General features: G+C 38.3%; 2 protein-coding genes across 4 annotated transcripts; one reads left to right on the top strand and one right to left on the bottom strand.

Annotated features, from left to right (window-relative positions):
* Positions 1-655: 655 nt before the first annotated feature.
* On the bottom strand, positions 656-39,756 carry pcx (pecanex). Its single transcript, XM_085949051.1, has 24 exons — positions 39,231-39,756; positions 31,380-31,558; positions 25,133-25,257; positions 19,338-24,055; positions 18,925-19,089; positions 17,908-18,052; positions 16,810-16,970; positions 15,850-16,006; positions 15,238-15,363; positions 14,863-14,979; positions 13,376-13,528; positions 13,100-13,293; positions 12,441-12,610; positions 11,588-11,770; positions 11,322-11,469; positions 11,056-11,207; positions 10,211-10,394; positions 9,642-9,811; positions 9,222-9,361; positions 8,802-8,981; positions 4,874-5,061; positions 3,896-4,162; positions 2,491-3,132; positions 656-2,263 (listed from the first exon to the last, which is right to left on the bottom strand). The coding sequence occupies exons 1-24, from the start codon at positions 39,381-39,383 to the stop codon at positions 2,123-2,125; spliced, it is 8,958 nt and encodes a 2,985-aa protein (XP_085805177.1). The 5' UTR covers positions 39,384-39,756; the 3' UTR covers positions 656-2,122.
* On the top strand, positions 39,532-48,212 carry LOC147070949 (mitochondrial 2-oxodicarboxylate carrier). Of its 3 annotated transcripts, none has more exons than XM_085949060.1 (5): positions 39,532-39,595; positions 41,022-41,363; positions 44,671-44,943; positions 45,318-45,499; positions 47,953-48,212. In XM_085949060.1, exons 2-5 carry the CDS (start codon positions 41,025-41,027, stop codon positions 48,068-48,070), a joined length of 912 nt encoding a protein of 303 aa, XP_085805186.1. In that variant the 5' UTR covers positions 39,532-39,595; positions 41,022-41,024; the 3' UTR covers positions 48,071-48,212. The 3 variants fall into 3 exon arrangements, with proteins under 3 accessions (XP_085805186.1, XP_085805185.1, XP_085805187.1); XM_085949059.1 differs by lacking the exon at positions 39,532-39,595 and adding an exon at positions 40,126-40,225; XM_085949061.1 differs by lacking the exon at positions 39,532-39,595 and adding an exon at positions 40,216-40,325.
* The last annotated feature ends 12,736 nt before the right edge of the window (positions 48,213-60,948 follow it).

Below are 60,948 nucleotides of genomic sequence, written 5' to 3'. Positions count from 1 at the left end.
TACAAAGTAATTCCTTCTTTCTGCTAGGCCGTTCACTATACAATTTTTTTTATTCTGTAATACAGCAAAACCTGGTTAGTTAGAAACAGATGTATGGCACTCTGTGGAGGCCTGTATGATCTTATTAGGATTGGACATGGTCAAAAAAAAAAAATATATGGCAAAAAACCAGTAAAACTGTTTTGAAACATTGATTGCTTCCGATACAATTTCTTTCAAATTAATATCAGTGGTAGTAGATTTTTGGGTTTCCACCGTGTGTCCTTCCTTCTTTACTCGAAGTTTCGGGCTCGTTGCAGAGGCCATTATCAAGAGATGATATGATGCTACGATAAAAAACAATCGTGAAAGCCTCAAACATTATAATATCAGTGGTCATTTTAGCAAATATTTTATGGCGAATTACGAATTAACTGTTCATATTAACGGGGTTTTACTGTATTATCTATTCGAAAATTCAAGTAAATATTACGAAATAGAAAGAACACCATATGTGTTGACACATATCAAACGTCGTAAAGTCCACTGAATGTCAAACTGAGAAAAATGCAGTTTTATCATATCTTGTAATACAAATGGTTGTAACATGTGAGATATTGTAAGATAATTGAATCTAATACCCACGATGGCTACAAGGATTTTTCTTCTTAGCTTCGGTGCTCGACCTCTTTCTGGCTTTGTCTGGATCCACAAAATCCACTTCTACATCCATTTTATGTTATAATTGTTTAGAAATTAAGGAAAATGATAGGTGCCATCGTTCACCTTTAGCTTGTGGACTTAAGGTGGTTTGAAAAAATATTGATCTTTCGAAACGTGATTCAAAAGTCATTTTTTTCAATATGTGGAGTTTACGGCGTTTGATATCCATCAACACATATTAATTACACATATTATAAATTAGACGAACATAAAATTTTAGCGACAGAAAATGTTTTTTCCAGAAAATTATCGGAACCTAAAATTAAAAAATATTTATTTGTACTTCAATATGAATCTTACGTTTTATTTTAACCGGTTAAATTATAGCTAATGTATTTTAAAAAATGAGTCTTATTGTAGTGAATTATGTATGCAATGAATTTAATGGAAGTATTTGATATTATTACATGCTATGAATACGGAGCTGCCACCAAATCATTGTGACCTCAATTTAAACATTCAAAGTGAAATTAAATATTTGACAGTTTAATTAATACTACATATTGATGGAATTCGAATTTGAATTCAAATTTTTTACGTTTTGTACTATTCCATTTCAGTTATTTTTCGCGGCCTGGGTATTGCCTTTCGGTAATGGTGAAAGCACACTGATAACGGATACTGTTACCTAGCCCCATTGCCAAGTGACGACAATTTAATGCGCTTTTTAACAGTGAGTATCTAATGTATCGACTACGGGTTTTTACAAACATTTCAAATATTGAAACTTTGTATTTATACATAATACTTCCTTAGTTTTATTAGTTTATTCTATAAACGGGAATTAACTGTATTCGTTGTCAGTGTGCATTTGCCATTACCGAGTGCAAATAGTTCCATTTGAGTCGCAAAAAACGACTCAAATGGAATAGTTCAAAACTTAAATCAATTAGAATAAGACAGTTTGTTATTAAATTAGAGGTAAACCATTTTATTGAAATATGTCCTGGGATAGTTACTTCACTGAGTGACCAAATTAATGTAAATGAAATGAGACACGTCTTGATTCTTTACTATTGTGGCCTTTCGAGTTATCATTTGATAATAATGCAATACAGTTTTGTGATAGCAATTTTCTAATATTTCCTTATTTAATATTCAATCTTTCTCGCATTTTCTATGAGTATAACGCATTCGTTGACTAAAAAATATTCTAACGTGGCAATTTTCACTAGTAAAAAATATACAAAACAAAAAAAAGTCGTTGACACTTATTATGTAACAATATAATATGTACAGCACACCCTAAAGTCAGTTTCATTTAAAATAAGTCCTTAAAGTGAGATTCTAAATCATTTCGTAATTATTAGAAAAAATAATAGGATAAATATCACATAAAGAACAACAATAGCGGAAGGGGCACCCTCCCGCTCTCACATCGTAGAATTTAATCATGGTGGGTTCCACTAATTAATCTTGTTCAGACTTCGTCGCCCAAGTCTTGGACACAGTTCTCGGCGATGGGCACAAATCTGTCGCCGATCTGAACTAGTAATATGGTTTTGTCAACGTGCGATCGAAGGGCGGGGTCTCGGTGATTCGGAGTCCATCTGTGGACCACCTGGAACATCACAAAAATAAATATTCAATAAAAATATCAAGATTATAGTGATAACGATACTAAGATACAATATGAGTTAAATAATTGTTTATCCTGTTTTTTCTTTAGGAAGCTACTGTTTCTATCAGTGATTTCCACCCATTTCACATAATGGTAGATTTTAAAAATGACAACATTATAAGCTCTGTCTTCTTGTACAAAAAATAATTAATTATAGAGATGTTTACCTGTCCGTCCATTCCTTGCTGGGGCACCCAAGTCCCCCAGTGGTTTCTCCCTCCTCTGTGTCTTTGGTACACTGACGGCCATGTAACGTCAATTCTCCGACCCAAATTAATACAGTCGTAAACCCCGGACGGGTCGACTATCACGACTTTACACCCCACGCTCACGTGATTCTTCAACTCCGCCTTCAGAGACTCTGATCTCTTTACAATGGGTATTCTGACTGAGTCTTTTGGATCGGCTGCTATTCTCAACCCTGTTTCTTTCATTGAAAGTTCGTTATATTTCCCGGTTAATTCTCTATAACTCTCTCTGTCGTGTCGTAAATCTTTACTGGTCTTCGTTAGTTCACGCGGGCTTTCACCGGACCGCTTAAATACACTATGCTCCGAGCTGGACTCCATGTTTCGTAATGTTAAGTCTTTGGGTATGATATTGTCAATGTTTTTCTCTGAGTTGTGGTGCTTGCAGACGAATTCGCGGCCAGAGGCTCCGGCGAAATCGCTGCTCCTTCTTTTGTGCGAGTCGGAATGTTTCATGTTGGCGTTCCGGTTGGCGATTATTTGACAGCTGTCTCCGCCTGGATTATATGATAAGTCTTCTGCTGAGCTCTCCGGGGTGGGGAAACTCGCTGCCGTAGACATCTGTTGAATGAAATTCAAAGATATAATTCACTGTGTTTTTCTTGCTGCCATGCGAATGTGTTTTAGTTAAGAGGAGATTTAAAACACCCAAATTTAATTGTAATTGATATATAATATTTCAGACTTTCATGGTTGTTTGTCGCAAAAGATTTTTGGGTTGTCACCACACTCCCACTTCCCAGCACTCGAAATGGAAAATTTTACGAATCGGAACGCTCGATAAATTTACGAAAATATTAACATAGTTATCTAATAATTGTATGTGTATTTTATAAAAATAAGTGTTAGATTTTTTGTTATATGGGCCTATCTAACTCAGACGGTCAAATTAATTTTTCCATGAGAAGGAGCGATAATTTTGGGGATTTTATCAACCGGAATGGTTCTCCGGTTCATTTCAAGCTCTGGTTCTTGCTCAATGTTTACGGCTCGTTGCCTCTACAACGCATAGAAATTTTCCTTTACAATGAGGTCGAAATGTCGAGCAAAGTAAGAGGAAGAACACGCAATGACAACTCAAAATCTATTATAGTGTAAATATAATTCGTCTGCAATCATCTGTGGAGTAGTTAATATAAGAATTGTCATTCAATAACCTATAATTTTGTAAATGAAACTAAAGCGATGGTGACACGAATGTTTCCCATCGGTCTATGAGTTTTTATGACTTTCTTAAAATATCACTGTGTTTTAAGTCACATATGAATAAAATTCATAATTACACAAAATAATAAGTAAAATGAAATTATATTTGGAGTTATACCTTAGCTCCACTGCCTCTGGAATCTCCTCTCCTGACTTCCTTGGAGACAGAAGGCGCCTTCACTTCTCTCTCTTTAGAATATCCAGGCCTCACCCACTCGGGGTTCGGATTCTCTTCAAACGTTTGTATGACGGGTCTGGGAGGTTTAATATTATCTCTTTCTAGTGCGCTGAGAAGTCTAAAGCTGGAGGGACGGATTCTATCTCTTTCTCTGTCCCGTTTTGAACGGCGCGCGCCGTCTCTCGCTCTGTCACGAATCGAGAGGCACTGGAAGAAGGAAAAGTAGCAATCGTTCAGTGTAATGTTAAAAAAGTTTGAATTAAAGGATGAGGGATTCGGATGAACTCCTTGTATTATAAAATTTAATAGCAATTCAGAAACAATTACTATAGTATGGTTACATAGTGAAATGAGTGATGACTTAGAGGGATCATGGCTAGTCCTGGCATTCGGATGTTACATTGTTTAAGTGTTTGATAATTTATAGTGCGGGTGTAGCGCGCAAATGCAACAAGTAACCAATGACGAATACTGCCTTTTGGAAGGAGGGGAACGATTCGTAACCAAAAAGAACACACTCAGGCACTACAATTATACATAGATGGATTAGGTTACCTTTAACCAGAGTAATTATTGAAAATAATAATATATATAATGAATATTATATTGCTATCGATAAATATATGCAACATAATACAACATACATCATCCCGTTTGTCTCTTATATTATCTTATGGTTACCTCTCATTGCAAGTTATTGCCAAGATGTTTGCAATTATATTAATGAAATATTAGATAGGTTCCATTCAAATTATACATATGTCACTGTTTGTTCTGGCTGTGCAATATTTAAATACTTATTTGTAGCACTATGTACTTGAATATTTATTGTTATTAAATGTTCTTAATTCATTTTTTGTTTACAACACAACATAGACATCAAATATTCATTATAAAATGTTAGAATTAAACAGTTACCAGTCTTGTATCTCTAGTGTACTGATTGGTGGGAGGATTGTTTCGCCAAGAGGAACTTCGCCCGCTCGAAGAGCTCCGCATAGTCTCGGTATCTCTGTCTCTATCTCTCTGACTGCTATCCCTGTCTCTTTCTCTCTCGCTGCCCACCATGCTTTTACCCTCACCTGCTTCTTTAATTGTTGCATAACCTAAAAACAAAAGTAATCATTACTAGTTAGGTGATGTAATCTCATTATATGTACATAGCCAACCTTTAAAGAAATTCAAAAACTAGTAGTAACCCATCGTAGTATGGAGATGCTCGTTGGGTATAATGTGCAGGAATAAAAAAGATATACCTACATGGGTAAAGGAGCAAACAAAAATGTTGGACATATTACAAAGTGCAAAGACTTTGAAGTGGGCTAAGTCTCATCGTTCGACTGTACTCAAGATGTACTCAAGACCTAAAAGACGACCAAGAGGCTGTTGGATCGATGAGATAATTAAGTTTAGCGGAAATGCTAAGGACTGAGAAAGATGGAGACAGTAAGAATTTTCATTCAGCAGTGAATCGAGGGTGGCTGAGAAGATGATACATAGTCTACATAAATGAGTCGTGGAACGTAGCAGAAAAAATGGGTGGATTGGTAAGACAACTTTGAGACGACGCTCTTGGAATAGATCGGTACTGTGATGGCAAACAGTTATAACCGCTGATTACACAATTTTACAGGAGAGCAAAAACAAAAGTTTTGAAATCAGTCTGACAAGAGTTAAGTAGTTTAAGTATAAGATATTTTGAGGTATTTTACATCAAAATAAGCGGAATTAGCATCCCAACACAAACCTCAAATCATTTCTTTTAAAAATATGGAAATTTTATTTGTCTTGTATTTTAAGCAGATATATCTTTTTGCCATATCAACTTTTTTCACATTTGGTGAGATGCAGATATCTTTTAACACTATACGGTCCGCGAATTTTCGCGACGTACCTATACCAACATCCGGTATTTTTAAATGAAAATCAACAAATTTCGATCACGAAGTTAAAAATGATATAACTTTTGAACCTATTGATATATTTCAATAAAATTTTCAGAAAATACTTAAAATATATCAATGCATCAAATTGTGTCATTTATTCAACACTTGTCAACCTCTGGCCCGCGTTCCATAAAGGTAAAGTATATAATTTGTAAATTTTCGTAAATTGTTTATTATATGTTATTAGATTAGTTCAATTTGTTAAATATAATGTAAAGGAAACAGCCTATTGATATAAAGCAATCACAATATATTATTTTTTAATTAAAAAATGTAATAAAATATTCAAATATAAAATGTTTCACACCGCTATAGAATACGTATCAATTCATTTTTAGCGCGACTACTCATATCTCTGATTATCAAATATAATAAAATAACAAAGACTTCACACAAACTGTGAGTGTTTAAAAATAAATGCACATTCATTCCCGAACGAACACTTATTTACTGATTTATTGGTTTTACGAGTTTTATGGCTGAGCTAGCCGATAGAGGCAGTGCAGTGGCGTGCATATTTTCGCGTAAATTCAATTAAATAAAATGCATGCATATACATTCCCACCGCTTATTACAATTTGGTATTTTTTTAGGAATCGAGACAATCCAATAACAGTGCAGAGGCGTGCGTAAAAAAATCATATAACAAAATCTAAGAGTAATAAATTGTAAAACAAACATCCATATTCCACAAAAATATTTGAATCAACACTCAATCTTATGGATAATACCTTTAGATAACTGGCTAGGGATGAAATAATTATTGGCACATAATAATATAGTGTACGAGTAGATTTAAAACAAATTAAAAACTAAAACTGAAATTATTTGAAATAGTTTATAAAACTATGAATGTAAATGAACTAACAACTAATACACTTTTTTAAATGATACGAAAAAAAGCAATTACCAATATGTAGATGTAGAGGTACTTTACACTCTTTGGACATGTAAATAGGTTCTTTTCGAAGTTTATGTGAGGAACACACTTTACACTTTCTTCTTAAACGTTTATTAGTTGCGGAAATCCCCGGAAATATTTGATTGTGACTGAAAATTGCGGAGATATTTGATGTTGTTTTATACTGCCAGAGAGTCTTTGTAATGAAGTAGGTGAACTGGTTTTATGGGTTGAATCTGTATCAGAAGATGTAGAAGGTGCATGCGTTTCCGCAACATCAATTGATTCAGATGTCTGTATATCCTCGATCCATACTTTATGTTCAACAAAAAATCGTGAAATTTCATTTTTCATTATTAGTGAAATGTAAATAACGCAATATTTGAAAAACCGCTTACGTGAAATAATTGGATTTGTCGACCAATAAGACTGAGTCGCTTTTCTGACAATGCCCATTATTATCACCAAACCGAACCACTTTTTTAACTCCGACATGGTTATGTCCACTCATTTTTTAGATTTAGCTTCTGGACTTAAATTATCAGTGTCAAATGTTACTCCTGATAATCCTTCAAATGGCTTGTTCTCTCTCGGCGGATCATCATCGTTCCATCATTGTCGGCCTCAGTTTCTGAATCCTCAGAATCACTCGCGAAATATGTTGTACGTGGGCGTGTTCTCAAAGGAGCAAATGAGTCTGTTTCAATATCACTAAAATCTCCGATATCTTCACAGTCACTGGGAATATCTGACATACAATCCGCATAGTTTTCCTCTAAAAACGATTGGTCCTCCATTTTAAAAAGTTTTTTTGGAGATAAAACTAATAAAAAAATATATATCCTAGCTAAAATATACTTAGGTTAATTATTTTTTCAATGAAATTAGTGCAACAAATACAAATAATAATAGCTATTATTTATGCAGTTACACAAGCAATAATCTCCCGAAAAAGCGAACGAAAATGACAACGCGATACAAGTTCACATTTATAACTGTTCTCATTTTCAAGTTAAAATTTCTATCATGGATGATGAAGCATGGTGGACATTTCATGGGTAGTAAACCATTAAAGACAAAATATCAAATAGCACGCAATTTCATAGCTAAAAATCGCGTTCATTTTTTTAAAAAAGAATGCAGGTTCATAAATGGTTGACTGCCACTGAAAAGGGTCGACAATTAAATTTCGAAGTTGAAGTGACGACACTGGAATATAACATTGAGTGTTTATTACCTTTTTTGTTTATGTCTGTGATTCACCCGCCTAGAAACGAGCTTGTAACTAATTAAAAAAATGGTATAGGTACAAAAAAATACTGAATGGTATTACGTCCGCCATCTCTGTAAAAACCCCGAAATATTTTTTTTCCATCGTGATTTTACTTCTTGCACATGTCATTCAACCATCTGTCGATAGATCTTGCAACCAAATATTAAATTTCATATTTATTTTTCACAGTAAAGATATGCGTAAGTCAAAACACCACGTTGGCGTCCCCGGATCGTAACGTTCGGCTCGATAAGGACGCCAATGTGGCGTTCCCGGACCGTAAAGTGTTAATGTTATTTTGTGACCAATAAAGTTGCAACTCTAATATTTTGCTAAATCGAAGAATGTACAATTTGGAACATTTGCACGTGAGCATTTTGAATGTGAAAAAACTGCAGTTATAACCGTTTGCCATCACTACTGAGATGTATGGTTCCTTGATGGTGGGGAAGTGTTGAGTGATACATGCTGCATACACCATAGTGTGAAACTCTCCACTCTAATAAGGCTGTAATGAGTGGGAAAACTAAGGATGATCTAGGAGGGTGGTGTGATGAAAGATATTAGAAATATCCTCAATGTATAGGAGTGGAGACGAAGCACAGATAATCAGGCATGGTGGAAAATCTCAAGGCAAACATTATACATAATTTTATACACTTACAATAAGAAAACGAAATATAATGGTATTATAATAATATGAAAATGAGGAATAGCATGACAAACCTGTCTCGGAGTCCTTCTCGAAGAAGAGTCGGGTGGCAGCGGCAGTGATGGGCAAGTCCACCTGCGCTTGCAGTCCTGCCGGGGCCAAAGGCTGTTCTCTGGAGCCCAGAAGTCCAGCTAGAGACACGAGGGTTGAACTACCCGGTTTGCCAACACTCGCCAAGCTGCCCCGTGTTCCTGCTATAAAAAATAAATTAAAAACAAAGTTAAAAAAGAAAATTATGATTTTTAAGAACGGCCCCATGTTTGCTGTATTATTATATATTAGACTGCAACCATTTTGGAAAAACAAGGTACCTAATTCCCCAAAATAATAATGAAATCCTTGTAACACTAATTAGTGCATTATCATATTGGTAATACTACGTATTGAAATTATTTGAGATTAAATATGCAAGTAAACGAATGTGCAAGATTTACCTAAAGACGTCCTGGAGAGGTCAAGAGTGTGATGAGGTGTCTGGTTGAGATGGCAGTTGTTTGTGTTAATTCCGCTTTCGATGGCATTACTGCCACTGCCACTCCCACTCGAGCAACCTTCACCGCATCTTCTCCGCATTCTGGAAACAATGCAAATTTTAGCATATACCTACATATTATTATTATAAATATAAATATCCAATTGTTTTATAATGTGTAAATGATTTGAAGACATGTATTTTTTCTATCCAGAAGCGTGCTAATGAAGGCACAGCCACAATATAGTCTTCAGATCAGCTATAGATTCGGAAAGAATATCATAACAATCGCACAAGAGGGCCGGGTCAAGTGGATAACAAATTGGGAGGGCAAAGCTCTATTTGACTGAGGCAGTACAATGTGTAAATATTGAATACTCACTTTCGCCACAATCCAAGGGCGTGTCTCTTGATGGTAGTCAATGTCAATGATCCTCCAGTCAGGGAAGTCAGTTGCTGATTGGTCTCGGCATATGAAGTAGTCAGCGGGGACACGTAGATGGGGTAGCCAATCGGTTGGTCGCATGACGAGTTTATTATGTTACGCAAAGCCTGAGAAAAACATAAAGAAAAGTGTAACTATTTTGTTTTTATTTAAATGAATAAAATAAAATGTGTATAATTTGTGATTGTGTAAAATACCACCCTTCTTTAGTCAGATGGAGTCTTCTGAGGTTACGACATCAAAATTGCTGAAACAAGTTTCAGTTTAATCGTTTTGAAACAACATTATTTTTGTTATTACTACTTTAATTGAGTCATTTACATTGACAGCTGTTTTGGGATATAAATCCATCTTATGCAACATCAAAAAATTTACTGCTTCTTTACAGTTTGTATGAAAATACGTAGATCAGGGGTCCTTTTTGCTTCACTTTCATATATTTATGCTTCATCTCTACAGAGGAAGGTTTGATTCAATATTTTCTGTGACAAGGCGGTTATAGTTACCTGTTTAGCATTCTGTATGCTGCCCCTCTCGGGATTTCTGTTGCGAAGGTACACGAGCTCCTGCTGCTGTCCCGCCCACAGTCCTCGGACGCACTCCCGATTGAGCTTGATAACTCGGAAGCTGAGATAGCGCTTGTTCAGCATAATTATCTTGTACTCGTCGTTGCCTTCGTCCATCACATGTCTGGATACCACAAATAAGAATATTTTTAGTCACAAAAACGAATAGTCAGAGTTTAGAATTAAAGACTTTTTTTATATTACAGCACTTGATGGCGGCTCCAGGACGTTGGTTGAATTATTAGTGATGGAAAATTATTGTTATTAATTGTATTTATTCTTGGTGGAAAGACACGACAGTTAAAAGAAATAACAAACACTACCTACTTGATTATGTTAGTAAATTTTGTTTTATTATGAGTAACCTTTTCCATTAGATTTAGCACTACAACAGGCCATGAGACCCATTGATAGTGAATTAGTAGTGAAACAATCACAGACACAGCACGCTTTGAGAATATCACATAGATGTTTCGTGACCTCATAGGGAATCGATCCCGGATCCCTCGATTGGGATGCCAGTGCCTTACACATTTTTAAGCGTTTAGACATCTAGAATTTTTGATATCATTAAGTGACAAATTAACTAACATAAATAAATAGTGTTTGCTACTTCTTTCAAATCATCTATCTATCCACAAAGATATGAATTTTTGATGCCAAAAAGAGATATTTTTACAATTATTACCACAGTTTATCAATGCCAATAAAAAATATTACAGAGATTCAGGTTAATAGATTTCGATATTCATTGTAGGTAAAAAGATTCAATATTTTCAGTTTACCTGAGCGCCAAAAGATGAGGTGCTCCTCTCAGGACATTGTTTCTCCAAGTAGGCGATGCTTCATGACAGATAACCAAACATGCCGTGTGACACGAGATGGCAGAATACAACGCGGGGCAGCTGCAATATTCTTCCGGAGACATGAAGTGATCCTGTAATTCAACGTAAAAAGAAATATTTAAGACATATAGCATAGTTAAAACAATCAGCCATTCAATATCGCCACGTTTTGATGAATAGAAAAAGGTGAAGCTATGTTATAATACCTGATGAAGTTTTAGAGCCATCCTGACGGCTGGTGCTAGGACAGAGTGCAGAAGAGACATATCGGAGAAGACCCACTCGTCGCGGACACAAGTTATCCGGAAGTCGCCTTTGAAGAGGGCGTGGAGACCGTACAGGAAGAATTCAACACTGGAAAAATAAATACAGTTTAAGATCAAAGATGGTAATTTGTTTAGAATATGTGTCATTTATATGGTATAATAATCTCGCCATTGACGGGCTTGATAGAATAGGATGCAAGGCTTACTTTGAAACACTGTTATGACTAGCGGCTCCGAGACTTCGTCTCCCAACGAGGCTAAGCCCGAAACACAGTGAAACAAGCGCCGATTCCCTCGATATTAATTTGTCGCCCTTCTGCTTGTAGAGGTCTTCCCTCCGCATGCCGCAATGAGACACCCATTCGTGATACACCGAACAAAATGAAGCCCTAAAAGAAAGAAGGATTATGCTTTGAATTGACCAAACACTTGATTTGATTTAACTGGTTATCAGGATCGGATGTAGGTTAGGTTTTAGGTAGAAAATTCAGTAAATAAAGCATACCAGTTTCTATTTACTCTTTCCAGTATTCATTATGAATTTCAAACTCTAAAAAATTTAATTAAAATTATTTATTACAATATTTTATTGTAATAAACTCATGTAAACATTGCGATGGATGAATTTTCAATAATATGCTTGCCGAATAACTGAGGGCACAGAACTAATGAATTCTGGAAAATGATGATAAAAAATCTACTTTGAAGTTAATTATGTCAATGTTTCTACAATACCAATATCATGTTTGAAATAAATACATACTAAAGTAAAGAGGAGAGGACCTAATCTCTTTCTGTGGATAAAATAATACATAAGCAAGGAAAATTTATTCATAGTTTTAATATCGGTGTTGCCACTGAAATAGTTATTGACATAAAAGTAATGTGAGAATTTATGATCTGTATATAAATAATTTAGCAGTTTTAATGATTTTTGAAATTGTAAATATAAGATCAAGTCATCTGATCGCAACCTTTGAGTCAGTGAGTGATTTATTTGTTTTAATTAATTAACGGACGATGAATAATTAACATAGTAAAAATGAAGGAAGGTCAAACCTAGTAATTCCAGAAGCTCTGAAGTCATAATCCTCGTCCAGGTTGAGATTGAATATGGGATCGAGGTCAATGAAGTTTCGATCCAGTGTCGGTTTGAGTGCTTCCAAAATGCTCGCTGAAGCAAGCCATTCTTCCAGCTTTGGTGATTGAATTGTGTAAAATATGATACTCTGAAAATTAAACATGTTGGTATTGACTTATTATAATTTATATATTAATTACGAAGACATTCTAAAACATGCCGTGTTCCATGCAATTGCGGAAACTACGTTAGGACGGGAGTTATTCATCTAGACATTCAGAAACGGAAGTTTGGGAAAACTTTGTTACATTTTCTTAGCCGGCTCACATCAAAACTCCTCTCGCCTGCAACACCGGATGCATACGAACACCCACAAATTGGTCATCCCTATTAACCGGCTCGCCGCATCCAAATATCTATATGTTTTGAAGGTTATGTTCGACTGTCGCTAGGTAGATGTGCGCGGTCTTCAAATGCAACACCGGATCGACGTTCTTGGAAGGTTTGATTTATGGCTGTGTGGCAGACGAGGCGAGTTTAGATGTGAGAGCCGGCGCAGAGTTGCTGTTTCATTTTATGACAGGTTTATTGGCTTCTGAGAATTGGGTATGATAAGAAAAGAAAAATGTGTAATCACCTTAACATAGTAAGTGATGAGGACTTTGCGGAAGTCGAAGACCTGTAGCATGGAGACGGCGCTGTTGTCAGAGATGGAGTAGCCCTCGAGGACGTATCGCGCCGTGCTCAACTGCCACGCCAGCCACCGCAGGGAGAACATGGCATTGGCAGACAGCATGCGCGGCAGGTGACCCACTGCACAGCAACAGCATCCTGCAACCGCGCAACCACCTTAGCACTTCCACTCTAAGAGCATTTTTACTTAAAAGTCATGTCAAATCATATCAAAACATACCATCATTATCTTCGGGTCCTTCGGATATGGCTTCCACTTCCCGCTGTTGGCAATAAGTTCCTCTGAACTCCAGCCCCCGTAGCTGGAATGAAACCAAACCGTTTCCCATCTCCACAATGTGCACCAGACAATTTAGGTAGTCAGAAGCCAATACTGGAAGAAAGAAAAGTTCACAAACATTGTTTTGTCATCTGTAATTTTGAAAATCTATTATGAAAACACTGACGAGGCTGAATTAAAACAAGTAACTGTTTTCCTAAAAAGGTAAGGGAATCTTCAAAATGAGGAAAAACATGTATTACAACGCCAGTGATGTGTGGTCAATTGATGCTGGAGATGCACAGCATCCCCAGAAAATTTTCACTAAAATACAGCAATAATATAAAAAAAAAAATATTTGGCACCCACGTTGACTCAATATGTAGATTGGTTCTTATAAGTCGTGGGTCGCAGGTTCAAACCTGCAGCTGGTCAAAAATTGTATGTTGTTTTTTCAATTTGTATTTGATCCAGTGGATTGGGCAAATGGCTAACAACCAGTCCTTGTAAAAAAGGTCTGTTAATACAACACCCCCATTCGGTTGTGGTCCATATGGTTTGCTTATGGTCAAACATCAATATAATTACGTACATCGTACACGTCAGGTGACAATCCACTTTCAAAACATAGTTGTTTATTTTATATATGGCAGTAAAAAATCCTAAATTTTAATTATTTACTACTTAAGCGTCAATTACATTGAGCTTCTTTACGAGCTGTTTATTGGCGAATTTACAATCTGCCTGTAAAGTCGCCCAGCGAACAAGCTAATAAGCAGGTTGTAAACACTCTACCGAGAAAAGTTGAAAGCCGGTCAACTTTACACGCTACACGCCGGCGTGTGGGCCTACCGCGTCTGCGCAATAGCAACCTCCCGGTAAAAAAACGAACTACCTTCTGTCAAAATAGTCGCTGGCTTGTGGCTTCTCAGCGAATGGAAAGTTTTGTGTGTAATCATCAAATCGCAGTAGCTGAATCGCCCGCTTTTAAATTCGCCAATAAACAGCTCGTAAAGAAGCTCAATGTAATTGACGCTTTATGGGTCCAACTGGTCGCAGGTCTTGTGTTTATTGCATGTTTGTGAAAGCAACGAGGCAGAGTAGGGTAATCGGCGTAGTAGTGCATGTTGCGAGCGATTCTTTAACAGCTAGCTGCGGGAAATGTGAGCCTGCAGCTTGTGGTTTGCCTCACCACACATTCCCCGTGCACATTCTTCTCGTTGGAGTGACATGAGTATGGGGCCTCCGCATCGAATCCTCATATCCAGACCGTCTATGCAATGAACACCTGGTCTGTAATCTATTGCAACCAAAATGGTTGTCATGGGCGCACGACTTATAATATGTATCACTTGTATATTAAAATGGAATTCTATCAAGTAAATACAATCTGATTTCCTAAAATCTTTCATATACATGACAATCTAAATATGCAATATTGAATTTACCAAAACAGTCTCCTTGCTGCACTTGCCCCCATCTTCCAAGGAGTAAATCACCGCACAAATAATGTTGAAGTGACCGTGTTAGGTGTTCATAGAAGATTGAATTCAAATTGTTGTCATCTGAAAATTAAATTATAAATATTATAATCTGTAAACATGTCACAAAGTAAATACCTCAGCGCCACTATTATGTATCTAAATATTCACATAATATATTCAATATTGCCATGGCGTAAAATGGAAATAAGTCTAAAATCGTTGTATATGATATTATGTTACATACTACACACGTAAAATTTACTGATTCACCAGAGTTGATTTGACTCATCCGTTTTCTTCTTATGCACATATGACTATTATGAATAGTATTGGTGGTACCTGATCCAAGGTTTCTCTCTAGCTGTGAGGACAGTCTGGTGTTACTCTGATCGACCCTCTTGGTGTTATAGTCTCTCTCCCAGAATTTGACAGGTCTCACGTATGAACTCATGAAAATTGCACTTCCTAAGAATAGAAAAAAATATATGATATGAATTCCATGTACACTGTGAGATATATTATATCTTATGATAATAATAACCTGTAGTGCGACTTTTATATTAAGACTGACATGTCATTATGGCTTTCTAGGGAACTAAAAATCTCCCTGCTCTTTCGTATATACTACGGATGGGAAAATACAATTACGTAGGTACTCACATGGAGGTCTGAAATCCAAATCTTTATCAAAATAGTCTTTTTGTGATTGTACACACTTATCCTAACGGTTCCGGTTCCGCCATCGTTTGAAGCATTGAGAAGCAATGAACTACAGCTGGGCTAGGAAGTACATTCATGGAGTTAGATATTTAATTTTACAAGTTTGCTGTTGGAAATTGTTTTGATATCTTAGAAACTGGTATTCATTGGTATTTCACTAGTTTTTACACAAAATAACAAACTTTACGAAATCAAAAAATTATGATGTTACAAAAGGTGAACGATGTTAACCTAAGATGGGATTCAAAGGCGTCGACAGCAGAGCAGATATGGCGGCCTGGAGAAACAACATGGCGGAATGTGGAACGCTAAACGGCTGAGCGAAGGCATGGAACGCACTGCCCCATGTTATCTGCCAGGGCGCTATGTACGTCACCACGAATTGAATCTGTAACAAGAAACATACTTAAGTGAAGTAGCATACATGGAGCATACAGTTACTTTTAACAGGTGAATTAGGCAGGACGAATGTGATTATTGTTATTGTTGCTATTTTCAACTAGCGCTTACATCAAGCCATCAAGCAAGCCTATCACATCGCTTTCTGTCACTCAACACCGCTCTGACTATGACATATTTTCTGTCAAAATTTTTAATCTTCCAGCCAAAGTGGTATGGTTATAGTATGTTTTATGTATGTATCAGAATTTTGAAGAATTTTTTAAGCCCATCAGCCTATTTTGTAACTTGTGACATGAAGTCACCCGGCGACATGACATCATTGTGACGTACTACCGGAGTGAGACAATAGTCTTCGAGATATTAATGCTACTCTGATACGGGCGATAAACATTGTCCCCATACACAAATAAGTGTGTCGGCATAATATCTATGGTGGGCTCGCCTCGATGCGTGTATTGAGCATACGTTACAATTACGTCATGTCGTCGGGTGACTTCAAGTCACAAGTTACAACATACTACAACCTAATTACCTACTCACTGCAATATTAAATAGAATTAAAAAACAATAATAAGTATATATTTACCACTATGATGGATTGCAGTAATTTTGATTAATTCAAGCCAACAGCCAATTAAATGAGTGAATTTTTCTTATCTATCCGTGAATAATGCACCAACCACAAGGTAAACAAAAATAAGTTAAGAGAAACTCCAGAATAAAATATAAAACAATTTTGCAGCGATAAATTTTAAATGAACCGTGTATTACATAATAATATGTATTCACCTTTAATAGGAACTCGTAAGTTTTGTTGAAGATGATGGCCATCATAAAGTAGTCGACAAGGAAGCTCTCGCTGGCCCAGTCATAGTCCAGTCGGAAGAGCAAGACGGCGAACAGCAGGATCAGATATTGATTGTCGGGATCCGAGTAGGCATTCCTCACACCTGAAACCAAAACTAATATGAGTACATACCTACCAATACAACATACACTGTCTGTTAGACGGATGTAAATGATTATAACTAATGAAAAGAGTAACAATACACAGTAAGACAGTGACCAATGTGTAATAATATACTTACAGAATATTATATTATATAATGCCAACGCATGGGAATTTATTCTATTGATTTGGCTTAAATTTCAGAATTAACTGAATACCATTGTTAAGAGCATCTGCACACACAGCCACCGAACGCGGCCACAACTCGGCCACTAGTGGACGCGTTCAGCTGGGGTTTAATTTTTCTATAGGTTTCAATGAACGCTCCGCACAGTAGGAGCTTGAGTAGACGCGTTCAGTCCACTAGTTGTAGCAGACGCCGGTGCTCACTGCTAGTGGCTGACATTAGTAGTCGAGCACCACGCACACAATCAGAAACGGCAGCGATTCTCAGTCTACCTCTGAGAGTTGAAAGGCGAGTGAGTGTGTTGTGAGTGTATATGTATTGTGTACTCGAAATAATGGAAAATTTCCATACAGAATTTTTTATTGCCAATGTTCAGGATCGTCTGGCCATTTGGGATGTACTAACGCTAGTGCCAGCAACAGAGAAACAATTTTCACACACGTACGCCTTTTGTTAATGGTTTCCGAATGAACTCAGATAGTGGCCATCACCGGTGGCTCGACCCAGGCGTTTGACGCCGCTACTGGTGGACGCCACTAGTACTAGTAGCTCGACCCGATCCGCGGCTGGTCGCCCAAAATATATGTAGTTTTTTGAATTAATATTTGATCCAGTACAAGGATCCAATGGCCTGGACAAATGGCTATAAACCCGTATTCTCCGATAAAAGAACTGAATGATTGATTGGAGAACTATGAATTATTGCCCATCACAAAATAATCTTAGTCGTTACGTTGGAGATTTTGCTTACCTTTAAGAGCACAGATACAAATGATGAGAGCACCGATTCCAGGGCCGAACTTGACTACGATGCCCGGAGAGTCTTGGGTCACGGCCGATATAAAAACAACAGGATATAGAAGATTGCGCTCCACAAAACACAGGTAGACATACGCCTAAAATTAAAACAATCATATATTATATTAAAATCAAAGACGCTGAAGAAAATTTTCTTCCATACAGATGGATCCTAACAGTGGCAAAGAGCGGAGGTAGGCTGTGGAAATCCGAAATAAATTGTGCACATTAAACTTTGTCAAGTACTTATTAGTTTCCATTGAACTAAGAATACAAATTGCAGATGGTGTTTGCAGATTAATTTTTTAATTTCAATTAAACCTTACTCATACCAAATAATATGTATACTAATATGGCATAATTTTAGATGTTTTATAGATAGAAGAATATTTTTTATCTATTATGGTTTGGCTCAGACCTCTCACAGTCTATCTCTATCCTTCACCGCTGGATTCTAAACATATCACAGTGAAGCAAAAAAGGGCTTTTGGTCTACAGATTGGGTTAGCTACAAGTGACCTCGCAGTATTGGTTCATCTGAAGAGAACTTCACACTTCTACTATAAGATTTGCTAATTTGCAGGGTGTATGAAAAGGTAATCTGTCACAATGTGTAGATAAGCAGCCAATAATACAATCTTCTTCTTCTTCGGCCATATCTGCACTTTAGTTGGAGCATATGGACACTATGCGGCGCCTCCAAGAATCCGTGCCGCTCGCCAGTCTTCTTGCATCGTTCCAGGTCAAACCAATACAATATTTGTATATAACTGTATATGAGTACGAAAACAACATAAACACAATGGATTCTAAGAGTGGCAGCCATTGTTTGACTTCAGAAACTGGACAACGCATCATTCATTCGATAAATGCGTTAAAATGTCATAATAGAAAATAAATAGTGTATTAGAAGGCTCTTTCTATTTATTTATAGCCCAAATTTTTTAATATGTAAATTAGGAATACTTGCCTTCTCGAACCACATAACTCTGGCCGGTTCCCTGACTTCGAACTGAGTGTGCTCTCTGGCTTTGAGAGCCGGACCAGAGAGCCACAGCCATGGCAGCTGCTTCCGAAGCTGAGGTATCAGGTAGTGAAGGATCCATCCGAGGAGTCCTGATATTGACCACACCACCTATGCAAAATTCATTAAAAAATTATAATAAACAATTACTTTATTTCAAAATGGATTTGATTTATGGTTATACCAGTAATTAAATACTTCAGCAGGTCTATTCCAACACTCGAAAAAACTGTTTTGTTATATTTTCGAGATCTAAAATGACCCCAAAATGTTACGGATGTATTCCATGAACAGTAATCTAAGAGGCAAATTAGTTGGTGAGAGGTTGAGGTTGGTTAAGTTCACAGTAGCTGACTTACCGGATTCAGTTCTGGCTGCAGAGTAGAGAACACAGTGGTGCAGTGGATTCCAAAAATGAACAGCGCCATAATGCTGCAAACGATTATATCGTTTTTGAACCTAGAGTTGACGGTGTCCTGCAGCTTCCTCGGCAGAGGATCTTCCATTTCATTCTCACTCGGCTCCTCGTTCAAGGTTTTCGTCTTGGTCTGGTCGGTGACTTCGTCAGTCGTCGGCTCCATCTTGATAGAGCCGCTGGAGTTCAGATTCACTCCTTTGGAGTCCATTTTTAACGAGTTGACACTCGATTCCACGCTGGTTTGTGATCTCTTTTGACTCTTGGAGATATTAGTTTCGGAGCTGAAGTTGATTTTGGAGGTGGAGCTTCCTACGGACGGCTGCTTGGAGATGTTGCTTTCCGAGTCGTGCTTGTTCTTCGGTGTAGCTTTGTCATCTATAGTCTTGACAACGTTACTTTCCAATTCTAAATTGGAACTGTTGGCGCTGTGCACCGCATACAAGTCAGCGGGTATAAGGTGATTTTTAATTAAATTCCATACCATCGCGTAATCACTGGCACATCTGCTCAAGTGGTACGATATGGGCACGACGAGGCCGCAGAACATGGAGAACAGGATGTGCTGTGAGCCTTTGGATTCCGTCAGACCTCCATAGGCGAAGCCGTACAGTACGCCCACCGCCAGCAGCGATCGGAAGACACAATAGATGGAAGCCGTCAGACTGGCAGTCGCGTTGCCTCCGAAGACGTGCATGTCCACTTGCTCAAAGAGATACATGGTGAAAGTGTTAACCTGTGGAAACAGTCCTAAGCTGAAAGCTAATGGAAAGCACAGCAAAAACTTCGATATCACGTTCTCCGTCAACTTTAGTGCGGCTCCGGTTTTAACTTCCATTCCATAAAATGTAAATTTATCACTGACATCGTCGACATTTCTTTTATTTCGTCCCCGGTCGTCTGTGTCAAAGGACTCCAGGTTGTAGTGGACGGCGCACAGGAGAGCAGCGCACACGCAAAAGTAGACGGGGCGAGAGAATGCCACCATACGGTTGAACCCGTGAACCGGCGACGCTGAATCGGGCTGAACGCTCTTTAGCAGGGAATACTGACTGCCAGCGATCACGAAGCAGAACCAGAACGCATACACGTCCTTGTAGAATCCCATGTTCAGCACAGCGGCTCCGAATATCGACACGGAGATCCCTAGCAGAATGGAGAGGATCGTCTCTCTCAGGGTTAGATTTCTGTCAAGAAGGGCCATGAGCTTCAGCCGGTCCATTGTGACCCTGATCTGCCAGCACTCGAAAAGCTTGAACCGGTAGTAGGCAGCCGGCCGGCCGTCCCCCGCGTATTCGGCTGAGTCGATCAGCTTGAACCGCTTCCTGGCGACGTCCCGGTCAAGGCTGTCATCGAGCGAGCCTGGCGGGAGGGGTACTGAGACATGCAACAGACCAGGTGGGGCAGGCTCGGGCGCTGGGACACCGGAGTTTAGGAGGTAGCCGACGTGGAGGCCGGGCGACGCCATCCGTTGCATTTCGATCCTCTCCATAACAGCCTCTGGGTGGCCACCGAGCGGCCTTCGGTGGGCGGTGGGGGCAGTCGGATCCATCACATAGATCATCTTTGTCCTGACGTTGCCCCCGGCTTGTGATGCGGGCGCCAGGGAAGTGGAATTGCTACCAGACAGGAGAGGATTGTTGCTACCCTGATTAGACGAGGAATTGTAGACACTACCGCTGGCGGCGGCCCGTTTACTTTTATCAGCAGCATCTACGGGCCCAGTGGCATCTGAGGCGACAGATGTGCAACTCCCACCAGGACCCGGGGACTCTGGCGGACCATCGGCTGGCTTCCGTCCAACTCTGGCTGCGTCCTCGGCGCGGCCGGAGCCATTCTTATCGAATGTGTAGGACATCCAGCTCCCATACTCGTTGATGAAGCAGTGGATGGCACCGTCCGTGGTGTCTTCGAAGGAGGTGGCGAAGTGGACGTTACCGGAGGTATCCCCGGCACCATCAGCCCCGCCGCCGTCATCACCCACGCGATCGCCGTCGGGCCGCGGTTGATCTGTGTTCCTGTTCCTTGTGGATCTCTTGATCTTCCGCATTCTGTTCCGGTGGTTCCGGTCCGCAAGGGGCCTGGCTCTTTGAAGCTCACGTGTAGGGCCTTCGGTGATATCAGGGCGGGACGGGCCAGGCTCGGGCTCGCCGGGTAGGTAGATCGGGACGTGGGGATAATCAACCCGGGAGTTGAGGAACGCGGCCAAGAGAGGCATCGATGTAGGGAGGATAGTGTTGGTGGTGGTCTGTGCCATTTCTTCGATCGATCGTTTTCTGGGCTTCTGACCATCGCGGCGATGTTGTTCGGCCTGGCGGCGACTTCTCGGCCTCTCTTCCCTCCCAAGGGGAGGCATCACGACCGTGTTGGCGTTGGCTGCCGCAAATAGGCACTCCAGCCCCTGTACTAGGGCAGAGTGGGCCTCAGCGGTGTCCAACTCCTCTTGAGTAGGGCCCTCAGAATCCCTCTCTCTGTCCTTGTGCCGATCTCTCTTTTTGTTTTCTTTCAGGGATGACGCCCGGGTCCTGGTCAAGTCTCTGACCTGTTTTGGAATGGCTCCAAGATTTCTCTGTGGCTCGCCACCTACTGAAGGTGTCGGCGCTGATGCGTTCCGGGGGGCCTCAGTTCGATCTTCTTCATTCCGAATGGCTCTTTCGGGACGATGATTGGATTCGTCGAAAAGCCAGGTTATTCCATACAGGCTGTTTTCGTCACTTTGTAATCGGCGATCGAGGTCCTCTGTCCGGGGAGGGGGCGAAAGGTCCTCTGATGGGCCGTCAGAAAGGGTTTTTGGGTCACTAACTTCGCTGGTCTCGGTGGCTGCCTCTCTCCCAGCGCCCCGTGTCTCTGGGCTGGCACTAGACGCAGATGTATCCAGATCGGGGGGTTTTCTTGGTTCTTCTTTTCCTAATTCTAAAGCTAATTTTTGTTTATCTCTTTCAAAATTTGACAGTCCCCCATCAGACTCGACACTCGATTTTTCTATCAAGAAGTCTTTGGAGCCACCGCTGGCTCCTTCGAAGCAGTCTCCGGGATCGAAGGTCTTGGATTTATCTGTTTTCTGTTTGGATTTGGTGGGAATGCCATCAGCGCCCTCCATCAGTCTGCCCTCGTACCTTCTGTCATCAGTATCTCCAATAGGTGCTGATGCGGCACCTTCTTCAGCAAGGGCGACACTGAAGGAATTGTTCTTGACAAGCCTCCTGTTCCGGTCACCCTTGAGTCTATCAGAGCGGTCAGCGTCGGCGGAGAGGGAACTGCCCCGGCTGGCCAGCTCCGCCTGCCTTCGGGGATCGGCGTCCGCCCTAGCTTTGACAATCTTTACCCCGTCGAGGCGGTCCCCACGGTCCAGGAGGGGCGAACGGGAACCGTTATTTTCATACTCGGCATCGGAGGAGTCGGCGCGTGGGGGGCGGTCAAAGCGGGAGTCAAAACCGCGAAGGCGGGGACGGAGGGCACGGGCGTCACCGTCGTCGTCCTCGCAGTCACTATCGCAGCGGCTGCTAAGGGACTCGGGGTCACTTCCCCGTCCCTGTGAGGTCTGCATCTCGTCCGAGATTTCTGCGATAGGGTACACAATCTCTGAGCCACAGTTCGTGAAGGGGGAGGCATCTGTGTCGCCCCCTTCTGCGCTACCCTTCGGCCACAAGTTCAGGTGGGGGTTGCGGATGAGGCTCTTGCTGGGTGGCGGGATGAGGGCACTCTCGGGGTTCCTGAGTAGCTGTCCGCCAATGGTTTCGGCACTGTTAGGGTGGGGGCGGAGGTTAGAGACACTGGGCGGTGGGCAAGCGATCTCAAGTGCAGCACTCTTGATGCGGCGGACCCCTGGTGGCCGGGACTCCCCGTCTTTCCCCTCGGTGCCGTCACCTCGGGCGTCGGCTTTTTCCAGCATATAAGCTCCAAGCTCAACACTGCCGGTGGGCAGGAAGCCATCGGCCACATTAGAATGACGGCGGGCCCGAGCGAAGAGGCGAGCCGTGGATCCGGCCAGGGGCAACTGAATGGCCGACGCGGTGGAGCCTGAATCGCGGCGCATTCGAGGGCGTGCAGGGGAGGGACGCGCCGGAGTGGCGGCTGACTCTGGACGGCCTTCAGCCGGATACACCCCAAAGTGGCGTTGGCGGGGCTGGGGAGCAGAGGTCTTTCCGTCAACGGGAGATGCGCGGAAGTCGTCGACGCTCGGCTCAGAGTTGTCACGGGAGTCAGAGCTAAGACGACGGGTAAATCCGGAGAGGCGTCGGTCGGCGTCGGGGATGTCTCCTTCGACGCCGGAGTCGGGGCGAGAGGCGGAAGGGCCGCGGCGGACGCGGGGGTCTTCGGCACCGTCGTCATCGATGTTAACAGCCACCGCGTCCTCTGTCTTGGAGCACAGCTCCATCCGCAGAGCTTCTTCTGAGCCATGACGCCGCTCCCGGGCGTCAGCCGCGACTGGCTGTCGGTCCCCTGAACGGTGTTTTGCCCACCTCCGGGCGGTTCGTGGACGGGACTTTCTTCTGGTGCCCTGTGTGGTGGAGGGTTCTTCACCTTCCCGGCTCTGCTGCGTGACCCTCTCTGCCCGCCTTACGGGGCCGACTTTGGTGACCGCGGCCCGGGCTGTTGCCCCCTCGCTCTCCACCCCACTGGACTCGGAACTGTTCTTGCGGTGGACATCCACTTTCAGATCTGCAAAGATGATAAAAATTAATAATTCCATTACCGATTTCGACTTGTTTCATCACAATTAATCTAACATCTGGTTTAATCTTCTGACAATTGGACACAATAAGACAAGGAGAATGTTTCCTCGACATAGAAAGTGATGAAGATTTAACATGACCCTAGTACATCGATAGTCAACTGGACCAGACTGACTCCAGATGGATAGACAGATTTCAGATGGTGGTTTCGCCGCCAAATTGTTAGCTCGGTCTAATACAATCCCGCACATGCTTATGTGGCTGGATGCCAATCACATTATCCAGGAGAGTCCCCGTATGTCGGTTGAAAGGGGAGAGTTACCCAAGTCTGTTAGACATTCAATTGAGCGGAGCGGTTATTGCAGCCTCGGTTACCATGAAGGCTATTTACATTTAGTAAGTTTTCAGCACTATACGGTGAGAGATGATTATCTTTCCACCTAGGCTTGGCCGATATAATATTTAAAATTTTCAAACTATAAATCCTGCATACTCTGCACGCTATTCACAGCCAAGGTCTTGCAAAGTTCTTCCTGGGATATTATGTACCAGTATAACTTTGAAACGACACTACACAGTATATGACTGAAAGGGTGTGTAGATAGAGAAAGCATATCGTCACCTCAATATGATTATCACTGTTTTTGAGATAGCTATTGAATATGATTCTAAATTTCCTTCTCTACAAAATGATGAAACTAGGTAAATCAGTAGTTAATGGGAACTGTATTAATTTTGTGTTTGAAAATATTAGATAACTTTAAAACCATAAATGCATTAAATAAATAAAATAATATCATTTCTTCAATACTTTTTCAAACAATTGAACATTATTTAATTGTTCCCAATTAGACAAGCACAATTTTCCATTTTTATTTTACATAATAATTATATCCCAGATTTATGTTAATCAAGTAAAGTTTAAATTTTATTTTCGCAGCAATGACCAAATCATAGTTATCCAGTTGTAGTATTCAGGTGACGATATGTAATATGTCCAGAGCGAACAAAAACTGAAATGATAGTAATCAAACGGTAGTAGATTGAGAAAGAATTGACATGCCTATTGTGCTATTGGTCGGCTTGTGGTAATCCCTTGACGTGACGGATTCGTTATCGCTCTGCTGCGACATCGCCAGGCGACCGCTGCTCAGGACTTGCAGCTCAAAATCTGCGGCTTCATCAATCCTACGGAGCAAAATAATCAAGTTGTTTTAGTACAATTTCACAACTACTGTGAAACCACAACCCATTATGTCGGTTGAGACTGAACTGTCGAGCCGTGCGGACGTGTTTTTGCATCGCTATTATTTCGCTTTCGTTATCTTCAATTTTGACCCTGCTATTCACAAGTTTTTGATCCCGTTTCTTCACTAATACCTTTGCCTGCCCTTGGAATACAATTTGTGAAACTTTTGTTTGTTTTCCCCTTGGACTTTCCCGGGAATTGTGACTTTTAATTCGTTTAATAATAGTTACGTAATTATTGTAACAATAATATTTATTGTGCGATAAATTGTGGTTGAGTGAGTGACGTGTGACGAGTGTTACCTAGCGCCATGGTCAACCACAAAGGTGACCCCATGCAAGTGGAAGGAATGTCCACTAGGAAGCGGAAGTCGGACGTGGCTGAGGGTATTGGTGACCCAAAGCAGGCCCCCAAGGTCAAGGATAAAAGGCCTGATAAAGAAAAAGAGAAAGACAAGCAGAGCGCTTCCACTTCAAAGGGCAAGGGCGTTAAGTCAAGGGCTGGTTCGGCTTCAGCATCTTGCGAGGAGATCAGTCCTGTGGCTTTGAGTATTCTCTCTGAGTCTCAGGAGAGTGCGTCCAGGGCGACGATTGTCATCAAGAGGGCGCTTGCCACCCTCGAGAAGGACAGTCGTATTGCCAGAGCAACCGTGAACGCAGTAGGCGAGGAGCTTGAGATGGCAATCACTGAAACGTGGGCCATGGCGATAGAGCTGGAGGCGCACAAGGCAATTGTGAAGGATCGTGCCTCCTTAACGAGAGCCATCATCCAGGCTCCTCCTAATGCTCCTCCCAGGGCTCTCTGGAGTGACATAACCCATAGAGAGGCTCAACCAACTAGAGTCTCCGAATGGCCACCAGTTCCTCCGAAAACTGTCGCCAGGCCGGGGGTGATGTTTTATCCGACTAAGGAGGGCCAAGAATCGACTGCCACAAAGGAAGCGGTCATGAAAACTATTGTGCCTGAAACTTTGGGAGTGCACATCACCGGGGTACGCAAGATCCGGGGAGGCGGGATCATCATGCATCCCAAAAGTGACGACGAGGCTAAGCGGCTCATGGCTGCCCCTGGGCTGACTGAAGCCGGCTTAAAGGCCCAAGTCGCGGGGAGAAAGCTTCCCCGCGTCATAATTTTTAATGTACCCATTGAGACGACAGAAGAGCAGCTCAAGGAGGCAATCATAAACAATACCCAGGAGGCGTCTGGCCTTGCATCTGAGGGTTACGCTGGAACCAAACTGAGCCACAAGGCGGGACCGAAGACCGAACGTTGTCATATGATAATGTCGATCCCGGGAAAGGCTCGAGAGCTTTGCAGATGATGGCAGACTTTTCATGGGGTGGAATTCGTTCCCTGTGCGTGACTTTTGCGGAGTTGTCAAGTGTGCAAAGTGCCACTTATACGGACACATGGTGAAGGGTTGCAACGCTAAGGTTACAACGTGCGGCCACTGCACTAGAGAAGGGTATGACAGAGCAGACTGCCCCACCGCTGACGAACCGGGCAAGTGCCCTGCGTGCACGCGCTACAAGAAGCCGAACGGCCACTCGGCCACCGATCCCGACTGTCCCGCGCGCCTACACGCTAAATGAGGAGGAAAGAAGCCGCACTGATTACTGTCCGCAATGATCTCCTTCACTCAGATCAATGTAGGCAGAGGTCGAGCCACATCTGCCGAGCTGCTTGAGGTTGCTCGGGATCAGAATATGGACATAATTATGATACAAGACCCATACGCCTTTGGACCCAATCGGGGCCTAAGCGGTGGCCGTATCATACAAGCTACCACGAAATCTCTAGCTTGCATATTTGTAATTGACACCGCACTGACTGTGTTGCATCTCTCGCATCTATCCAATGAGCTCTTCGCGGTGGCGGAGATTGCTAATAACAGGGGGCTCTCCATTGTAGTTATATCTGCGTATTTTCAGTACAGTTCTTTTACCCTGTATTGCACAAAACAACTGGAGAAAATCTTATATGCTTGCAGAGGCAAGCAGATAATTGTTGGGGCGGATGTTAACGTCCAGTCCTTGCTCTGGGCCCCGACGTAACATGGACAGTCCTGAGCCACTCGAGGAGCTCTTGGCCGCCTTTGATTTGACGGTGCTAAATGACCATAACGGGCCGGCCACTTTCTCCACCAGAAATGGTGAGTCACATATTGATGTCACTCTGACATCCTGTGGCGTTGCCAGACGCGCCGTGGACTGGCAGGTCCACATGGACGCGGTGGCTAGCGATCACCGTCTGATCACATTTTTGTTCAGAGTTGTGGGAGATGCGGCCCCATTGAGCCAAACCGAGAGCGTACTGCTTCCCAGGCGTTTTCGGACGAGCGGTGTCAATTGGGATGCTTTTGATGTCAAAATTGGTGGACTGGCCTCTGCCATGTCGGCTGACGATCTCCACCAAAGAGCCAATGACTTGACTGCGTTCATTACTCAAACTGCGGAGTCCACGCTGGGTAGAACCTCTCTGAGGCCACCCAACCTTGCGCCATGGTGGATACCAAAATTGACGTCTTTGAGAAGGACCATGAGACTTGCCCAAAGAAAATTGCAAAGAGCTAGAAGATCTCAGAACGACTTACCCAGAAATGACGAACCTACGGAGATTGCTTATAAATCCGCAAGGGCAAAATTCAAAATATAGTTAAATAAAGCCAAGAAAAAGCACTGGCGGGATTTTGTGTCTGAAAGGGGGGGCTATAATCTGTGGGGACCGCCTTTCCGCGTGATAAAGCTGGGCTCAAGGCCTGGTAAAGTCATGGCGGCTATGCGGCGCCCTGATGGCACCTTTGCGATGGACAGCGCAGAGTCTGCATCCATACTGCTGGAAGCTCTAATTCCACAGGACATACCTACGGCACATGAAGATGACAGAACCTGTCAACTAAGACTATCTGCAATCTTGCCGTTGGAGACTCGGCATTCTCCTGAGCTTACCCAGTCGGAGGTGGGATTAATTTTTGATGGCCTCAGGGTGGGCAAAGCCCCTGGACCTGATGGGATCAGCAATGTGATTGCCAGAAGGGCGTGGCTTCGAGCACCTCATGAGATAGTCGGGCTGTATGCTGACTGCATGAGCAGGGGCATCTTCCCGGACTGTTGGAAGAAGGGTCTCCTTAGGATTATACCTAAGATGAGCACACGACCATCGCATGACCCAAAGGCGTACCGTCCAATCACTCTTCTGCCAGTGCTGAGTAAGATATTGGAGCGGTTAATCAGCAGAAGGCTGGAGGACCACCTTGAGAGGATCTACCCTATCTCGGATAGGAAATTTGGCTTCAGACCCGGCAAGTCTACTGAGGACGCCATCAGATTTGCACAGAAATTTGTTGAGGACTCAGAAGGAGTCATTGTGGCAGGCTTCTTTTTGGACATAGCCGGTGCCTTCGACACCGCATGGTGGCCATTAATTCTATCTAAGCTTCGGCTCCGACAGATCCCGGGGGACCTCTTTGCCCTAGTGCAAAGCTATTTTAATAAAAGGGAAGTTATATACGACTCGAGCACTGAATTGATTTACAGGGAGACCACCATGGGGTGTCCGCAGGGTCCGTGCTTGGCCCCTTGCTATGGAATATACTTTTTGACAATGTTTTGACGTTACCTCTGCCACCGGGCTGCGCGCTCGTCGCGTACGCTGACGACCTTCTTTTACTAGTTGGCTCGTCGAGCCGTCCGACACTCGAGCGCGTAGCTAAGGACGCATTATCGAGAATCCTTAACTGGGGTAAGCTTAATAAGCTTGCATTTGCACCTGGCAAAACGGAAGCTATCCTCCTCAAGGGCAGCTCAAGGATAAACATAAATAGGCGATCACCCGCAGTGCGCTTCGGCGACTCTGCTATAAGGTTTTCTCGAGAGGTGACCTACTTGGGGGTCGTTCTGAACGAGAAGCAGACCTTTTTGAAGCATGCTAAAGTAATTGTGGCTAAGGCCAACTCAACCTATCAGAAGGTTGCTCGCCTGGCGGGCAACAATTGGGGCCTAAAGCCTCGGGCCCTGAGAATCGCCTACGAGGCTATATTCATGGGCATCGCTGGCTATGCCTCCAGTGTGTGGCATACCAAAGCCTCGCTGACAATTGTGAAGAGGGCTCTGCTTAGCGGACAAAGGGCTGCTCTGATTGGCCTTACTAAGGCCTATAGGACCACATCTTCGGATGCCCTGGCGGTCCTTGCGGGGGTCTTTCCCCTCGACTTGCACGTTCAAATTAGAGGATCGATCACTCTCCTTATGAGGAGGATCAATACAACTCTCGCCGGTGTCACTCTGACAGCGCCATCGAGAGTGGAGGGCGTGAGCTACAGAAAGACTGTATCTGAGCTGGTCTACAAGACCGCATATGCGGCATGGCAGGCGAGACGGGTGGCCTCCTCTAAGGGCCGCCAGACTTTTCTATACTTTCCAGATGTCTCGGTGAGACACATGACGAGGAGACTGGTGCCGACCCACTGGACTAGTCAATTCATGACTGGCCATGGAAACTTTGCGGCCAAACTGCAGGGGTTTGGTTTGGCAGGACATGGGTCGGGTTGCTCATGTGGAGATGACCAGCAGGACGCAGAGCACGTCCTGTGGGACTGTCCACTTATGGGCCCCGAACGAGCGGAGTTGTTTGCCCGGGTCCGACCCCATTCGGGCCCAATAGGACACGCGGACATGGTGGCAACCGAGGCCAATTCTGCGGCCTTTACTAAATTCGCCAGAGCGTACGGGGGGCGGGACACTCTCGACTCCCCTTGCGACTCTTCAAATTAAAGTCACTCTGATAGTTGCATATAAATTAACATCATGCATTCGCACTTCGGTGCAAGGTTGCATCACCAGTCCCGTGCGGCTCTGCTCGGGACAAAATGAGGGCTTAAATTCTTTGATCTGGCACACGTAAGGGTTATGTTAGCCGGTCGCGTATGACGTGGCTGCATATACATAACGGGAGCGGAGGTGGGAATTTTACACACCAACCCATTATGTCATGGAATGATGCATGTTGGACATTACACCGAAAAATACCAATGGATAAGGAGGCAGACAAAAGAACATGTGGCTAGTGTTGCCAGGCGAATGAATAACTTAATATATCTCTCACAATCATTGCAAGTTGATGCTGCAATCAAGCTGAAAGGCCTGGGCAAACTACGGCCCGCCGATTATTTTTGTGGGGCCTGAGTTTTTTTTTATTTTTTGAATATACATGAATTGCACCGCCGAGAAGAAATCTGCAAATTTTACAGCACTCTTAATTCGGACAAATTCGATCAACTTAAAAATTTTGCTCGAAAAATGTTGATTATTTTAGGATTAACCTATGTATGTATGTGAACAAACATTTTTAATTATAAATATCAATAAAAACTCTTTGCGATCGAGCATCACCGATGAATATTTACAAGCAGTTTTAAGAATCTAAGCTACAAAATTTTTTCCGACCATGTCCGATCCTAATTGTGAGGCCTCAGTGCCAGCGTTCGGCGCAGCGTTGAGCATTTTGCGCAACTTAAACGTATAACCGTGTGTGAAAATGTTCGTAGACAATGTCTTTTTTTGGTTATACATTTATACGTTTGAGTTGCGCAAAACGCTCAACGCTGCCACTCAGGACGTACACTAACAGGATCATATGGGCCTCTACAGAGTGCAGGTTTGTGTTAACAGATTTTGTTTTTATGAGAAATGGATGTCAGCCACACTTGCTCAACCTATTAGGTCCATACTCTGACTCACTGACAACATAAATTGAAAAACAATATGTGTACTTGCCAGACCCAGGATTCGAACCTGGGACCCACGGCGCTATAGGCAGACGTTTAAGCCGCACAGTCATCGTGCTATAAAAATAACACCTGAAATTTAAAGAATGTTGATTTATTATTTTATTTTATTATGTTGAAATTCCTTTTTCATGATAATAAATAATGTATGTCTAAAAATAGTTTGTTACTTGCGGCCGCCGCCGTTTGTTTTATGTTCCTAATGTGGCCCTTCAACCAAATAGTTTGCCCAGGCCTGCCATAAGGCATAGAGCATAGATGATATTGATAAAATACCTATTTTTCTTTTGCATGCGGCGCTTCTCGGGGGGCGCGGTGTTATCGGGAGGAACGATGATGCACTCGGAAGTGTCGTACATGTGGTGAAGGGCCAAGTTGAGCAACTTGATGGAGCCAAACAGGATGCTGACCAGCACGCAGTATACGCACCAGCCCACAATGGACGGCGGGAAATACTGAAACAAAAACACATTCCCAAATTAAGCAAGTAGATCAAATTGTCATAATCAATAATTTTTTATACCCATGATTCGTATAGAATTTTTGTCCCTGATATAATACTTACTGAATATAGGTATTGTTTTATCTAATATGAATACCAAGTTTTAAGAAGTGTGCAATTAACTACATAAGTTAACACATCTGTAATATTCTTAAATACAAAAGATTTCCGAAATTAAAAAATATACCTAGTCAGAATTAGGTATACATTTAAAATATCAAAGCAAACGAAATCCTTTAAGATGAATCAACGTATATGGAGATATTGTACAATAAATATAGTGATTGCTACAATGTCATTGACCAGATGTGTCATCAGTCATCACAACAGAGTAGTTGAGATTAATATCATTGTAGTTTGTCCAGCTTGCATATCTGTCTTATTATTTCCTGTTAGGATATTAAAGAGATAATAATAGTCATTATATACGGGTTTTTAAAGTATTTTTCTACTGATGATTTGAAAGAAAAATCTCCATCATAATATCTTAGCATAACTTATATAAATACCATACAATTGCCACATTTATTATTAACAATTTTTCCAGTTTTACAGGTAACCCTACTTCATCACAATCCCAGCGAGTGCAAATTCATTATAATACAGTACACTCTGTTATGTTCAAAATGAACATAACTAACTTTCATACCTCTGGCAACCCCGACGATGATCTATGGTCACGTTGATGGAGCGTACGCGATTTAACAGATGTCACTGATGGAATTTCCGGCCGCAACGGAGGTCGCAAGGTGCGAAGGCAGCAACAAGGCTTTTTGATTCTGACTGTCGTCTAGTATAGTCGTGCTCCGCTTGTGTTTTACCCAACATTTATAATGGACGTCACTTAACGGAGCACGATTGCAGCCGCAGTGCTTGAAGCCTCTTATCGTTCCAGTTTGGTATGTTAAAACTATTATTATTTGATTCACTACTCTTCCAATGTTTCTTTTCAAACTTAGCTGCTTGTATTTATTATAGTATTTCCGATTTCAATATCGAGCCCATTGGCGGCCTTAGGCCCGAAAAACTGGTAGGTCAATTTTGAATATATTATTTCAATTTGCCTTTTCGTTGTATACTTAAAAGACGTATTGCAAATTGACTTTTAATACATTATATAATAAGTGCTAGAAATTGTTATAGGTGGGTACCTACTTACCCTTCAAAAAATGTCCATTTTTCATAACGCCAACCCATCGTTAACCGAAATTGCACACAACGCGTTATAATTTTTTGTAAATTAAGTCCACTTTTCTTTCTTTACTTTTTGAAAAATCATCAATCACACGATTATAAAAATTGTCTATTTTTCCCACATATTTTTTTTCAATACTGAGCATTGCAAGAGCGGTCAGTCTATCTTGGCCCATCGTATTGCGTAGAAAGGTTTTTATTCTTTTGAGAGTGGAAAAACATCTTTCACTTTCAACTGTTGTCATTGGTATGACGCAAATAAATTGGAGAACTTTGATCGACTCGGAAAATGTTTCATTGAAATTATTGCTGAGTAAAAAATGTAGAAGAGAAACTGCACTATTAGCGCCATGCAAATCATCTCGTTGATAAAACACCAATAATTCATTTTTTAACTTGGTTATGTTTATTTCTTCTAACTGTTTTACCAAATTTACTTGACTTGTGGGAAAATTATTTTTAAAATCAGCGTAATTTTCTTTATTGAACAAATCGGATATAATGAGATGATCGTTGGATGTGAATCGTGCTTCTATTTCCACTATAATTGTATCACAGACTTCAATTGCTACTGCGTTGCTATTGTCATCTATCCGTCTCTTTTTATGGTCACCCGTTGCACAGCTGGAATTCGGATTAGTGCTAGCTTCATTTCTGATTTCGGAAATATATTTTTTAAAATTATCGATGTATGTTTTTATCTTAATAGCGTCTAAGTTTCTTTTTTGCATTTGTTTAAATAAAATTTGACAATGAGGCATTATTTTGTGAAAAAAAGTTAACCAATAAATAAAAGTGTTTTTTTCCAAATTATTTATTAAGTTTTGGGCTTGACTTAGGGTATTGGTGTCATTTTCTCTGTCCAGTATTGAATTTAAGCACTGTAAAATGTCTTCTCGGTACAAAAAAACTGTCTCCACACATTTAGCATTGAAGCACCATCTAGTTGGAGCTGCTTTCGGTAGACGCACTTTGACGAATTCATCTAATATTTTCGTTCTTTTTGGTGATCTCGAAAAAAAGACAGAAAATGATTGGACGGTGGCAAAAAAAACTTTCAGACCAGTGGTTATGGTGGATGCTTTTTGCATAACTAAATTAAATTGGTGAGCATAACAATGGATGTACTGTGCTAGTGGAAAAGTTTCGCGGACTCTCGTCTGAACTCCTCCAGTTTTTCCACTCATTATTGCCGCTCCGTCGTAGCTTTGCGCTATTAGCTGTCGAGGATGAATTTCCAAGATTCTCAGCTCTTTTAAAATTTCTTCTGTTAATCCTGTTGCCGTGCACACCTCTGGATTTACAAACTTCCAAAATCTTTCACATACTATATTGTCTTTTAAATATCTAACAACGAAAACCATTTGCGTTTTTGTAGAGCTGTCTGTCGTTTCGTCAACTTGAATAGCTACGTAATTAGATTTTTTTATGTCACATCTAATTTCTTCTTGAGTGACTTTTAATATTGAATCTAGCAATTCGTTTTGGATAGTCTTCGAAATTCCTTTGAATGAAGTTGACCTTTCTAAATGCTCCTTCATAACAATATCTATTTCCTGCATGAAATTTATTAATCCACGAAATATACCAGGATTATCAGACTCTTTAGACTCATCATGGCCTCGTAAGGCCAGCTCAAACGATCCGCAAAATTGAATACACTTTAAAATTTTTGTTAAAATTAAACGATTTTTATCGACAGTTTCATTGTGATCAGCAATCGATCTGCGGTATGCACTATCTAACTGAATTCGGATGTCTGTTGTTCCTAATAAAACAAAACTCATAGAATTATTTATGTGTGCTGTTGACTTGCTATGCTTTTTTATTTTTTCTTTAAGATGTTTTAGATCACCAACACCAAATTCTGTCCATTGCTTTTCATTTTTGCAATCAAAAATTAAACAATGAAAACAAAAAAATAAATTCCTTTCATTGCAACCACATATCCATTCACAAAAATGATAGCTTTTCTTGTTGAAATATCTGTTAACATCTTTGCTTTTCTCTTTTGTTGTTTGAATTATTTTCATATCCGGCATGTACCTGCCTAATATCTTCGCTTGTAGACGTTTATCATAGTTAAATGTCCCATTCTTTATTTCGTTTAAAATATAATCCACTGAATTAGACATTTTGTGTCAGTTCAAACAAATAAACCGTCGTGAATTCCACAAAACTTCACGAAAATGTAATAAATCACTAAAAACCAAACTTAGTGTGTAAATTCGTATAATAACTACACCAAAAACTATTTAAATACGTTTAAAAAAACCAAAAGACATTCGCCGAAACTTGTCAACTGTCAGAACAAAATACAGTAGGTATACAATAATTTTCGGCGTGGCAGAAGCATGGGACTCCATAATTCAGTCGACTTTATCATTCTGTTTCGCAAAATTAGCTGAAAATATGTTTTGTTTCACACTCGGACAATGGGCGAGAGGCCTCTAATGCACGGATCTTTGGAACTCAAAGCGTCGAATATTGAATTTATCTTTCTCTGTCTAATGTATGAGAAATGAGAGAGAAAATTTTATAAAAATATTAATTTTGGGTCAAGAATTGAATTGTCCGGCAATTGGCGGGGAATTCTCGCCTATCGAGAATACAAAACAAAAACAAGCGTACGCCTTATAATTTCAAATCCACCGATTATTATTATATATGACATTGTAGATATTATTAATATTATTCTGTCGATTGTAAGGTATTTATTTTGGGAGGTCATTGACTAATTGACCTAATTAGGGAGCCGCGCATGATCGAGCCGCTTAATAACCTTTTAATGTATTTCTAATCTCTTGCTTTGACGATAATATAGTTTCTGTCAAGTATATAAATTGCTCTTTTATTTATTGATCCCACTTTATTCCACACTGATAAATAATTATAATCTTTCACGGCCTCAAGATTGTGTGGCGCCCAGGACATTATTATTTACATCTTTAACCATAGATTGCACATGCCTTCAGCCGTGTAAATTCCTTGTTTTCTAATTAAATTTTACAGTTGTCAGTTGCGAGGTTGCAGAAGTAATTATTGTTCAGCTTGAAAAGATCAGGTAATCCATGGCCCTTCCTTGTTTGCTTATGTCTCATGCTCTCTTTAATTTTACAATTTACTCTATTCTAATTCTAATTTTAGAAACCTTTCTTTTATTTTGTAGTTGTGACGACAAAGATCACAACTACAAAATACTAATATATCAACTCTCAGTAATCTGCCGCTCGATTATCCAACAACTACTATAATCCGCCGTTATTTTTATTAGTTGAAAGCACAAAATCAAGCTCTATAATTCGCCGGTATTTGATTGTCAAATTCAGTAGTACGCCGCGTACAAGTATACAACGCAGATGAGACGGGTTTATTTTGGAAACTTCTCCTTCGTAAAACGTACGTTCATCGCGAAGAAAGTAATGTACCAGGGAGGAAAGTGCCCAAGGACCGCATCACAATAATTATGCCATGCTCCAATGCAACCGGGACACACAAAATGAAGCTTTTGGTCATGGGGAAAGCCAGGAATCCTAAGCCATTCAAGAATATCGTCGGTGTTTTGTAAAAAGGGCGAATCAACCATTTTGGCGAAATCGAGATTTTAATGAAAATACAATATCGTCACCGTTCAGGCAAAAGTCACCAACCCTGAAAATGGCAGTTTTGAGTTGAGTATGTCACCCGAAGCGTAAAATTATGTTCTTTAAGATGCAAAACTCACCTCGGTACATTAGTTAGTAAAATTTTGCTTAAATCCGAATTATTTGTTTTTCACTAAATGACTTTCGATAAAATCTTAACAAGCAAAAGTCATTATAGGTGAATAGACATTATTGACTCTATAAAAAAAAAATCCTTCGTTATAAATATACAAGCAAAAGTCACTATACTATGGATGGTGAGTTTTATTGATGCTTATTTTGGCTAACATTGTTCAGATTATTAACAAGCAAAAGTCACCAAACCATAATTTGAGCTACCTTGCCTCCTTCAAAACCTTCCAGATGTTTTAATTAGCATCAAAAAGTAAAAGTACCTTAAAGAAATTATTAAGAAGACATAAGAAAATAATTTAATGTAGATAAAACCTTGAAAACATTAAAATCTGATTTTTCCTGCATTTTCAAACTTTCAAATTGCGATATCTCAAAACTATGTTTTTAGGGTTGGTGACTTTTGCCTGAACGGTGACGATATGTACCCCACTAGCTTTGTTGTGTAAAAACGGCGAATTTTTATCTCCAAAGGAAAGTACTTAAAAACGATAATCGACTAAAAATAAATTAATTAAAATTACGAAATAAAAAGCAAATGTGACATATTAGGCCTTTTAAAATATTATATGATAATACCTATTATAATGACAGTATTCTTTCTAAGCTTTATTATAAACTTGTTAAATATTTATAATCATCTACAGGTAAAAAACAAATAAATTTTAAAAGTTAAAAACCCTCCTCCTGTAAAGTAGCATTTTGGTTAATTCGCCCTTTTTACAAAACACCGACGATATCTGCTTCACTAAACAACTGGTTGTGTCAAGTGATTTACTGTTTAATATTTAGTTACTAAACTTAGTTTATAAATATGTAGGTATAATTTAGTAAATACTTGATTTTGTTTTAAATAAAATCATAATTTGCTAGTACAAATTTCTCAAAAAAAATATTTTTTTGAAATACTTACCTACCTGTTTTAAATTTTAACATATTTTGTATGTATGCACTATAATCCGCCGCTTTCACTAATTTGACACTTGTCTGGTTTTTGGGGTGGCGGATTACTGAGAGAGTACTGTATTGTGATTAATTTTTGTTGACCTGCACTAGTTTTGACATGTGCCACATGCCAAGAATCGTCATATTGATTTGAATCATGCACGTATAATCTTTCTCATTGTAAACACACGCAATCGTGCAAGTTTGCATTCATGGATTTTTTAATTAGTTCAGAGGCTTCTGAATTTTCACGTGACAATTGGACTTTGTGATATTTGCACCTGCGCAGTAGAAGAATTTTAGCGAACCTGCTAGTAAAAAACCAACTACACCGCGCACTCATTTTGAGGTCAACTGATTTTCACGACCTGTCAACTAGTACTATAAAACATCGTGTCTTGCTTACTCTAAAATGAGATTGGCGAGACAGTCAACATTTTCACGTGTACTGTCGAACAAGATCTTTTTGTCAACGTGTAAAAAATGAGCCCCTCCTACTTTTAACCGCACTTTGACTGCAACAACTTCCGGTTATCGACGAGTTGTCCACGTGTTAAAACTGTGAACTAACAAGCCTCTCCTATTTAGTTAATCGCACTTCGACTACAGCGACTTCCGGTTATCGTCTAGATCTTCTTGTCGGACAGTAAACAGTTATTATTGCGATGGTTTAAAATACACACTATTTGGTGCAAGAAAATCCATGCACGTGTACAGGCGCTATAAAGCATGCGCGAAACTACTTGGTGTTAAAACCAGAATTAAAAAGTTGAAGTGAAGTGGAAGATGAAAATGATCATAATATGTATACATAGCTAATATGAGTACTTATATTCAATTTTCGGTACAAGTCCGTTATGGGGAAGCCAGGCGGGAACCGCGCTATTTGTCATAATCCATTATATCGGCTATTTTAAAAATGTGTTTGCCGCTGGCTTCCCCATAACCGATGTGTACCCAATTTTCTTACACTGTTAATGTCAGGTGTGTATCGTTGTATCTTACAGAATGATTGATGACCTACTCGTAGATTTCATAATCAAGCTAATGTCTTCTACACTTCTAACAAAAATTTACGAGAGATGACTCTTTTAAATAATACACAATACAACAGATTCACACACTTCTTCTTTCGTGAGACAACAGGAATCTCTAGCGGCACACAGTTTGGCAGACATTGGATTATTTGATGAACATGTTCATCAATATAAATTTATTTGATATCCGTGCACCAATATTGTACAAATAATAGTGGTATAATGTATAATTGATGAATTTGTGAAAAAATTGACAGCATGTCTATATAGATAATATATAACAAAATTGGAGAGATATAGCATTTGCTATATCTCTCCAATTTTGTATTTGAAATGATAAAAACTCCATTAATATTATTATAGTAAGACTTAATTGACTTCTAACAAAACAAATAACATTGAACTGATACAAACACATGTGAAGTTGGATTGCAAAAATACATAGTAGGTCAAATGAAAATTTAGACCTAATTTCTGTAGTATATGGGCAATGATTTGAAGCAGCGTCAGGAATAAACACAGCGAGACACCGATAACGACAAATAAAAAGTACTTTGACCCTAATAACTGCACTAAATGTCATGACATCACCATAGTTTCTAACCTAACTTTATGTCGCGGATAAAATGAAATCAAAATAAAATCGAAACTGTCGGTTCGACGGTGGACTTACCAGGTAAAAGGTGAATGGCAAACACAGTAGGAACAGCCAAATGTAGAGGTGGGCCGTATTGCAAAAAACATTTTGGTGCGGATCGTAGAACCACCCTCCCGTTATCGAAGCCCAAACTCCTTGCCTGAGGATTTCTAACGTTTGGGATCCCATCTCGATTGCTAGAAATACACCATGGTTATTCTAAAGTTCCGCCCTTTCGACACATTTTTGAATCATTGATATTCATTGGACTCTATCGAGTTCGCGACGAATATCGCATCGAAACTTCTGCCATTTTGGAAACTGATAATTCACATTCACAATACAGCTGTCGTCTGTCGCTCCCGCACGTCACTGACAAGTGACACTGTCATCAATAAGAGGTATTCCGTTGACATTCTTCCACATTACGTTTTTTCTGTGTAATTTTGTAAACCTTTTGGCATATTGACCCATTTCGCAAAATGACTAACTGTTGTCATCGAATTTTAAGATATTATCCTTGGTTATTTTCTGACTTTTCCACAACTTTCACTGCAACATTGATGTTATGCGGCAATTTTACGAACTACCATATAAATCTTTATTATCGACGGGGCAGAACAAATTTCAGCACTTTCCCAGACTTTTCTTATATTTTTGAATGCGTTCATTAATTTTTCACGATTCATAGACTAAGTGCTTTGCTAACCTCAAGGAATGGAGACAACCTTGTAACACTATTTTAATGTGCACATTTGTTTTGTTCTAAATTCACTTTTTTATAAAAATAGAGCAATTGAAACCCACTGATTTTTTCATCATTCATAAAGAATGTTTATTTATACGAATCGTAAAAAATTTGACCTTCGGTTACACGATAAACTTTTTTATATTGATAACAGCTGATCCCTACACTTCATTTTTACTTCAATTTAAATTTCAGTCAGTGTCGACGGCAACGCGATTTATATCCCTGTCATTGTTACGAATATTATAATAAATTAATTTAATATATTATTACAATAACAGTTGTGAGTACCCATTTTACCATTTCGTTTTTTTTCCATTCAATTCTGCAATATTATTTCGACCTTCTAAAATTGCCTACCAATCGTAGCCATAGGTAGGTAGGTAAGTTCCATAAATCATAAACCAATTAAAACAAAATACATATAGGTATAGTTCCGAGACCAAAAGGTGGCACTTAGAAAATATTTTATTTTAGCAACTACTTTTTTTTAAATAAAAAAAAATACATTATGTAATATTTAAATATATAGCCTGCCTCTAAATCTGTGGGTCATGGGCTCGAATTCCACACTACCAAGTTTACATATTATTGTTGTTTTTAAAACATGTACCTATATTATCCATAGGTTCGCAATGCTAACCATTCCCTGTAAAAATATATATTAAAATACTTCCACACTGAAAATGTCCATATTGTGCTCCATCACAGATATAGGTATAATGATTTTTTTCATTTCTAAAAATGTTTCAACCTAATTTATTGCAGACTTATCAGATTTAAGAAATTGTGGCTATTCTAAGTTGTTTATTATCAAAGAAGAATGCTACATTCTTAAATCTCAATTAAAAAAATATTAACGAGTACGAAATGTAAAAATTAAAATTTTTAAAGATCTTGATGGCATCCATGAATCAAAGTTAGTGATATTATAACCAGAATTTAAATTAGATAAGGTAGAAGGCATTAATTATTGACAGAATTTGGAACTGTCTGTAATGACGGTACTTGAATCGGTAACTTATCGATCAGGACCCTTGCCCAGCAAGTTGTGTATTTTTTGATTATTTTTTTTCCAGAAAATGGGCGATTTTCAAAATATTATGAAGCAGGCTGCCATGCAGATAGGTGCAGGGGGGAGCGCAGGCTTCGTGGAAGTTTGCATAATGCATCCACTGGATTTGATCAAAACGAGACTTCAGATCCAGACAAACATGGTGGCGAATCGTGCTGATCCCCATTACTATACAGGTATCGGTGATTGCATGAAAAAGATGTACCGGCACGAGGGTCTCTTCTCCTTCTGGAAGGGTATCCTGCCGCCCATCTTAGCCGAGACGCCGAAGAGGGCTGTCAAATTTTTCTGCTTCGAGCAGTACAAGAAGCTGTTCATGTTTGGATCTTCCACACCCACTCCATTGGTGACTATAAAATTATTTTGAAGTAAACCTCTTTATTTGCAGTAGCGTAAAATTATCTGAAGGGAAGGAATGTGACACCAAAATTCGTCGATAAATATCATAAAATGATAGTTTTTGCAATTATCTCAAAATAGCGGAATATGTATGTCACCGACATGGAAACCAACAGCCTCATGTTATAAAAATGCATTTATTCAAACAAAACATCTCTGTGATAAGATAATAATATATTTAAAAAAAAGATTTTAATATAATAATATGTAAGTAAGTACATAGTTTGTTTAGAGTTAGACATATTTGTTTCTCCATAAATAAGGGAGATAATAAATTTTATATGCTATGGAATGGTAAGTAAATTAAAAGATTTTACCAAAGTTCTTGAATAAAAACCTTCTTCTATACTTTATACAAATAGAGCCTTAACATACTTAAGGTGACGCATCAGTGAAACGCCAAATAATTTCCAACTGTAGGCGCGACGAAATTTTGGACTCGCTGCCATTCACTGAGAGAATCTCGAGCGAGAAGCACGTCACTTTGCTGCGTGATGGCGACGGGTCAATTAATTCTAAAATCGTGTAAAGATGACTAAAAACGTTACCCATTTACTTTAAAAAGAAAACATGTCAATGAATATATTATTATTGTTACTAATAGAACAATAAACAGAACATAAAATGAACGTATGTTGGATTTATATGAAAAATAATATTTCGTTTGACAGGTGTCATTTGCACCCGCGACCCGCAGTCCGCGCATCGCCTAGCAACGATCTTTTTAGACCGTGCCTCAACTAATGCATGGCCTTAATATTTTCATACAAATTCTGATAATAGTTGGTCATACAAAAATAGTAATCACACCAAAACGACAAAAGAATATTCAACATTGTTTTAATTTATTTAATGAAAAACAAATGTGAGCTTTATGTCCCGTTTATACGTGCACGGATTTACTGCTAACAGTACGTGTTATATAACAATAAAATGCACGTGTAAATTGTGCAAGGTGCAAGGCTGCATGCATGGATCAAAGAAGCAGCTTCTGAATTTTCACACGATAGTCGTAACTTGCATGACGTATGCGCATGCGCAGTAGAACGACAGTGATGAACCTGCCGGAAAAAATATGAACTACAACCGCACAGAGACGTTTACCAATCTTCACAACCGTACAATAACAACAATGTGTCTCGCTTACGCTTGAGAATGAGATCGCGACATTGGCGAGACAGTCAGCATTATTACGTTAAACAGTTATTATCGCGATATATTAATTTACACTATTGGTGCCAGTAAATCCATGCGCGTGTACAGGCACTATTATGCTAAGATATGATAGAGATTTTTCTTTCAAATCATCAGTGGAAAAATACCTCAAAAATCTTGCATGATATCTGCGTACTTGTGACGTTAACTAATTTTCACAACCTGTTCGAACCTCTCAAATAGCACTACACAACGACAACAAACGCATTCACAAACCTTTGAAGAATGAGATTGGCGAGACAGTCACCACTTTTGTGTGTAAACAGTTATTGTCGTGATAGTTTAATATACACGCTATTGTAGTCAGTAAATCCATACATGTGTACAAGCGCTATTATGCTGGAATCATTTTTTAACCACTGTCAAGTAAAATGTCTTGCATATGGAAAGTATTATTTCCACAATGATTAATAATTTAATAAAGTCATTCAAATGACTAGAATGTCTTCTAAAACTGTCTAATATATCTTATATTCTTGCTTTACAAAATATGTATATGGTCGCAGTTCAATGAGTCCAGTACGTATACGTCATAATCATTGTTCACAATAACTTGTTTATTGATAATATTATCCAAAGACATATTGTCTAAAAATGATAAATGATTTTAACAATGATTTTAGTGAAGTGCCACCAAATATAATTATAATTTAATTGTAGAATTTTTTTACTGAATTTCATGCAAGTGAAATCAATTAACATTATTGTACTGTAAAAATACATTGGAAATTTTCTCCACAGATCTATTTACTATACAGAAATATTTTAGTTGTGTGTATGCAAGTTTGGGAAACGCTGAATTTATTATGTTCAATTGAACGAAATTGGTCAATTATGACATATTACTCTTTACTTTGAATTCAATCCTATTCCAGGCAATCAATAGAAGACAAACATTGCCATCCAAATGTTATACTGAATGCTTCTGTATAATATTAAATATTTCACTGACAAAAGGATACAACTACTGTTTAATTTTAGTTTATAATGGAGTACCTCAAGGTCGACACTTGGTACCTATCTTAAAAATTTTATTTTTATTTTCTTCTACTCTTGAATGCTCTTTCACGTTGAAGAGTATTTATTATATAAATTTATTGTTTCTAGTCAAATGTTGTAAATGTGGTATTATCAACATTTCAACAACTGAAAAAATTATTCGGTTATCTTATCAAAATGATTGAGGATAACATTATTAATTTGTTTATTTACATAGATACAATATACCAGGCATGTCCAACTTCAAGTAGACTACCGAACTCTCCCATAGTAATCTTCAACTTGAACAAAATTTGTATAGCCAAATATAATACATGTAATGTATTATATTTGGCTATACCTACAGTTAAAAATTAAACAACACTTGTATTTTACCACTACAAAAAAATACTCAATATCCCATTCGTCGTGGAAATGATAAGTTTTGGACATCTTTTGGGCACTCATTGCAAAAAGCCTACTACGCAACAGTAATAGGAACTACATTTCAGTTTATTAGTATTCAGCGGGGAATCACATTTTCTCTTTTTCTTACACCAGCGACAGGTCGTGAGGTCACGTGGGCTAATTCGTGATTAGTTAGAAAACTATTTCCACGTAAACTAATTAAAAAAAAAATAATAGGAATGGTTAATGGTTCCTCTTTAAATCTCAATGAAATAATATTATATTACAACTGAATGTAAACGAGTTTTACATTGTCACGACTCATTTCCTATAGGCCTGTGGTGCGATTGAACATGATCTATCCCGCAATCGACGAGTTGGACATGCCTGATATAAGTGGAGAGATCTTAACATTTACGGTATGACACCGCAATTTTTTTATAATCTACAATATTGACCTTTGTCGCGACACCAACGACCTTTACATGGCATGTGCTGCAAGACTTAATTCCTATAGACCTTATGGTGCGATCAACCGATGATAACGCAAGCATTTAATTGAAAGAATTGATTACATATCATTTGTAATTATTTTTAAATATTTACTGCGAAATGAAATACTCTTGCTTATAATAAATTGATTATTTTTCCAGACATTTTCATTGGCCGGATTTGGTGCTGGAGTGACAGAAGCCATATTCGTCAATCCATTTGAAGTTGTCAAAGTGACATTGCAATCAAACAAAACATTGGCCGCCCAGATGCCCAGCACATGGATGGTGACAAAAGAGATTGTGCGAACCCAAGGACTTGGTTTTAATGGCCTGAACAAGGGGATAACGGCAACAATTGCTCGGAATGGATCTTTTAACATGATATACTTTGGATTTTACCATAGTGTTAAGGGTTATCTTCCTGAATATGATGTAAGTAAACCTTATAGCAATTTTATGGATTTTGAATTGTAACGAGAAATGTTGGAGAAAATCTTCAAAGTATATATTGATGGAGTCCAAATATATGAAATTGATGCTGAAAAATAGGTTACGAAGATATTAGCCGGAGTCTGATCATGTTTTTTTTAAGCTGTTGCTTTAAAATTATGTAAGCACTTAGTAAGCTGTAAACAAGTGTTTCGCACCCCTAGCACCCCCGCTGGGCATGCCTCTAGAAATGGCCAACAAATTAACTACTCTCAAAATCTGTTTCCATATCCTATCATTAATTAAAATAATTGACATCGATATCCACTTCAGAATTTGATATAAGTATATTATAATATTTTTTATTTCATCTTCAGGATCATGTAAAAGAGTTCTTCCGCAAGGTCGCAATTGGTTTTGTGTCTGGTACTCTCGCATCCGTCTTGAACATTCCATTTGATGTAGCAAAGAGCAGGATCCAAGGTCCGCAGCCAGTGGCCGGGGAAGTCAAATATCGTGGAGTTATACGGTCCATCGGAATTGTTTACAAGGAAGAAGGGTACGAATAATCTTTAATACGATTCTAACACAGATTAAAATTAAAATTTTTTGACAGTTACGACGAAGGAAGTTAATAAAAGTCTTCTTCTATGCCATTATATAAAAATTATGCTTAAAAAAAGGGATACTAAGACTAATGTTAAATAAACTAATGCATTCTAACCGCTGCAATGATACATGAAGCTGACTCGTAACGCGATCTCACGCATGCGCAGTGCAACAAAATGATCTATCATCCATCAGCGCCATCTCTGTGCTGCCAACGGTACTATCATCGTACTAATTATTAGTACATAATAATAAATATTTATTTAATTACACTATGTATTTTATAGTACGGTATTAATTTTGTTATAGTAGTAAAAAGGTATAGTCCACAGAAAATACTGCAAATTTTCAATAAAAAATAAAATCTAAGCAGAACAAGGTGAATAATATTACTAACCTCACTTTAAAAAAAATCTTTTTACGCAGCAGTTAGTTTTTCAATAATTGCGTACATATCGAATATGGTCATATTATTTAAGCTGGATACATTATAATTTACACTTACTAGGCAAGTACCTATTGTTAATGATATATTAAGCCATTTAGTAAAATATATAGATATAAATAAAGTAGAAAAACGAATCTCCTGACTTTAACTACCTAAAAGATAACAGAAATATCGATATAATTAGGGGAAAATCCTGAATACAAGGGTTGCTGGTTGACCAAAGATTATGTCTCAGTTCAAATTCAAATATCTGCAGCGTAAGCTTTTCTCCAGAAACACAGGACATTCTAAAGATAAAACAAAACATCTAAAAAATATCAATGGATGACTATAATATAATTACAGCGGTTTGATGCAAATCACTTTATCCGTGCGCTAAATTTTTATTTTGTTGATACATTATAATGGTGTACATAAATTTTATCTGGTGTTCTCCAATTTAACCTTACTAAAAATGATCTGGAATCACCATCAAGTGTTGTAAATTATAAAACAAAAGTTTATATTACTCCTTTTATTATAGTCTATCTGGCGTATGCATAAAACAGCAAACTGCATTCAAGCTATTTAATGCAAATTTGCATGCTTAAACCTAAATAGAGACCGTTGAATAGCGATATCACGTTGCTGACGTAATACGCGTCATGCCGTGACTAATGTTACCAACTTTTAAATTTTGATTCCCCGATAATTAATTTAAAATTTTGAAATTGTGAATAGGTGTAAAAATGTGCAAACGGTACCATATAAATTTAATAATTATAAATGAATAATTATCATGAACTTTAAATAATTTATTTGTTATAATATCATATTTATTTTATACTTCAATGCACAAAAGGATAAACTACACCCAGTAAACATTTCCATAATATGGCAATACAGCTTCGCGGGCTCATTGACAATATTGACATTTCCATCGATCCTCGATATCTGTATACATTTTTACAATTTTAGCATTTTTACCATCATGAATCCATCTCTAGCCCAACGACGACGGCAGTTAACTTCAATCAAGATGAACTAAACCTACTAAACGCTTGTTGTGATGAACTCATTTTAGACATATATTAAAGTGACACTGACAGTTCGCGCAGATCGCCGCCATTTTAAGTTTGGTGCGCATTCCTGTTCGCATCTTCGTGACGTATACATTTTTTATAGTTTTCTTATTCGGCCGATAAACCACTAACTGCGTTGAGCGCGGTTCGAAACTGTATGAATACGGCTATATATCTCTTTAATTAAGACCCATAAAACTCAAATAAATTATTCATAAACCCTCCAAAACCAAGCAATTCCTATTTTTTGGGCACGATCGTGTCGAAGATTACCGAGAACGTACGAAAATATTCAAATTAACCTTGAGCTTCCAAGTGTGGCCACATGTAACATGTGCTGTCTTGCGTTTGACATGACACAATTTTGACAATCACATAATGAAATGAAGGGTGCCTGAATTTATTCATTATTTTAACAGACAATAATAAAAGAAAACAAAAATAATGTCCTAGTAAATACAATCAGCAACTCATTACTCGACTAACTGTCATCTCCAATCGGCATTTTAAGTAACAACATAATGAGAGAAGACTGTTTAGTGTTGCCACCAAGCTGACCAATAGATATTTTTTGTTTAACTTATTATTGTTAACATTAGCAACTGAGCGTACATAATATTATTATGATCCAATCAAATCAAGCTTCAACACGATCAAGTTGGTGGCTGAATCATTCCGTATAATTGCTATTTAAAGTCGATGATTGCTCACGAAGATCGTTGAATCTGGTTGGGTCTGTGAGTATGTCTTTAATTAGACATTGAGAAGAATTGACAGCCTGGAGAGGCATTCATCCAACAGTGGATTAATCCAGGCTAATAATGATGATTTATAGTGGTTACATAGAAATTGTTAGATTTGATAAATTATTATCTAATTTGTTTTCTTTTTTAGGTTTGCAGCCTTGTATAAAGGATTACTGCCAAAAGTATTACGATTGGGCCCCGGTGGAGCGATTATGCTCGTTGTCTATGAATATGCATTGAAATTTTTAGAAGAAAAATTCAACTAAGCGGTTGTCTATTGGAGTTTCCTTTCATATCCAAAGAATACAATAATTAGAAATAAGTACACGCTATTTACAAAATTGAATATGAATTATATAATAAATGATTTTCCTATTTTTATAAAGCATGCCAAAAATTTTAACATGATTGAATTATGTTGCTCAAAAATATTATTCTTAGTGATATTTATGTGTTTACTGCGTTGAGGGAAAAAGGAGTTAACCCACAGAAACGAATTAATATTACACAATCAAAATAATCAGATAGAAATCAAATTTTTTATGTACACAAGAATGATTGATGATAATATTATCAACAAATAAATATAATAATATAATTTAACATGATATGGAAGTAAATTTCACATGGAGTGAGTGTTACCACCAGGGAACTCAGAAATAATGGGAACTGAAATATCTAACAGGTGTGGAGTAACAGGGCACCGATCAAGAGCGTGGAAGAATATGCGATAAACATAAACACATGTTAAGAATACATTTGTCTTTCGTTCTGACAACTGCTCTCGGGTTTATGCACTGACGCTCATTTAATATAGGTGTTTTTGAAGGTTGCAATACATACTATTGCACATCTATAATGTGTGGTTCATTTTCGTAGAACACTCACACATTCAAAACCCTGCATCAAAATGTAGTGTATTAGGGTATAGACTATCGGAATTCTATTTATTAATCTGTTCTGTGGTTACCACCTTTTTCCTTAACACAATCGAAAGTTTGATATTAAAAATTCTTGCCAAATTATTGTTAAAACATTATTAGTTCAAAATTGTGGAGGCTATAATTTTATTTTAATACGTAAATTAATTTTGCATGTATTAATTTTTTTTTGTGTTGTCACAAACCTTACTTGAGATGTCTATATCCAAAAACTGATAAGTCCACATATTGTTAAAATCTAACAAAGAATAATATATAATAAATGTACATATTCTTTGTATAATTTCACACAATATGTTATGATAACTTCCAGAACCCGCCGAAAGCATACAAAGAAAATGTTAACCATTAAATTACGATATTATGTCCAATTTTATTTTGATTACCAATGTAGAAATGTAAACTTATTGGTTTTTGTAAAGAGACGCCTCACTTTTAATTAGATGCTTATTATGTTTGCATTTAGAAACAAATGCATATTATTTTTAAATGTGTTCATTTATATGATATTTTGTAGTTTGACAGGAAATTCTTCGATCAATTTGATTGTTTGAATTCTTTTAGTGATTTATTTTGATAAGGAAAGTGCCTTGTTCTCAATTATTGTTCATTAAACGAGTGCGCCTATGGCACAAATATCATATTATACCAACCAGAAGATTCACACAATCCTCATACATCGGTGGTGTCATCCTAATTTGTACTATAAACTTAATTTGACTTCAATATTGTTCTTTTTTTTTACAAATTTTTGATTAGCATGATAGAGTAGGTACATAAATATCCTTCAATATAATGATGAAATGTTCAAGAATATTGCACATTATTTAATATTGGACAATATTTTCAATTTTACTTATCTTTTGGTCAATGTATTGGAGATTTGTGCAATATGTCTGCACAATATCACTGCAGCTCAGTGGAAGATTTGAATGTGAAAATACACCATCGACCTGGGTTAAATCTCACTATTTGCTTATCTACGTTTGTATTCAAATCGTGACGTAGGTATGTGTACTTCTTCATGCATTTCATTCACCTGTGCGATGGCCAGATGTCTGTCATCCAAATATCCTGTCTCCCTGTTGTTCTGATGTTCAGTGGGTAGCACGAAATCGTCCTAAACCTTTAATTTCTGGTTTCAGATGATGTGTTTATTTACAGGAGACGCATTGTTTTGTTGATGCTGCACTGTGAGCAGTGACTTGACCATAGTTAAAATTGTAGTAGTATTTATTGATTTTTTTGATTAGTTACAGATATTTACTGTTTTGGATGACACCACTGATTATACCTGAATTGAAAATATTTTCAAAGACTGACAATGTCCTGGTTATAGTACCTATACCTTCTAGATTTAAGAGATCATAATATATTTTTTGAAACTATTAAATTTAGTATAATAAATAATGACATGTGCAGAAAAATATTTTTACAAAATGTTATCTTACCTTTAACAAATACTTCAGTGCCTTATTGAAAGATAATTTTATCTTTTAAATGTTTTATTGGTTACCTATTATTTAAACAGGGACATGCTCTAAATAGGTTGAAAATGAATACTAATATATAAATAAGTTAGTTAAGAGGCTACCCGAGTGAAACACAAAATCGCCGGGTTTTGAGATAAGTACCTACTATAACATTTTTTTTAAATTATTTGTTTATTCAATTTTGAGAGGTTATTTTATAACCCATCGCAAACAATATGTCAAAAGTTAGCATCAAAATATTGAAGATATAATAAAAATGAGAATCATCTGTTTTTTATGCTTATTAAATTGAATTAATATTTAGCCATTGATATAGGTAACTATTCTTTTGATTTTATTTAGAAATTAGATTAACAACACATAAATTATTGCAATATTTGGGACTATTTGCTACAAGATCTTTCCCATTTTCCAAATTAATCTGTTAACTTTTCACATATTCAATTACAAGTGTAATAGGAATATTACAAATAATGCCTTACAAACTCTATGGTTGCACTCGAAAATAAATCATTCCAATAGATATTTTGTCACAGCTCGAAAATAATGGAAAAAAAACTGTTGTGTCTTTAGATTTAGAGAAGATTTAAGAAACCGTATTATATTGTGCATTTTAAAGCTATATTTTACGCCTCTGCAGTAGGTTTCTGATCATTACGTGACTTATAACCATAAACGTTGTAGGAAAACCATATTTTATTTCATAAGATATCGGTGAATATTGAATTTTTCTAAGTATTCTTCATGCATATCATAGATTTAATTTAATATTATTTAGTAAATGGTGTTTGGTAAAACTTTCTATCAGAGTTTTATAATTGATCCACCTATTTATTGCATGTCCTCCGTGAATGTATATAATGCTGTTACCCCTTTATAGCAGAGGGTTCTATTAAATCTTATACCATGTTTAAAAAATTAATGTACATATAAGCTTCAAAGCTTCTAACCTTTTATGTAAGTAAACTAAGTTGTCATCAATTAAATAAGCATTATAATGTTTCATATGCATTTTAAATAATTTATTAAAATATTCTTATAGTTGAAAGTTGAGACAAGCACACATAAAATGGTAAAATATCTGTAAAATATTTTTTTACCCAAGCACTTCACATTTTGATTCTAGCGATGAACACCTTGCCTACTGCTATAACCACTGGAAAGTGTGACTGTCACGAGTGGTTACTGTGCGTGCACGATTTAATATTACTAATTTTTAGAACTGTCGGTGTCCGTTTGCATTGTCTGGGCTGTCCCATTTTTTAAACCTGCCCCATGGCAAAAAGCAAAGGTTTCTTTTACATATTTTATTTACCTTAATAATTTGTAATTTTTTTCATTCCGTGGGGGTAGTCTGGAAATCTTTTTTATGCATCCCTGGATTGAGTAGAACCCTCAGATGATAGCCCTGTGTATTTATGTGTGGTGGTCAAATCATAGATATACTATTTTTGTAAATAATGTAAACCTAATTACCATTATAAATTTATTACATTGCTCCTATAAAATAGTAATAAGGTAAGTGGATTTTATAAATATATATTGACAAATTTATAGTGCGCATTTTCAATTTTCAACGGTATTTCAATTTCATAGAACGGACTAATATTGTATAAGTGCTCAACATTCTTGTGGTACATAGTATAAGTAACTTATATTTTTTATTGTGTTGTCTTTTTTTACTTGTTCAAACTCTAATTAAACTCTAACAGAATGTATTTACATATTATATCAATATGGTGCTTTCCTGAGCCTTCTATAAAAAAATATAATATATCATAGCTGCCTCCCAGCCGATACAAAATTTGAATAACATTTTTTTGGGAGTAGTGAATTTAAATGTGAAAGCTTTTTTTTTGAGGCTTTAGGGTTTAGATATTTTTTTTGTGCACCCACAATGTAGTAGAGGCTAAAACACTACTTTTATTCTATTATATATCACACAGAATCGAATCTGTGATTCTGTCAAATTCATATGTTGTTATTTCTAGTTCACTAACCGGGGTTAGTCGGATGTGAGTCATGGAAGTGTTTCCATCTTTTTCTATGCTGATTATAGTACGAAGGGGTAAAAATTATAGTATTTCTAAAAAATATATAGTACAGGAACATTTTTCGTCTTGAATCCTTTAAAATTATAGTATTTTGGTATATTTGGCGTAAAATTATAGTATTTAACATTTTTCGCGGAATTAAAATTATAGTATTGTACTATAATTATAGTACGGTTGGCATCACTGGTCATGGTCTTCTGAGACATTGTCCTCCCTCTGGTTTTGTAGATGTATTATTCATCCTTTCTATGTGTCCCACACAGCGGATTCTTTGGATCCTTATAATTTTTTTTTAATCTGCTTGTTTATTTATCTAATTAAACTGTGAAAGATTATTTTAATATTTTTCTCCAATTGAGTTTTTACTAGATCTTAGTTAATAACATAGACATCTCATAAATAAATAATATGGAAACTCGATCAAACAGACTCAAAAAATCCGAACAAAACAAATAATGTAGAATTAGGAAAACAAAACACAGAATATTTCAAGAGTCGTTGGCTGGGAAATTGTATGTACCTATGTAGAGGAAGGACAGATTTTTCTGGCATTGTGGCCACAACGAAATGTTGGAATGGTGTTACTGTCATTTGAAAATAATAATACTAACACCTAAATCAGTCGCCTGCAGTGCCACAAGAATCTGACATCATTCTACCAAAACCAGTATAATTTGATTTCTTATCCCATTTGGATACGTAATCAGATATTTGAACAATCAACATGTGTACTGAATGAGGTCACAATGTGTTTTGAAGGTCTACAATATTATGACATACATTTCAAATTTTTATATATTTTTTATTCAAATAAATGGTATAAAATAATAGTTGAAGGGCCTTGATGTAGAGTTAATAATTATATGGTTGTTAATTCTACATATCAAACTGTTTTTAACATTAAGATATATTGTTCTCAAATGAGATACATTATTACCTTTCTAAGAAAACATATTGCCACTTTTTTGTGTATATTAATGTTTTTAGTATTTCAAGAATCATAGGTCAGGCCAAAATATCAAATTGCGTACTTTGTTATGAAAATAATGATACCATTTTATACACCATGGAATATAATGTAAATAAAATTCTTAAAAATTTTCGTACAAAACAGTTGAATTCTGTTTATATGCTGAAAAAATGGTGATGAAAAAACTGCTCCTAATTATTTTGTAAATTACATTTAACTTATATTCGTTTAATTCTCATCCTGCAATTCATTCCGTAAACCACTTTACTGGTAAATGGCAACTATTATGTATAAGTGATAAATAGTATGTTATAACTGAAGAAAATATTTTTTATAATAGTGACCATTTTTATAAAAAAATACTGTAACATATTCATGTATCAGTGCATTTCTTGCTTTTGTATAATAATATGTAGGTTGCATATTACATAATATCAATGTCAATTTTTATTTTTGTTTTTCTTATTGAATTTTTTTGTGATGTTAATATTATTCTATATCCAGAGATTTATATTATATTTTGTTATTTTTATTTTGGATATACTATTTGATTACAATACAATTTATTTTGGAAGATTTTTTTTGTTTTTTTTTAATCTTTGTATGCAATGGACGTAATGCTGAGGTCAAATAATGACAACTTATACAATTTATTATTTAATTATTTAGAACCCTAAATTTAATGTCAGGGTCACAGTATTCTATTTCAGGTTAATAAAATAGGTTACCATGCACAGAGCTATAAAAAATTATATTTAGCAATTTCTCCAAAAAACAGGTAAGTATGTCTTACCTTAATGTGTGTATTATCAATGGGTAAAATTAAAAATTATTGCCTAATTGTAGGCATTTAACCGGACGTATGCCACAAACGCGTTTTATGCGTTCTACAAATCTATGCATGCAAGGCTGGCCATAAAAAATGAGTGTGTATAAATGCTATGTTTTACACTCGCTGTGTTGTTTTAAATAAATTAATAATATATTGTACACACTGCCATCTCTTGTAATAATGGTGACATTCTTAACCAATATACAATTCTTTATAATATACTTTTAATATATTTCTAAATAATGATGTTTCTAAGGTTTTATTTTTTCATCAAAATTCGTGGCCCGCTGGGTACCACCATTCTACCTACTTCCCAGCATTTAAAGGGTTTTTATATTCATTATATTATTTTATTCAACAATCGATGATGTGATTGATAAAAGTTTGTTTTTTAGCAATATTGTGATGGTTTACTGTATAAATGAGTTTTAGGAATATCTAATGTTCATGGAAAGACGTTGTATTAATTTATTAAAATGAAACGCTGTATGAAATGCTTATTCCACATAATTTAAAAATGTCAATTGGCAATGCCCTATTCTTACATGGAATAAGTTCTGCGAAGTCAGTCACGTGCAGAACTTATTATCTTATCTCCAAAAAACAATTTTTGTGAAAACGCATACTTACGACTTTAATGTTTTAAGAATTTCAGGTTTCTGAAGGAATTGAGGTATGTCATAATATCATCTGAAACCTTTTTTTAAATCTTCCTAAATAATTATATATCTTAATTATGCACATTTTGGAGACTTTTATTGTAATATATTTTGTGTAATTTATTAAAAACATAATAAATAAAATTTAAATGGAATAGTTTGACAGGTAACATTATGGAAGATTTATTCTCATGTTTTTTTTTTGAAGGTTTGGTGTGTTATAAAAAAAATGGTTTCATTGTATTAGTGTTTTTTTTTTAAATTTGTAAACAGAAAAACAAGAAAATTATTTCATTCTTTATTTGAAAAATGTACATAAATAAATTATTACAAATGAGCAAAAAGAAACTTAACTTAACAATAAAAATATGTGAATGATAGGTCGGGTCGGGCGACCTGTAAAAAAGATGCAAATAACAATTAAACTAAAAATAATTAATCAACATTATTAATTGTACGTCCGACTTTTAGTATTTCTTTTAGCCGGCCTACTAATTTCTCTATTTCCATTGTAATGTGGATCCTCAATTTGCGTACTGCGCACAGTTGCAAAGTTGTTCTTGTATTCCTTAGTTGTTATTTTTGCGTTCTCACTTTCGGCTTCGTCATCTTCTATCCACTTCTCAGCAGTTTCCAGTCGAGCGATATCTCCGTATGGAGTCGGAGGCGGAACCGTCATATGCCGGATTTCTTCTTCTTCTTCCGAACGCTGCTGCGATCCAAAATAATCATACTTCACGTCTTCATCTGGGTTACCAAATGAAAAATCGTAATTACCCACTGTAGATTTCACCTTTTTGCGTCCCTCTTTCTTTTTTGTCTTTTCTGATAACTTGGTATTTTTTTTAGTGTTGGGCTCTTTTAAACTATATGAAGTATCTCTGTAAGGTTTTGGAGCTGCCCGTTGATATTTTCCACTTTCTTCGTCAATGTAACCAAACGGTGCAGGCCACGGTGCCAGTTGTTGGTGTTGTTCTGAACCTTGATGTATTCTATTTGGATTTTGGACACGGTGAATTGGAGGAACTCTCACAGTTATTGTGTCGATATTTCCAGGGTTGTTTTCTGTCGGTGGTAAAATCCTGGGTACAAGAGATATGTTCGGGTCATCAGTGGTAGTCGTCTTTTCTTTGTCTTTATCCTCCAATTGGCCGATGTTGTAATCAAATCTTTCGGCGTCATTATACTTTCTCTTATCTGAGAGTGGTATTTTGTTATCCGGGTAATCCGGTAAGGGTTCAGGATTCGAGTTTCCGTCTTCTCCTTCTTCGTATGATCCGTCGCGGAGTTGGATATAAGATGCCTTTTTAGGTCGGTATTCAATGTATCGACCGGTCGGTTGAAGTGTTTTAGCATGCGCCGGTGGACCTCGATTTACAATGGCCGGCCCGACGAACGGCTGGGGGTGCGCGACCGTGTTGGAGTGTTGCGCCTGGTTCGGGTTGTTCTTGTTTTGTGAATTCTTCCAGAAGGCGTCGATGGCCTCGCCGAACTTGGCGTTGGCGAGGATCTGCTTGCTGCGGTCCGGCTTCGAGTCCGACGAGTGCTTCTGCCGGAGGTTCGCCGACTCGTAGTCCTCGTAGTACTCCGGCCTTTTTTTGGGTCGGTCGTCTTCGTAATCGTCGTACTCGCGGTCGGGTCTTTCGTCGCGGGGCCTCTCCGTTTGGTAGCCCTCGTTGGGGTTTCTCTGTCCGCCGCCGTCTCGGTAATCGTAGTCAACGCCGGCGGATCCCCTCGGGCTGTACTCGTCGGCGTCGGCTGCCGCCAAACGCTGAGTCACGCCGTCTCCGTGATCGTAGAAAGCGTCGATGTAGATCCTCGGCTGTTGGGATTTGGCGACGCCAGGAGATTTACGCGGTGGCGGAGGTGGTGGTGGCGGAGGTGGTGGTGGTGGGGGTGGTGGTGGTGGTGGAGGCGGTGGAGGTGGCGGAGGTGGTGGTGGATGTGGTCTTCCTTTTCCTCGTCTACCTGGCGGAGGAGGAGGCGGTGGCGGGGGTGGCGGCGGCGGTGGAGGAGGTGGCGGTGGCGCTGGGTTATTTTTATTCCAGTTGAAATTGAGTGAGAAATTAGTTACGATCGTTTCCCTTGGAAGCGGTGGCGCCGGAGGAATCGCGGGTGGAGGCGGAGGAGGTAGAATGGCCGGAGCTTTCGGTCCCGGTGGCGGAGGAAAAGCTGGTTTTGGTGGCGGTGGTGGAGGCGGTGGCGGTGGCGGTGGTGGTGGTGGCGGCGGTGGTGGAGGCGGGGGCGGGGGAGGCGGCGCCGCCACCAACTGCAACACGACAGTAGGCTTCTTGGCTACTTGAAATCCCAAAGCGTCAGCTAATCCTTTGAAAACAAATTCCCCGAACGTTCTTTTTTTCCTAACGATCGTATCGTTCGCCGTATCGTCCCCGTCGACGGATAACTCGTCGTTGTCGCGCACGACGCCCGATTCCTCGACGTCGACGGCGTCGGTCGCGTCGTCGAGAACGGCCGTCGCGACGCACGCCGCCGCACACAGCAGTAAGATAAGTTTCATGATTCACTTTTATTTTGCATTATTTTTCACCAAACGACACACGAGGAACACTCCGAACTGGACGGCGTCGACTGGCCGAGTAACCGAGTGCAAATAGCAAGTCTCGCATAGAGTGTCGGCTGTTTTACTCGGCGCTAATTCGCCGTGAAGAAATGTAGTAGAAACCAACGGGCGTTGCACAAGCGTCGGTGTGATTTCGCGAGCAAAAAAACGGTCATTTTTAAGCTGAAAGGGTTCCGGTCGATCGAGCCCGAGATGACGAAAGACAGCTAGCGCCGGACCTCCTCGCGCCGGCTGGCCGAAGCGATCGCCTTGTAATGTCGAGAGGCGAGACACTCGGATAATCGTCATGTACCCGACTGTCAATGATCGGTCAATCACATTAGGGATGCATCAAATTTTCACGAATGAATTAACTCATCAACGGTTAGGCTAAACTCAGGTGAAAAGATCCAACATTTTATTATCAGGGTGATCCATTCTTTACGGACTTTCATATATAGTGTTGAAGGCGCATACTAAAAAAACCGGCTCTGTAAGATATGTCTCTAGATAGTTCTGCAGTTCCTTGGCCACATAGTCAGAAGGGATAACAATAATTTGTAAAGGCTCATCGTGAGCTGTCAAGTACCGGATTTTAGTCAATGGAGTCGTGAACTTGCAAAAAGCGTGTAGGTAGGTACCTACCTACATTCAGTAAAGTTGTAATAATGTAATTTCATTTAATTTCAATTTAAAAGGAGTGGCCTTAACCATGAGAAAATATACGTAGCCTCGCATCATGGTGTGTCGTTGGAGAATAATAAAGCGAATATGGGAATCCTCACGGCTTAGTTTACCATTACCATCGCTTAGTATGATAGTAATTATTGAACTATGAATGACCAAATTATTAAATTCGAATAATTACCAAGCATTTCCTATAATTACATTATTATTGAAGTTGTTAAAAGTTGTTAATTACCCACCACATTGTGACAAATACGGTTTTAATGATTTTTATAGTAAGTACATTACAGGTTTTAGGACACATATATTTTATCATATTATATAAAGTATATGTATATATAAGTATATAATATAGAGCGAGGAACTGTTTTTTAGAACCTCCCTTAAATTCTGCAGAGGTCTTCATTTTGCCTCATGCCAGGGAATATTTCCTTCATCCCACAAGCCACAGTTCTACTCTATAATAAACGTATTTTTTTTTTGGTTTTAACTAAATGTTAGATGATATAGTAGAGTGACTGTTATGCATTTCACATACTATTATGGAGATTGACCGTTTGATTAATCCCATCAATAATTATTGTATCCATAGTTTTTTTTATAGATTTTGTGTTCACAGAATGTCTACATTTTACGAAATAGTTCACGCCGAATCGGCGCCGAAGGGCGCGCTAATTGAAATTGGAATGAATTTTAATATAACGTTTATAGATCAAAGAAAATACTGACATTGTACTTCATTTGTTCCGTTTAAATTGATCAATTCTCTATGGTTTTTTGGCGCGTAGGCAAAAGATATGGTTTCACAAAAAAGACGTATTTACCTGACATACAAACTAAACTATTGTGCTGCCAGTCAGTATAAAAACCCAAGAACTAGAATTTAATAAATCTATAATATAGAAAATAATATCTTCAAATTAATTTTTTTTTTACCACAGATTAAGATAAAGTTTGCATATTTTGGGATCGATTTAAATTTTGTGTGTTTTTGTACTATTTTATTTTATTCAACGAATAATTCACAAGTTTTAAGAATGGAACATTATTTATTGTAAATAAACAATATGTTGTAGAATACATTTGCGCGAGTTCAGTGGATACGGGTTTAAATCTCGTCGGACGTTGTATTTTTTCTATTGGGTAGGTATATTATTATCTGAGGTGTTTTCAAATTATGTATGATTATTCTACATTATAATAATATATTGAAACTAACAAGGTTTCGCAAACTTGGAGACAATATCGTGAAAAGCTGTATGCAAAGATGGATAAATCACAAAATTTAATTGTCACTATTAATAATTAATTAATTCTAGTACCTGGAAAATGTTAGGAGTGGATCAAATACTGACATAATTTCAAATGTCATAACAGAAATTTAATAACGTATAAGGTTCCGTCTATTTACAATCAAAATTCTTTGGTTTTGTGGAAACGAGTTTTTTTTTGCATTTTTCCGTTTTTAATGGATGAATAGCGGAAGGCGGAAAGGAACGGCTCTCGACGATATGTCTGAGAAGAATCCTGCAGTTTTTTGGACATATTGTCAGGCGCAGAGCGGAAAACCTGGAGAGACTGGGAAGGCGAAGCAGAGGAAGAGCGTCTGCGCGATGGAGCGACCAAGTGAAAGAGCTGACTGGGGGCACCATCCATTCTGCCCTGAGAGAAGCGGAAGATCGAGAAGGATGGAAAGTCTTGGTCGCTCAAAGGATGGCGAAATTTAAATGTGGTCACGATCCTCAGCCATGAGTGCACGACCAAGAAGAGAGAGCGGAGAAAAAATACACTTACACCTTGAACATGGAAGTGGGGAACAGTATCGTGTTTAGTAAAGTAGAGGCCTGATGCACCGACTGACTTTTAGCCGCCCAATGACAAAAAACCAAATTTCGTGTCCATGAAATCTACCATAGAAGATTTTGCTATCTTATATTTAGCAACGCATGACCTGCGTACTCTCACGCGACTTCACTGATTTTAACATTGTTTATTAATGTTAATTGAACGTTTGTTCTGTGAAATTTAATTCGGTATTATTCATCAATTTGTGACAAACGGCAACTTTTTATAGATTTTAGTAAAATTTAATAGTTTTATGACTGGCTTTAACTGTTTGGAGACGTCCTTTTACATTTTATGGTGAATCGGGTGCATCATTTGCGTTAAAGAAAATCGCCGTTGGTAGGGAAGATATCGATCCTTACCTATGTTCGTGGTGCTACAGATTTCATTCAAATGTTGGCGGTAATCAGCAAACTTAATAATAAATAATAGATATATCAAAATAATATGTATCTATTCTTTTAATTCGTGCCCCTGGGACTTAATAGTTAACGGTACAATGAATAATGGATAGTTCCAGTGACGTCTCATGGGGGTAGGCAGATTGAGTGTTGCCTGGGGGCGGCAGTTACTCGAAGGGCGGCAAATAGAGGAGAATCATGAGGTATACCTATCTAGAAATAGCTACCTAAACTTAGTAATAACGGAAATATCTTTCCATTAAAAAAACAGCGCACTGCTTGGAAACAAAATGTAGATATTAATTAACATACAAGGTTTAACAGGACTGTATTTTTGTCGGGCTCGCGATGTCTAGTTTACTTCCGTTTTCTTTGGAGGTTACGTCATTGACGATGAGCAATGACACGTGCAGATTTTCGAATTATAGGTGGGTACACACTTACCTTAAAATTCATCCAAATATTTTTGCCAGTCACTCGCGAGTTTTGGAAGTTGTCAGGTGTATTTTTAAATGTATCTGAAACCGTGGACTCGCAATATTGTCTATTGAAGCAGAGATGCCATTTAAATTAGATTTAGTGGTATATATTTTGTTAGTAATGTATGTATACAACACATTTCTTAGATCTTTTAGTCATGATAGGATGATAAAAAATACTATATAAAAAATGGGACGGCATTTTGGCGCTGCCTAGGGGCGG

The sequence above is a fragment of the Rhyacophila brunnea genome, unplaced genomic scaffold (genome assembly GCF_057557595.1).
Source record: "Rhyacophila brunnea isolate RB1 unplaced genomic scaffold, BYU_Rbru_1.0 scaffold_21, whole genome shotgun sequence".
NCBI classification, from domain to species: Eukaryota; Metazoa; Arthropoda; class Insecta; order Trichoptera; family Rhyacophilidae; genus Rhyacophila; species Rhyacophila brunnea.
This window is presented reverse-complemented; position numbering and strand designations above follow the sequence as displayed.

Coding starts and splice junctions, on each gene's coding strand:
- LOC147070949 (XM_085949060.1), top strand. CDS start 41,025: ATGGGCGATTTTCAAAATATTATGAAGCAGGCTGCCATGCAGATAGGT. Junction 41,364..44,670: donor CTTCCACACCCACTCCATTG/GTGACTATAAAA, acceptor TTATTTTTCCAG/ACATTTTCATTGGCCGGATT. Junction 44,944..45,317: donor GTTATCTTCCTGAATATGAT/GTAAGTAAACCT, acceptor TTTCATCTTCAG/GATCATGTAAAAGAGTTCTT.
- pcx (XM_085949051.1), bottom strand. CDS start 39,383: ATGGGATCCCAAACGTTAGAAATCCTCAGGCAAGGAGTTTGGGCTTCG. Junction 18,053..18,924: donor GAGTTATGTGGTTCGAGAAG/GCAAGTATTCCT, acceptor TTTTAATTTTAG/GCGTATGTCTACCTGTGTTT. Junction 16,971..17,907: donor TTGTATCTGTGCTCTTAAAG/GTAAGCAAAATC, acceptor TTTTGGTTTCAG/GTGTGAGGAATGCCTACTCG.